At 52.6% G+C, this 65,548-nt stretch overlaps 3 protein-coding genes and 1 non-coding gene across 6 annotated transcripts; 3 read left to right on the top strand and 1 right to left on the bottom strand.

Annotated features, from left to right (window-relative positions):
- Positions 1-16,159: 16,159 nt before the first annotated feature.
- EEF2 (eukaryotic translation elongation factor 2) lies at positions 16,160-25,100 on the top strand. Its single transcript, XM_006042533.4, has 15 exons — positions 16,160-16,307; positions 17,342-17,556; positions 18,397-18,578; positions 18,669-18,880; positions 19,351-19,529; positions 19,639-19,744; positions 20,247-20,360; positions 20,466-20,604; positions 20,716-20,911; positions 21,513-21,771; positions 22,134-22,241; positions 22,996-23,349; positions 23,496-23,678; positions 23,766-23,898; positions 24,383-25,100. Exons 1-15 carry the CDS (start codon positions 16,305-16,307, stop codon positions 24,574-24,576), a joined length of 2,577 nt encoding a protein of 858 aa, XP_006042595.1. The 5' UTR covers positions 16,160-16,304; the 3' UTR covers positions 24,577-25,100.
- LOC112587171 lies at positions 19,210-19,274 on the top strand. The gene has a single exon (XR_003111698.1). It is a non-coding gene; the product is annotated as a small nucleolar RNA SNORD37 (small nucleolar RNA).
- Positions 25,101-28,697: 3,597 nt separating the features above from the next.
- DAPK3 (death associated protein kinase 3) lies at positions 28,698-42,005 on the top strand. Of its 3 annotated transcripts, none has more exons than XM_006042534.4 (9): positions 28,698-28,841; positions 29,864-30,018; positions 35,823-36,183; positions 36,448-36,577; positions 36,831-36,879; positions 37,518-37,544; positions 38,639-38,791; positions 39,509-39,554; positions 39,995-42,005. In XM_006042534.4, exons 2-9 carry the CDS (start codon positions 29,957-29,959, stop codon positions 40,529-40,531), a joined length of 1,365 nt encoding a protein of 454 aa, XP_006042596.1. In that variant the 5' UTR covers positions 28,698-28,841; positions 29,864-29,956; the 3' UTR covers positions 40,532-42,005. The 3 variants fall into 3 exon arrangements, with proteins under 3 accessions (XP_006042596.1, XP_044803880.1, XP_044803879.1); XM_044947945.2 differs by having other exon boundaries at positions 28,839-28,862; XM_044947944.2 differs by lacking the exon at positions 28,698-28,841 and adding an exon at positions 32,032-32,098 and having other exon boundaries at positions 29,899-30,018.
- An 11,175-nt stretch (positions 42,006-53,180) lies between these two features.
- On the bottom strand, positions 53,181-57,696 carry NMRK2 (nicotinamide riboside kinase 2). Its single transcript, XM_006042536.3, has 7 exons — positions 57,506-57,696; positions 55,635-55,725; positions 55,079-55,127; positions 54,836-54,992; positions 54,235-54,306; positions 53,767-53,873; positions 53,181-53,499 (listed from the first exon to the last, which is right to left on the bottom strand). Exons 1-7 carry the CDS (start codon positions 57,529-57,531, stop codon positions 53,414-53,416), a joined length of 588 nt encoding a protein of 195 aa, XP_006042598.1. The 5' UTR covers positions 57,532-57,696; the 3' UTR covers positions 53,181-53,413.
- Between the last annotated feature and the right edge of the window lie 7,852 nt (positions 57,697-65,548).

Below are 65,548 nucleotides of genomic sequence, written 5' to 3'. Positions count from 1 at the left end.
ATTTCTTGAGGAATCTCCACACCATTTTCCATTTCCATTAACAGGGCACAAGGTTTCCAGTTTCTCTACGTCGCTTGTTACATTGTTTTCTTTATTAGTTTTTAATACTAACCATCCTAATAGGTATGCAGTGGTATCTCACTGGGGTTTAATTTTAACTCCCTCTGGGATTTCTTTGGAAGGACTGATGCTACAGCTGAAACCCCAGTACTTTGGCCACTTCATGCAAAGAGTTGACTCATTGGAAAAGACTCTGATGCTGGGAGGGACTGGGGGCAGGAGGAGAAGGGGGACGACAGAGAATGAGATGGCTGGATGGCATCACTGACTCGATGGATGTGAGTTTGAGTGAACTCCGGGAGTTGGTGATGGACAGGGAGGCCTGGCGTGCTGCAATTCATGGGGTCGCAAAGAATCAGACACGACTGAGCGACTGAACTGAACTGAACTGAACTGAAGGGTTAGTAATTAGAATTCTCAGTTTTTATGTGCTTATTGACCGTTTGTATATCTTCTTGGGGAAAAAAAATGTTTATTCAAGTCTTTCACCCATTTTTAAAATTCAGGTTGTTTTAGAGGACTTCCCTGATGATCCAGTAGTCAAGAATCTGCCTTCCATTGTAGGTGACCTGGGTTCAATCCCTAGTTGGGGAATTAAGATCCCACATGCCACAGAGCAACTATGCCCGTGCCAAAAACAAATAAAATAATAACCTTTTTTTTTTAAAAAAAGAGCACACATACTGCCACTAAGACCCTGTACAGCCACATAAATGAATACAAAAAAAAAAACAAAAACAAAGATCTTCACAAATTAAGTAAAAATCAGGGGGTTTTTGGTGTGCTGTTGATGAGCCTTAAGAGTTCCTTCTATATTCTGAACATTAATCCCACATCATGATTTGCAACTATTTTCTCCTATTCCCTAGGTTGCCTGACTTAATATTATTAAGATGTCAGTGCTACCCAAACCAATCTACAGATTTGCTGCAATTCCTGTTAAAATGCCAACAAGGTTTTCGGAAATAGAAAAAGCCCTTCTAAAATTCATATGGAATATCAGGACTTCCCTGGTGATTCAGTGATTAGGACTCCAAGCTTCCACTGCCGAGGGCATAGGTTCAATCCCTGGTCCAGGAGCTAAAATCCTGCAGACCTCACGATGTGGCCAGAAAAACCACAAAAATTCATGTGGGGTCTCAGGATTCCACATCAGCAATACAATCATGAAAAGGAAGAAGAAACTTAAGGCCTCACATTCCCCAATTCCAAATTTTACTATAAAGCTGTATAAGTAAAGCAGTGTGGTGCTGGCATTCTCACAGAAGCACTGTTGTTTAGCTGCTAAGTCGTGCAAAAACCAATGGAATAGACGAGAACAAATTTTATGTGTATCTCAACCAGTTTTTTAAGTATAAAAAAAAAAGGGACTTCCCTAGTGGTCCAGTGGTTAGGACTCCATGCATCCACTGCAGGGGGGGCATGGGTTCAAGCCCTGGTCAGGGAACTAAGATCCAGAAAGCAGTGCATGACCAAAAAGGAAAAAAAAAAATTTTTGTCCTTGGCTGCTAAACAGATACGAAGCCCCAATCCCCTCTTCCCCCAAACCCATTGCTTCCCAAGTTGATCTTTGTGATCACTTTACCCTGGGGTCTTTCTACCAGATGATTAGCATTTTTTTTTTTTTTTAATGAAGAAGAAGAGAAGCTGAGAACTTTTAAAAGAGCCAGTGTGGAAAATGGCTGGGTTGACTGCCTTTCCACAAAAGGAGATCAATTAACCTTTGACCCACCAGTTCCACTTTCCAGGGAAATCACCATAATCTGCTCATGGTAATACTACCAGCTGATACTTACTGTCAAAGCCTTGTTTTAAGAACTTAACATGTGTTACCATTTCATCCACATACCAACCCCATAAGTACTATCATTGAATCCATTTTACAGGTGAGAAAACCAAGGTCTTAAGCAGTTATGTGACTTGCCAAGGTCACCTAAGAAAACAAGGACATTGAAATTTCACTTGTACCTTCAGACCTAGGGAAGAGCTAAAGTCACAGCTCAAGTCTGAAAGCCCATTTCCTGGCAGAATTCCATTTTGTTTGGTCAGATCAATCTGTTGCTTTCATTGTTCAGTCATTCGGTCGTGTCTGACTCTTTATGACCCCATGGACATAGCATGCTAGGCTTCCCTGTCCTTCACTATCTCCCAGAGCTTGCTCAAACTCATATCCATCAAGTCAGTGATGCCATCCAACCGTCTCAAACTCTGTCACCCCCTTTTCCTTCTGCCTTCAACTTTTCCCAGCATCAGGGTCTTTTCCAATGAGTCAGCTCTTCACATCAGGTGGCCAAAATCTAGTCAGGCCTTCAACTGATTGGATGAGACTTGCCCACATTAGGGAGGAGAATCTGCTTTCCTTAATAATCCACTAACTTAAATACCAAAATCATAGAGAGGGAAATGGCAACCCACTCCAGTATTCTTGCCTGGGAAATCCCATGGACAGAGGAGCCTGGTGGGCTTTATAGTCCTTGGTGTTGCAAAGAGTCAGACACAACTTCAACAACAACAAACACACAATCAGGCAGATTGTGATTTGGGGAAATACCTCTTGATGGAAATGTGGCATAAAATGGAGAGTGAAGTGACCTAGGGATATGGAATGTATAGTTTTATAAGAAACTAAAATTTGTATAGAGTCATAGTTGCAAATATTCAAATAATAAAGTCTGTCAGTAAAGGAGAAAACAAACAAACAAACAAAATCATCTGAAAACACCTTCAGAGAAACAGAGTAATGTTTAACCAAATATCTAGGCACCTTGGCTCAGACAAGTTGTTGTCGTTCAGTCACTCTTTCCCAGCGTCAGAGTCTTTTCTAATGAGTCAGCTCTTCATATCAGGTGGCCAAAGTATTGCAGCTCAGCCAAGTAGACATATAAAATTAACCCGTGGGATTTCCCTGGTGGTCCAAGGGTTAAGATTCTGTGCTTCCTTCGAACCCTGGTTAGGAAACTAAGATCCTACATGCTATGTGCTTGTGGCTAAAAAAAGGCCCCCAAAATAAAAATAAGATAATAATTAACTAGCACTCAGGGTAAGATAAGATGGTGGCTGTGGGAAAATGGCTGGTGGGTAATAATAGTGGAAACCTGAAGCCAGGGAGGAGACTAGTGCAGGCACATAACGATAGGGCTGTGGACCAGGGTAGGGCCGGGGGAGTGGGGTGAAATGGTCAGAGTCAAGGGGTTTGTATTAGATGTACAGTTTAACGAGTTTTAATGCACTCTGTTTTCATTTTAAAATATGGTTGGATGGCATCACCGACTCAATGGACACGAGTTTGAGCAAACTCCAGGAGAGAGTGAAGGACAGGGAAGCCTGGTGTGCTGCAGTCCACGGGGTCTCAAATAGTCGGACACGAGTGAACAACAACCTCACCCCAATAGGAAGCTCTGTCCCCATCAGCCGTCATTCCCGTCCCCAGCCCCTGAAAACCATTAACCTACTTTCTGTCTCTGTGGATTTGCTTGTCCTGGACATTTCATATAAACGGAATCACACCTGTGTGGCCTTTTCTGTCTGCCTTCTCTCCCTAAGTGTCACATACTCAGGGCTCATCCACATTGTAGCATGTGTCAGTGCTTCACTCCTTTTTATGGCTGAATAATACTCCACTGTATGAATGGACCATTTATCCATTTCTTTGCCCGCACCATATCTCTCCTGCCCCAGCACAGTCCCCAAGGCCAGGCCCCTCCCCATGGTCTCTGCTCCTGGCAGAAGCCACTAGAGGGCACTGGTGAGTGCCTGAGTCAGGTCCTGCCCCTCCTCTGACAGTGGTGCTCCAGGGCTCCCACCTCCCTCAGGGTAAGAACCCAAGTCTTCCCTGTAAGTCACAAGGCCCTGTCCAACCCCTACCCCAAACCCACCCTCAGCTACTTTCTCTCTCCTCTTCACTCACTCTGCTTCAGTCACCTCCCCTCCTAGCTGTTCCTTCAACACACAGCATGGTGCTGCCCCAGGGCCCTTGCACAGTCACACCTGCATTGCCCCTCCCACAGATATCCACAATTGCCCCCTCCATCTAGTCAAGGCTATGGTTTTTCCAGTGGTCATGTACAGATGTGAGAGTTGGACTGTGAAGAAAGCTGAGTGCTGAAGAATTGATGCTTTTGAACTTGTGGTGTTGGAGAAGACTTGAGAGTCCCTTGGACTGCAAGGAGATCCAACCAGTCCATTCTGAAGGAGATCAGCCCTGGGATTTCTTTGGAAGGAATGATGCTAAAGCTGAAACTCCAATACTTTGGCCACCTCATGTGAAGAGTTGACTCATTGGAAAAGACTCTGATGCTGGGAGGTATTGGGGGCAGGAGAAGGGGACGACAGAGGATGAGATGGCTGGATAGCATCATTGACTCGATGGACATGAGTCTGAGTGAACTCTGGGAGTTGGTCATGGACAGGAAGGCCTGGCGTGCTGCGATTCATGGGGTCACAAAGAGTCAGACACGACTGAGCGACTGAATTGAACTGAACTGAACTGATCTTCTTCAGGGCTCTGCCCTGATACCTTCTTACACATTCAGTTCAGTTCAGTTGTGTCCGACTGTTTGCCTGCGCCCCGCCACCCCCCTCCCCCCCCTCCACCGCCCCATGGACTGCAACACGCCAGGCCTCCCTGTCCATCACCAACTCCTGGAGTTTACTCAAATTCGCATCCGTTGAGTTGGTGATGCCATCCAACCATCTCATCCCCTGTCGTCGCCTTCTCCCGCCAATCCTTCCCAGCATCAGGGTCTTTTCTAGTGAGTCAGTTCTTCGCATCAGGTGGCCAAAGTATTGGAGTTTCAGCTTCAATATCAGTCCTTCCAATGAATATTCAGGACTGATTTCCTTCAGGTTGGACTTGTTGGACTCCAAGGGACTCTCAAGAGTCTTCTCCAATACCACAGTTCAAAAGCATCAATTCTTCGGTGCTCAGATTTATAGTCCAACTCTCACATCCATACATGACTACTGCTGGAAAAACCATAGCCTTGACTAGACAGACCTTTGTTGGCAAAATAATGTCTCTGCTTTTTTTTTTTTTATTTTTTATTTTTTTGAAGATGCAGCTGGGTTTATTTGTTCTTCGTTGCTGCTGCTGCTAAGTCGCTTCAGTCGTGTCCGACTCTGTGCGACCCCATAGACGGCCTCTTACCAGGCTCCCCTGTCCCTGGGATTCTCCAGGCAAGAATACTGGAGTGGGTTGCCATTTCCTTCTCCAGTCTCTGCTTTTTAATATGCTGTCTAGGTTGGTCATAACTTTTCTTCCAAGGAGTAAGCATCTTTTAATTTCATGGCTGCAGTCACTATCTGCAGTGATTTTGGAGCCCTCAAAAATAGTCTGCTACTGTTTCCACTCTTTCCCCATATATTTGCCATAAGTGATGGGACCAGATGCCATGATCTTCGTTTTCTGAATGTTGAGCTTTAAGCCAACTTTTCACTCTCCTCTTTCACTTTCATCAAGAGGCTCTATAGTTCTTCTTCACTTTCTGCCATAAGGGGGTGTCATCTGCATATCTGAGGTTATTGATATTTCTCCCGGCAATCTTGATTCCAGCTTGTGCTCCATCCAGCCCAGTGTTTCTCATGATGTACTCTGCATATAAGTTAAACAAGCAGGGTGACAATATACAGCCTTAAAGTGAAGTGAAGTCACTCAGTCGTGTCCAACTCCTTGCAACCCTGTGGATTGTAGCCTACCAGGCTGGTCTGTCAATGGGATTCTCCAGGCAAGAATACTGGAGTGGGGTGCCATTGCCCTCTCCAGGGGAATCTTCCTGACCCAGGGATCTAACCCGGGTCTCCCGCATTGCAGGCAGACCCTTTACCCTCTGAGTCACCAGGGAAGCCCTTGACGTACTCCTTTCCCTATTTGGAACCAGTCTGTTGTTCCATGTCCAGGTCTAACTGTTGCTTCCTGATCTGCATACAGATTACTCAAGATGCAGGTCAGGTGGTCTGGTACTCCCATCTTACACATTATACAGGATATTTGCTACCATCTGCCCCCAGAACTTCAACAATGTTCCCTAATCCTATTTCACTTCCCTCCACAGCACTTCTCACTATTTGACATATCACATAGGAAAAGGGGGCAACAGAGGATGAGATGATTGGATGACATCAGCGACTCAATGGACATGAGTTTGAGCAAACTCCAGCAGACAGTGAAGGGCAGGGAAGCCTGGCGTGTTTCTGTCCATGGGGTCACAAAGAGTCGGACACAACTTAGTGACTGAACAACAACAATATTTATTTACTGACCTCCCTGCCATCCCTCATTACAATATAAACCCCACTTAGACAAGGATGCTTGTTCTTTGTCCCCAGCACCTCACTAAATGCCTGGAAGGCAGGAGGTGCTCACTAAGTGTGTGATGGATGAATGAATACCATCTGCATTCTAAAAATTTAGACTGTGTTTATTGTTTAAATATATTGGGACTTTCCTGGTGGTCCAGTGGTTAAGATTCCGTGCACCCAATACAGGGGAACTGGGTTTGATCCCTGGACAGGACTGCAAGGAGATCAAAACAGTCAGTCCTAAAGGAAATCAACCCTGAATATTCATTGGAAGAACTGATGCTGCAGCTGAAGCTCCAGTACCTTGGGCACCTGATGTGAAGAGCCAACGCACTGGAAAAGACCCTGATGCTGGGAAAGATTGAGGGCAGGAGAAAGGGGTGGCTGAGGATGAGATGGTTAGATAGCATCACCAATATTCAGTAAATATGATTTTGAGCAAGTACTGGGAGATAGTGGAGGACAGAGGAGCCCGGCGTGCTGCAGTCCATGGGGTCGCAAAGAGTCAGACACGGCTTAGCGATTGAAGAACAACAGGGAACTAGATCCCATATGCCTCAACTAAGACCCAGTGCAGCCAAATAAATAAATATTTAAAAAAATCAACCAAATAGATAAATATTTAAAAAATCAAATATACAGTTTTTCTCAATCTTGACGCTGTGGACACTGGGGCAAGATCGTTGTCTGTGGGGCCGTCCTGGGCATTGTGGAGTGTGGCGCAGCCTCCCTAGCCCCCACCTACTTGATGCCAAGAGCCCCACCAGTTGTGACAGCTACAGATGTCCCCAGACATGGCCTAGTACCCCCTGGGGGAAAACTCGCTCCAGGGCTTGATCCTGTGGTGTAGGGCAAGGATTGTTACTATTGCTGTTCAGTCGCTAAATCGCGTCAGACGTGACTCTTTGCAACCCCATGGGCTGCAGCATGCCAGGCTCCTCTGTCCCCCACTATCTTCCAGAGTTTGCTCAGATTCATGTCCACTGAGTCGGTGATGCCATCCAACCATCTCATCCTCTGCCTCCCCCTTCTCCTTTTGTCTTCAATCTTTCCCAGCATCAGGGTCTTTTCCAGTGAGCTGGCTCTTGGAAGGCCAAGAGGGTGATGATTACATGTTCCATCTTACAAATGAGGCTTACATCAGACATGGGAAGTGTCAGGGTTCTGCTCACTGGGGTCTTCACTCAGATGCTCCCTTACACCCTGCGGTAACCACACATCCCAGGGGTCTGGGATAAGTCTGGTTTACAACCTTCCTGTAAACCAGGTGTTATCATTTTTATCCTGGCATAAATAAATAAGTATCCCTTTTGCTTTCAAAACCGTCCTGGGTTTGCGCTCCGGTGAACGGATATATCCACTCAAACTGCAATCAGGCACCATGCATGACTCAGCAATCCCACTCCTAGGGGTGTACCCAGCAGAAACGTTGTCGGGACACGTGCTAGAATGTTCCATAACTGAGTTAGTCATAACCACCCCAAGCTGGAAACAACCCAAATTCCCAACAACAGTGAAACGGATAAGGAAATTATGCGGGGGTCTCAGAAAGAGAACAGAGCGGTGAGGTTAGGCAAAGTCCAGCCCTCCAAAACATGGACAAAGCTTCATATGAATTTCAAGTGCAAGAAACCAGATTCCAAAGAGGCCATGCTGCATGATTCAACATGTATGAAATTCAAAAATTTCCCCCCTCTCCAGATCTGACAGCGTCTTAAAAAGCAGAGACATCACTTTGCTGACAAAGGTCTATACAGACAAAGCTATGGTTTTTCCAGTAGTCATGTATGGCTGTGAGAATTGGACCATAAAGAGTTTGATCGCCAAAGGATTGATGCTTTTGAACTGCAGTGCTGGAGAAGACTCTTGAGAGTCACTTGGATAACAAAGACATCAAACCAGTCAATCCTGAAGGAAATCAACCCTGAATACTCACTGGAAGGACTGATGCTGAAGCTGAAACTCCAATACTTTGGTCACCTGATGTGATACATTCCATATCATTAGATCACTTCACCCTCCATTTTATGCCACACTTTCATCAAAGGTATTTTCCCAAATCACAATCTGCCTGATTGTGTGTTTGTTGTTATTATTGAGGTTGTGTCTGACTCTTGGAGACCCCATGGATGGTAGCCCGCCAGGCTCCTCTGTCCATGGGATTTCCCAGGCAAGAATACTGGAGTGGGTTGCCATTTCCCTCTCCATGATTTTGGTATTTAAGTTAGTGTATTATTAAGGAAAGCAGATTCCCCTCCCTAATATGGGTGGGTCTCATCCAATTAGTTGAAGGCTAGACTTTGGCCACCTGATGGGACGAACTGACTCATTGGCAAAGACCCTGATTCTGGGAAAGGTTGAGGGCAGGAGGAGAAGGGGATGACAGAGGATAAGATGGTTGGATGGCATCATCGACACAATGAACATGAGTTTGAGCAAACTCTGGGAGATAGTGAAGGACAGGGAGAGAAGGACACAACTTAGCAACTCAACAACAATCCCAGATCTGTGTGACTGGAAGACATGATGGTGGGAATCTTTGGACAGCAGTGACCGGAAGAGACACAGGGAATTTCTGGGGTTTCTGAGGGCTGGTCATTGTGTTCTTGATTTTCATATTGGGTTACTAGTGTGTGTTTTACTTTGTGAAAGGCATCTTTACTTTGTGAAAGGCATCGGATTTCATATATTTGATTTATGCCATTTCTGTATATTGGTTAAACTTCAATCATAACTTCAGACAGAAAACAAATTTATGGGGACTTCTTTGGTGGTCCACTGGCTAAGGCTCCGTGCTCCCAATGCAGAGGGCCCGGTTTCCATCCCTGGTCAGGGAACTGGATCCCACATGAAGCAACTAAGGATCCCTCATGCCAGTGCAGCCAAATAAATAAATAAAAAGAAAGCAAACTTACGGTTATGAAAGGGGGAGGGAAGGGATAAATTGGGAGTTTGGCATTAACAGATCCACACTAGTATGTACAAAATAGATGAACAACAAGGACCTACTGTAGAGCACAGGGAACTATATTCAGTATTTTTAATAACCTGTAGTGGAAAACAATCTTTAAAAGAACACATATATACAACATACATACACACATATATAAAACATATATATACTATGTATAGGGCTTCCCTAGGAGCTCAGCGGTCAAGCATTCACCTGCCAATTCAGGAGACAAGAGTTCGATCCCTGGGTCTGGAAGATCCTCTGGAGAAGGAAATGGCAACCCACTCCAGTATTCTTGCCTGGGAATTCCAATGGACAGAGGAGCCTGGTGGGCTACAGTCCATGGGGTCACAAAGAGTCAGATACAACTAAGTGACTAACACACCTCTATGCTATTTTTCTTTTTTTTTTTAAATCTTATTTTTGTTCACTCTATTTTTTAAGGTTTTGTTTTTTTTTTTTTAATTTTTAGCCACTCTGGGAAGCATGCAGGATCTTAGTCCCCACCCCCATCAAACCTTGCCACCCTTCCCCGTCCTTCCCCCTCCTCTCCCTCTGAGTCCTAACCCCTAGACCACCAGAGCCCTGCCCTCTCCACTTTAGTTCGGTAGTTTTCTCATCTTTCAGGAATCACCTCCTCCAGGCAGCCCTCTGAGATTCCTCCAGGCTAGATCACCACCCTCTCTGTTCGATCCCCATTTCTCATTCTCCCTCCTTCCTGGCACAATTTGAAAGTTCCATTTGTGCAAATATCTAATTGACTATTTCCTTCTCTAGAGGGTCAGCTCCCCAAAGGGCAGGGACTTTTTTCCCCCTCAACCACAGGCTCCCAGGGCTTCCCTGGTGGCTCAGTTGGTAAGGAATCTGCCCACAATGTGTGAGGCCTGGGTTCAGATCCCTGGGTTGGGAAGATCCCCTGGAGAAGGTAAAGGTCACCCACTCCAGTATTCTGGCCTGGAGAATTCCCTGGACTGTATAGTCCATGGGGTCGCAAAGAGTGGGACACCACTGAGCGACTTTCACTTCACTTCTTCGCAGGCTCCCAGGAAAACATTTGCTTAGACCCAGCAGCGGTGAGCCCCGAGGGATGTCAGCGATTCCCTGAAAAAAGGTTGAGCCTGGCTTCGGAGCTGATGGGTGTGTTTGCAGGCGGGGAAGGGTGGGGCGGGTGGAAAGTCCCACAGCCCGGAGGTCCCAGGGGGCAGTTTAGGAACAAAGAAATGCAAAACAGTTCGAGCAGGTCTCTAATAGAGTCCCTAAGGGGCCACTGGAGCCCTCACGAAAGGCGGAGTCCAGAACAGACCCACCTTCGCTTACCCTCTAGGAGTCTCAGTTTTAACCTCTGTAAACTGGATCTGAACAGAACCTCTGGAAGGGGCCAAGCTCCTCCCTGAGACCTAGACACAGTTCAGTGATCTTAGGCACCAGCGCTGGCCCGCCCATTCCCACCATGCAGCCTGCCAGACCTCCCTATACTCAGCTGTCCAATCATTCAGAGAAGCGATACCCCTTCCTAAAGCTGTTCCAGAAAATTCCATGCAACAATATCCCTGATGCGTGTAGCTGGACTACCTAACCCTGAGCTGTTTGCAGTAATCCTGGATCCTGAGACAAAAGGAGAAATCGACAATAACTGGTCCTATCTTTAAAAAATCGGATGCTGGGACTTCTCTGGTGGTGCAATGGCTAAGACTGCTGCTGCTGCTGCTGCTAAGTCGCTTCAGTCATGTCTGACTCTGTGCGACCCCACAGATGGCAGCCCACCAGGCTTCCCCGTCCCTGGGATTCTCCAGGCAAGAACACTGGAGCGGGTTGCCATTTCCTTTTCCAATGCATGAAAGTGAAAAGTGAAAGTGAAGTCACTCAGTCGTTCCGACTGTAAGCGACCCCATGGACTGTAGCCTACCAGGCTCCTCTGTCCATGGATTTTCCAGGCAAGAGTACCGGAGTGGGGTGCCACTGCCTTCTCCGATGGCTAAGACTACATACTCCCAATGCAGGGTGGTCAGGGAATTAGATCCCACATGCCCCCACTAAGAGTTTGTGTGTGCAACTAAAGAACCCTCATACCACAACTAAAAAGATCCTACATACCGCACAAAGATTAAAGATCCTATGTGTGGCAACTCAGACCTGGTGCAGTCAAATAAATAAATATTAAAAAAAAAAAAAAAAGAAGTTGGGTGCTTTCCTCGTCGTCATGGACTGTTTTTGCATTTATTTGAATTTTAAAAAGTGATATTAAAATATAATCATCAGAGGGCTTCCCTGATGGTCCTGTGATTAAGACTCCATGCTTCTAATGCAGGGGACATGGGTTCGATCCTTGGTTGGGGAACTGAGATCCCACATGCTGCACAGTATGGCCAAAAAAAAATTTTTTTAATGTAATCATCAGGGGCATTTCCTGGTGGCCCAGTAGTAAAGAATCCACCTGCCAATGCAGGAGACGTCCATTCGATCCCTGGGTCAGGAAGATCCCCTGGAGGAGGAAATGGCTACCCACTCCAGTATTCTTATCTGGAGAATCTCACGGATAGGGGAGCCTGGTGGGCTACAGTCCATGGTGTCATAATGAGTTGGACACGACTTAGAGACTAAACAACAATAACATCATCAGGGAGATTCCCTGGCGGGCCAGTTGGTTAAGACTCTGTACTTCTAATGTGGGGGAGCATGGGTTCAATCCCTGGTTGGGGAACAATAAGACCCTCACATGCAACATGGTGCAGTCAAAAATAATAATAATGACCATTGGGACTGAGTTTTTTGGAGCACCCAACCCCTGGTTTAAATTTTGTGCCTCAAAATATAAGAGAGTTCCTCACTCTCTTCAGTACAGCATGTAGTAAGTGTTAATAAATGCTCCTAGAAGGAATGGTTGCAATGTATAAAATCTAGTGTTTATTCCACAATGACAGCTGTTTCAGTTTGCTGGGGCAGTCACAACAAAACGCCACAGTCTGGGTGGCTCACACAGCAGAACTTTATCGTCGCACAGTTGTGGAGGTCAGAAGTCGCACATGGAGGTATGTTGGCAAGGTTGGTTTCTGCTGAGGCCTCTGTCCGTGGCTAGCAGATGGCTGCCTTCTCTCTGTGTCTTCACAGTTTCCCTCTGGGCCTGTCTTTCCACAATCTCACCAGTATGACTGGTGTCGCATTAAATTAGGACCTAAAGATCTCATTTTAACTTAATTGGCTCTTTCAAACCCTGTCTCCAAATAAACTCACATTCTGAGGTCCTGGGGTGTTAAGTCTTTAATATGTGAGTTGAGGAGCAGGCATAGTTTAGCCCATAAGAGGAGCAAACTCTTCAATGGGGCTTAATGTGCTAGGTGCTTTTTTTAAAAATTTATTTATTTGGCTGTGTCCCATCTTAGCTGTAGCATGTGGGATCTTTAGTTGTGGCACATGAAATCTAGCTCCCTGACCAGCGGTGGAACCCATGTCCCTGCATTGGAAGCACAGAGTCTTAGCCATTGGACCACCAGGGAAGTCCCTAGGTGCTTTATTTATATTAACTTCTTTAAGTTTCACAAGATCCCCATAATTCAACAGGTTCTGTTATTATTCAACATTTTACATGAAGAATTTGAGGCTCAGAGAAGTTATGTAACTTGCCCAAGTTCACACAGACAGTGAGGGCTGAATCTAAATTCACAATATCTGTCTTAATGTCAGCCAAATCTGAAATCCATCTAGGAAGTAGTAGTGGGGCAGGGTTGCTTCCTGACTAAACCATTCCTTTTTTATTGTGGCAAAATAGACATGACGTAAAATTGACCTTTTTAATAATTTTTGAGTGTGCAGTTTAGTGTGTTCCGTGCATTCACATTGTTGTGCAGCCACCCGCATCATCCATCTCCATGACTTTTCAATTTTTCCAAACTGAAACTCTGTCCCCTTCAAACACTGACTCCCGTTCCCCTTCCCTCAGCTCCTGGCACCCACTACTTTGCTTGTCTTTTTCATTTGACTCCTTTAAGGAGTACAGGTACAATTAAGGCTTCACAGGTAGCACAGTGGTAAAGAATCCGCCTGGCAAGCAGGCAGATACGGGTTTGAACCCTGGGTGGGGAAGATCCCTGGGGAAGATCCCTGCAGAAGTAAATGGCAACCCACTCCAGTATTCTTGCCTGGAAAAGGCATAGCCAGAGGAGCCTGGTGGGCTACAGTTCATGGGGTCGTGGACATGACTTAGTGACTAAACAATGACAATAGGTAGAATTATGCAATATTTGCCCTTTTGCTTCCAGCTTATTTCACTGAACATAATGTCGTCTTATCCATGTTGTAGCCCGGGTCAGAATTTCCTTCCGTTTTAAGGTTGAGTAATATTCCAACCGTACAATTTAAAGTCACTTGGTTCCACCCTTATTAGCTGTGTGACCTTGGGGAAATTAATTCTCTGAGCCTCACTTTGCTCCTGCGTAAAATAGGCCACACAAAACCCGGGGTGTGGGGAAGATTACATGAACGAATAAATTTAAAAGGTGGTGATAAGCCTTCAACAGCATCAAAGGCAGATGCAAGGGGCGTGCAGTGGCGGCCTTTGGTCAGCAGGGGCCGCTGCCAGGGCCTCCGGGGGCCTTCCGGTCCTCCCTGCGCCGCAGCATGCGCATGCGCAGCAGAGCCTCCCTGCAGAGGTTACTTTTTTCTCTTGGTTCCTCCCCGCCCTTTACCCCCGCAGGTATTATTACTGCAGACCCGGAGCCTGGCTGTGGTTGCTTTTTCTCTGTGCTGAAGCTCTGCTTCTCCCCCAGGTTTCTGGGTCTGGTGGGGAGTTGTCCTCTGCCAACACCTGGCCCCATCCCTACAGCTTCAGGGTGGAACTCCTCCCCATGGGGGTTAGAGTGTAGAAAGAGAGGTCGCTCAGTCGTGTCCGACTCTTTGCAACCCCGTGGATTGTAGCCTACCAGGCTGCTCTGTCCATGGGATTCTCCAGGCAAGAATACTGGAGTGGGGTGCCATTTCCTTTGCTAGGGAATCTTCCTGATCCAGGGATTGAACCCAGATCTCCCACACTGCAGGCAGGCTTTTTACCATCTGAGCCACCAGGGAAGCCCTGTATGGGGAAGGATGTCTTAAATTTCGCCATCCTCTCCCCAGCTTCTTTAACTTAGACTAAGTTAGAATTTCTCAATAAACAATCTATTCACTTGCGAGCAAATTCAACCCTATTAATGAAAACCTTTGCTTTTCTTCTCTGAAATGTTCTATTTTGCAAGGAGGTGCTGTCGAGTGCCTAAGACGCAGCCTAGCACACGTTGTATGCTGAGTGCACTTTAAACATTATAAAAGATTAAGATAAAACATTTATTAAGAATGAGAAGCTGGATACCCATCTGCTGAAAAGGCGTCCCCCGAAGGGTGCATGCGCTTGTCTGGTAAAACTAATATAAAACGTTCCTGACAAGAACACAGGCGCACGTGTTTGAATACCCGGAATTGAGCTAGGGCATTGACTTTAGCTGCCTGCAGCTCTGCGTCTCGGTCGTTCAACAGATATTTAGGGAGCAGCGCCTTACTGCCTCAGTTTCCCCCTGGGTTAAACGTGGGATCGTTATAGTAATCTTTGATTAAATGAAATCAGGGCTGTGACCGCGCTTTACAAAACAAAATGCGTAAAGCCCTTTGTAGGGATAGGAGAAGACAGTCTTATTTTAGAGTCTATTCGAACTTGCATAGCTTTGTACAGAGGCACAACTGTTTCTTCTTCTTCCAGCGCAGGGATATCACTGCAGGCTCCCTTCTTTTGACAGAGTGAATTTAGGGGAAGATTTATTGAAGGGGATTTATTTACACTAATGAGAATATGATTACCTGATGCAAGATATACTTACTTGCGCCTACTGTGTACCAGGCATTGGGCTGGGCTCTTTATAAAGAATAAAGATCCTAAATTAAATGCCAATTCTTTCCCTAGAGTCGAAGATCTGATATACAACGGTTTCTTAGGGTCATATCAGGACACGAATACAAAATAGTGTTCCTGCGCCACCCCCTGGAGAGAAAATGAAATAGAAAATGAGATTGCGCATGTGGAAAAGCGCCTAGCTCCCACGCTTGCGACGCAGCAAACCAGTCCCTGAAATGTGTTCTATAATTGTAACGACAACTAATTAGAAATAACTGAGGTGTGTCAGACTCGGTGCTAATCCCTCTACATCTATTTAGTGAATTTTACTCTCCCTCAAACAAAGAAGTAGTATTGATCATCCCATTGCGCAGATAAAGAAACTGAAGCACAGAAAAACCTGCATATCTAGTGTAAGAACACTTAGAGTGATGGAGCTGATAAGGTTTTATTTATTGTTTTATCCACAAAGCCTATAGCAATGCCTGGCGTAGTAGACGCTGAATTTGTCTTTGTGGGAAAAGTGGGTGATTAATATCTGCTTTCGAAAAGGTTTTTTGTTTTAAGAAATAATTAAAGACAGCTGACTGCAGAACTAGTCCAGAGGTCCCAAGTACTCTTCTCCCAGTCCCAGACCTAGTACTGTCAGTCATCATATCAAACCTTAATCTTAGTACAATCCACAGACTCTATTCACATCGTAATACCTTTTTCATAGAAGTGGTTGGCACTTTGCAAAATGACATGGTTGCTAAGCTATGGTTAATAGTCTCAGCTAAAATGCCACTCTTCGCTTTTTGCACCTAAGTATTGCATCGCGTGCACCCAGCTCGAGGCAACCACGCCCCCGGGAAAATCCAAGCATGGAATGCAAACCCTCGGTATTAGAGCAGCCGCGCCGCCGCCTAAGGGGTTACCCGGGTTGGGTGGTGGTGGTGGGGAGGGTGTTCCTGCGCTTGCGCGCGGCGTCGCTTCGCTCCGCCCCCGAAGCGCGGTCAGATGACCCGCCCAACCGGCGTCGGCCTATAAAGTCTCGGGTGTTGACGTCAGCGTTCTCTTCCGCCGTCGTCGCCGCCATCCTCGGCGCGACCTAGCTTGCTCGGATCTGCCTGGGAGAATCCACCGCCATCCGCCACCATGGTGAGCAACGCTGTTCAACCGGGGGCCTGAAACGGCAGCGAGGCCTCGGCAGGGCTAGCGCTGCCAAGCCTGGAGACCTGTGGCCTCCCTGACTGGGAGGAGACATGGCGGCGGCCGGGGCCGGTGGAGCCGGGGCAGGTGAAGCGGCTGCCGCCATGTCTGCACGCCGCACTGCTCGCCGACCTCCGCTTCCGGGGGCGCCGCCGCCTCGCGGGGTCCCGGGCCCGGCTGAAGCTGGGGCGGAGGCGGGGCGGGGGGGTATGATGATGTGGCAGACGCTGTAATGGCGGGCGCCGCAGCGCGAGCCGGGAGAGGGGAGCCGCCTTATGTAACCCGCGGGCCGGGAGTTTCAGTCTGATTTTCTGTCGGGAGCCGTGGGCGTCTTGGAAATGGCTAAAGGAGAGAAGAGTAAGACCTTTAGAAGCGCCCGATCTTCTCCCGCTGTGTAATCTTGGCCTGGTGTCTTGTCTTTCGTGAACCTCCCAGTTGTGAACACCTGATCTAAAGCCACGAGGTGGAGGTTCGCGCCTGGTAGGGCTGCGCAACCCCCCTCCCCAAACCGGGGGTGGCATATTTATGAATCGAAGGTGGGGTGGGTGGCTCTAACTGACCCCCACAACCCCAGAGAGGGGTGACCTTGGAGTTCGGAGAGCTCCTATGGTTGGGAAGCCTTGGGGTATACCAGTGCCCACACAGTAGGACACTTGAGGTTCAGCTGGACCCCACGAGACCCCAGTATGTACGTAGTATAAAGGTAATCTGTTGTCAGTCTTTGGGACTTAGTCCCCAATTTCTGTTCTGAGTTCTCACTTTGGGTGTGACAGCCAAGATCAGGCTTTTCAGGGACAGGGTGAATTGGACATCTTTAAAGGGGTATTAACAAAGAAAGGGGGATTTAGGTCGGAGTTGGCAGCACCGGGGACCAGCCTCTTTTGGCTAGGGCCCTGCAGCCTCTATTGATCAAAGTCTCTGTGCCAAGGATCCTTCCTGGAGTGCTGGCCTGTCATGACCCTCCCCTCCTCCACCCTGCCCAGGTGAACTTCACAGTAGACCAGATCCGGGCCATCATGGACAAGAAGGCCAACATCCGGAACATGTCTGTCATTGCCCACGTGGACCATGGCAAGTCCACTCTGACGGACTCCCTGGTGTGCAAGGCGGGTATCATCGCCTCTGCCCGGGCTGGGGAGACCCGCTTCACTGACACCCGGAAGGACGAGCAGGAGCGTTGCATCACCATCAAGTCAACGTGAGCAAGTCCCCTGGTGTCGTCTCCACAAGGACAGGGGGATGCTGCTTGCTCTGAGTCCTTAGTAGTGGGCAGGAAGGATAGACATAGGCCTTTCCCCACAGACTTCTGGGGAGAGGAGCACTTTGTAACTGGGCTTCTGAACTGGGAGGGATGATGGCGCTTCATCTGGTGGGATAGGCACTTTTGCCTCCAGGGGAAGAGGCACAGTGATGGGTGGTAGAGTTAAGGAGTTTGGAGGGGAAGGGAGCTGGGGGCTCTTGGCAACGTCTGAAGGATGCTATTGGCATCTGGGGTCAATGCTAAAGTCCTGCTGTGTGCACGGCAGCCCCCTGTGAGTTTTCTGACCCCAGATGTCAGGGTGAGAACCTCCCCCACCCCAAAGAAAAAGCAGTGACAGCAGTTGTCTTCATTTAGTCATTTGTCCTTGGTCATTGCTCTGAGGCTCACTGCCCTGCAGGGCAGGGAAGGGTGAAAAGTAGCCTTTGGGATTTCTAGCTCCTATGTAGTCGCTGCCTTTTAACAACAGGTGTGTCGAGCCTGGGAGGACCCAGGTGGACTCTGGTGCCAGGGAAGTGGCTGTCCTTGGCAGAGGGTGCTGCAAAGATAAATGTCCCCAGATGCGGTGGCTCTTGTGTTGGGAGTCTCAAGTTCATCTTTAAGGATGAGTAATGCAGGGGGAGGGAACAGGTTGCAGCATCTGCCTGGCTTTTTATTGGATCCCAGCCTCACTTAAGAATGAAGAGCGTCCACCTGACTCCCCCTCAGTGGGAACCTGATTGACCACAGGCCAGGCTAAGGTGTGGCTTCCACCTGGCTCACCTGTTCCCATCTTTTCAGGGCCATCTCCCTTTTCTACGAGCTTTCAGAGAATGACTTGAATTTCATCAAGCAGAGCAAGGATGGCTCTGGCTTCCTCATCAACCTCATCGACTCCCCTGGGCACGTCGACTTTTCCTCAGAGGTGACAGCTGCACTCCGTGTCACTGACGGTGCCTTGGTGGTGGTGGACTGCGTGTCGGGTAAGCAGTGGGCACCCCCTAGGACGGCTTGGAACCTGGGGCTGTCCCCTCTCTGGCTGCAAGAGCGCCTCATCCCCTGCTGGTCTGCAGGTGTGTGTGTGCAGACAGAGACGGTGCTGCGCCAGGCCATCGCCGAGCGCATCAAGCCAGTGCTGATGATGAACAAGATGGACCGGGCCCTGCTTGAGCTGCAGCTGGAGCCTGAGGAGCTCTACCAAACCTTCCAGCGCATCGTGGAGAACGTCAACGTCATCATCTCCACTTACGGCGAGGGCGAGAGCGGCCCCATGGGCAACATCATGGTAGGACAGCCTAACTGCTGGGTTTAGGGTACCTCTCTCTGCTGTGTTCCTAGTAGCCCCTTCCAGTGCTCCCATGGGGCAGACTGGAAGGGCTGTGGTCTTGGGCTGCCCCTGGGGAACTGCTTCTGAATCAGTGACTTCCTGGGGATTCTTGGGAGGTGGAAACTGGGGTTCAAGGAACCTTAGAGTGACAGGAAAGCTGGACTTCTGGGGAGGTGAGGTAGTGGCTCCCCCTGCTTGCTGACAGGTGCATGGGGCAGTCCCTGTGGGATCTCTGCACACATTCCCACCCACCCCCCCCACCCCCCGGGGCGGGGGTTGGGCACCTTGTACATGATGACTAAAATTTCTTCACTTTGACCTGATGGCTATTGAAGAAATCTAAGGTCTGAGGTGTGGAGTGCCTGGGGATTTTGTAGCTGTGGTTTTCATCCAACTATTCCAGCTAAACTTGTCTCTTGTTCTTGCAGATCGACCCCGTCCTTGGTACTGTTGGCTTCGGGTCTGGTCTCCACGGTTGGGCCTTTACCCTGAAGCAGTTTGCTGAGATGTATGTGGCCAAGTTTGCTGCCAAGGGCGAGGGACAGCTAGGGCCTGCTGAGCGGGCCAAGAAGGTGGAGGACATGATGAAAAAGCTGTGGGGAGACCGGTAAGTGTTCAAGACACTGCTCAAGTGTCTGTAGGGTTTTTCTCACCCAGATTACCACCCCCCTCGCCGCTGATTTCTCTCACTCTTGGGTTGGGTGTTCTCCGAACAGGTACTTTGATCCAGCCACCGGCAAGTTCAGCAAGTCAGCCAACAGCCCTGATGGCAAGAAGCTGCCACGGACGTTCTGCCAGCTCATCCTGGACCCAATCTTCAAGGTGAGCCAGTGTAAGCTTGGTAGATACCCATTCCCAGGGCTGTCCTTGGGCTCCCCAGACACTCTGGTACCCAACCTGCTGCAACCGATGGCAAGATGCCACAAGGCAAGGCAGGGCCAGGCTGCATGTCAGCTCGTGGAACAAGGATGAGACGGCAGGCCCTCAGTTCAACCCTGGCTAGCAGCTCTCCCACACTCTTGGGCTGCATCTTGGGGTCAGTCAGCCTTCTTGACTGGCAGCAGGCGAGATGTGGCAGAAAGGGCTGACTATTGTAAGCCGGTGAGTTTTCAGTGAGAATGTGCCCATTTACTTAGGGTGAGTTTTTTTAAGTCTGTTGAGAGATTTCCCTATTATTTGCTAGATTAAGTCAGGCGTTTGATGGTAAGTGAGGATTTTTGCAGCTTTGGCCCTGCTCCATCCATGCCCTTCAGGCTCTAGCATGTTTAACTGCAGACTTCAAGTATGTTTGCAAGCCCACTTTGCCATCTTTCCTGCATGTTAGGTGTTTGATGCAATCATGAACTTCAAGAAAGAGGAGACTGCAAAACTAATTGAAAAACTAGACATCAAGTTGGACAGTGAAGATAAGGACAAGGAGGGCAAACCACTTCTGAAGGTAAGTGGAGAGGCTCTGCCTGGAGTCCCACCTTCTTGGAGCTGCTTGTGTTGATTTTCTTTCTGGTCTCTTGCTGACGTTTCCCCCTCACATCCTCTACTCTAGGCTGTGATGCGCCGCTGGCTGCCTGCTGGGGATGCCCTGCTGCAGATGATCACCATCCACCTGCCTTCCCCTGTGACGGCCCAGAAGTACCGCTGTGAGCTCCTGTACGAGGGGCCCCCAGACGATGAGGCAGCCATGGGTATGTGGGGCCTGCCTGCACCCCGGGGGCCTGATGCTGGACAGAGCCTCAGGAGTTTGGAAAGCTGAGCTGCCATGGAATCACATGGGGGGGTTTCATTTCTCTTCTCAGGCATTAAAAGCTGTGATCCCAAAGGCCCTCTCATGATGTACATTTCCAAAATGGTGCCGACCTCTGACAAAGGTCGGTTCTATGCCTTCGGCCGGGTCTTCTCAGGGCTGGTGTCTACTGGCCTGAAGGTCCGCATCATGGGACCCAACTATACTCCTGGGAAGAAGGAGGACCTGTACCTGAAGCCGATCCAGAGGTGAGGTACTCAGGGAGTTAGAGGGGGCCGAACAGCCTCCTGCTCCTCCTCCATCCAGTGAGGGGGGAAGGGTTGGGTCATCTGAATGTAAGAGACCTGCCCGGGGGAGGGGAGCACCAGGAAATAGTACCCTTCCTCCAGCTAAGGGTTCTCAGTGTGACGCAGTCCTGAGCTGAGAAGCAGGTAGGAAATTAGAGTGATCCCAAAGACCGCAGTTGAGGGTGGCGCACCCCCGTCACTGCTGCAGGTGTGGAACTCTCTGAGGCCTTGACTGCAGTAGGGTGCAGAGACTTGCACAGGCACAGCAGCACATTGCCTGGTCTTGGGGTGATAAGAGCCAGAACCAGCACTGAGATGTCACTGGGTTACTGGCCTCTGGTGAGCTGGCTCTACCCTTCTAGACATGAAGACAGCCACAGGCTCAAAGGAGGGGAACTTTGTGCTTCCACTGCAGGAGGCTTGGGTTCAGTCGCTGGTCTAGAAATTAATACGTGTGCAGTGTGGTACTACCAAAAAAACAGGGAGGCTTGTCTGGTGACTTGGGATCTGCCCCACAAGTTCTAGTGTGTTGACATCTTTTGTGTCGTTCCCCCCTCCCCAGGACAATCCTGATGATGGGCCGTTATGTGGAGCCCATCGAGGATGTGCCTTGTGGCAACATTGTGGGCCTGGTGGGCGTGGACCAGTTCCTGGTGAAGACTGGCACCATCACCACCTTTGAGCATGCCCACAACATGCGGGTGATGAAGTTCAGTGTGAGCCCTGTTGTCAGGGTCGCTGTGGAGGCCAAGAACCCGGCCGACCTGCCCAAGCTGGTGGAAGGTCTGAAGCGGCTGGCCAAGTCGGACCCCATGGTGCAGGTGGGTGGCCCTTGGCCAAAGGTGACACCTGCCGCGGTGGGTTGTTGACTTGTTGATGTGGTGTGGCTGGGCTGACCTGGCAGAACTGCCCATTTAAATGGTGGTTTTCCACCCAGGAATCCAATTTTGATACACTACTTTGATACAGTCTTTTCAGACTGTTTGGACCCTGAGGCTCTTTTTAGAAGGTTAATGTTGAAAACTAGTAAAACGGGCCCTGATACCTTCCCCCTAAACCCTGTGTTGGGAGTCCACCTTGTCCAGCTGGAGCTGGCTTTCCACTTGCCCCCTGGAATCCCTTGGGTTACCGCATGGTCCTGGGTCCTGGGGTAGGTGTTGGGCTGACACTTGGCCTTCTGCAGTGCATCATCGAGGAGTCCGGGGAGCACATTATCGCGGGGGCTGGGGAGCTGCACTTGGAGATCTGCCTCAAGGACCTGGAGGAGGATCACGCTTGCATCCCCATCAAGGTGAGGCTGGCGCTGCCACGCAGTGACGGCTGGAGGCCTGCATCCCCTATACCAAGAGGGCTGATGGAGAGCATGACCTGGGTGGGCTCTGAGAGGCCCGCTGGTGGGGGTCACTCGATTCTCCTTCTGCCCCTTCTTGCCAGATAATATGTGCTGTTGTGACATCAGCCGTTTAGATGCGCAGGCAGGGTTGGAGTGTGAGGGGTCTGCTAACTTCTGCTAACAAGTTTACCAAAATAAAAAAAAAACTTGTGAAAAGGGCAGACCCTGAGGTTCTGTAGGCGGCCCCACCACCCCCAGCTGGTGTGCTGTTTTCCATTTTCTGCTTTTTCATAAAAAGGAGCTCAGATCTGTGTCTGCTTGGCCAAGGTTTTGGGTTTTTTTACATGCTGTTTTTCCTTGTTAAACCTTTTTAGTTATGGGAATGAAAGTTTCCATTCTTGAGGGAATTGACAGTTTTTTCATATATTTTCCTAAATAAGGAAACTATACTGAAATGGGATCTTGCACTTGTATGTTTGCAATCACTTTTCAATGAATACTGCACATACAGTTTTACCAAGTGTATTTAGCCAGCCCTGTTAGCAGTGGGCATTTAGCGAGTAGCTAGCTGCACACCTGTTTACACGAAGTCAGGAGGAGCCTGCTCTGCTCTCTTATCCTCTGCCAGTGTGAAGCGGGTATCATTAGGAAGATGTTTTTCTGGGGTGTCTGCTTTCTGGCGCAGACCTGACCCTGCACGTTCCTCTTCCAGAAATCTGACCCAGTTGTCTCGTACCGGGAGACTGTCAGCGAGGAGTCGAACGTGCTCTGCCTGTCCAAGTCCCCCAACAAGCACAACAGGCTTTACATGAAGGCGCGGCCCTTCCCTGATGGCCTGGCTGAGGACATCGACAAGGGCGAGGTGTCCGCCCGCCAGGAGCTCAAGCAGCGGGCCCGCTACCTGGCTGAGAAGTACGAGTGGGATGTGGCCGAGGCCCGTAAGATCTGGTGCTTCGGCCCTGATGGCACGGGCCCCAACATCCTCACAGACATCACCAAGGGTGTGCAGTACCTCAATGAAATCAAGGACAGTGTGGTGGCTGGCTTCCAGTGGGCCACCAAAGAGGTGAGGGGGTGCTCAGGCACAGCACTTCAGGGCCAGTCAGAGGCCGAGGTGGGATTGTGTGTGGTCTTGAGGACAGCTGTGGCCAGCGTCTCCCTCAGAGCTGCTGTGAAGGTGGGTTCTTGATGGTGGTCCTCCTTCCTCCATAGGGGGCACTGTGCGAGGAGAACATGCGGGGCGTGCGCTTTGACGTCCATGATGTGACGCTGCACGCTGATGCCATCCACCGTGGGGGTGGCCAGATCATCCCCACGGCTCGACGCTGCCTGTATGCCAGTGTGCTGACTGCCCAGCCGCGGCTCATGGAGCCCATCTATCTTGTGGAGATCCAGGTAAGGGGGCTGGGCTGGGAACCCCCAGCTGCTGTTTTGGGTTCCGTCCTGCCCAGCAGCTGCTCAGAGCCCTTTTTTGCCCGACAGTGTCCAGAACAAGTGGTTGGTGGCATCTACGGTGTCCTGAACAGGAAGCGGGGTCACGTCTTTGAGGAGACCCAGGTGGCCGGCACCCCCATGTTTGTTGTGAAGGCCTACCTTCCTGTCAATGAGTCCTTTGGTGAGTACCAGTCTGGTGTGGTCCTCAGATGCCCACTGCCTTTGGGGTGGAGCCCAGCAGACATAGAGCCCTGGCACATCCTTTCTCATCATGAGGGGAGCTGCCTACTGCAGTTTTCTGCAGCACACTTGTGAAGGAGGGAATGACCTATTTCTCTCTCACGTGGGTCTCAGGACTGTTGATTTAGTGTAGAGGCCTCGGCCTGTGGATCTAAGCACGGCCACAGAGCAGCTGTGCTGGAGATGTGGCTCATCCTCAGAAGGTGCCGATGGAGGCCTGGGACCCAGGAAGGGCCAGCCCTGCCTCAATCTTTAATCAGTAGCCCTTGGCGGGGGGAACCTTTGGGTGAGGTGTAGGGTAACGGGGTTAGCCTCTAACATGACTTCCGGGATCCTCTGGTGTGAGTCTGTGTTTCTGGTCTTGGCCAGGGGACCGTGAGGCACATACTGGGTTTCCCAGTCAGCACTGTTTGCCCCTTCTGCAGGCTTCACCGCTGACCTGAGGTCCAACACGGGCGGCCAGGCCTTCCCCCAGTGTGTGTTCGACCACTGGCAGATCCTGCCCGGTGACCCCTTTGACAACACCAGCCGCCCCAGTCAGGTAGTGGCAGAGACACGCAAGCGCAAAGGCCTGAAGGAAGGCATCCCAGCCCTGGACAACTTCCTGGACAAGTTGTAGGCGGCCTCCGCTTAGCCCGCCACCAGGTGGGACTCGGCACGGCCCCCGCGCCCAGGGACAAGTGACCACAGCAACAAGCCCCCACATTCTCCACAACACCTCGAGGCTGTCCAGACCCAGTAATGCTCTGCCTGACAGGTTTCTGGGGCCCACTTCGTGCCATCGCTCAACATGAACACTTGATGCCGTTTCTTTAGATATTTATTTCCAGATTTCAGGGGCAACAAGTGCCCTCGCAGCAGGGACTTATCTGGCCGGTGGGGATGGGGGAGGGGATGGGACAACCAATACTTTTTTGTTGAGAGGGAAACTTAATGTCAAAAAAAAGTTAAAAATAAACGCATTAAGAGGTTTATTTGGGTAAATGGACCCTAGTGGATTTTCCTCCAGAAGGGGGCAAGAAACAAGCGGGTAGATGTTCTCTTTGGACAGAAGCTAGAAGGCAGGAAACCCCGCCCGCACAGTGTCACTGAGCACCTCCAGCTGTATTAGTGCCATTGGAATAATAAACTCGACATGGTGGAGACTGCGTGTGTATGTGGTCTTTCTCCGTCTGCTCAGGCTCAAATGGGCTCCCTGGGCCAGTGAGTTAAGGCCATCGGTGGTATTCCAGTACAGTGTTGAGTATCCAGATGACAGTCCAGGAGTCCATCTGTCACAAGGCCAGCCAGACATCTGTGCTGTCCACAGGGGCAGCCACTTTGCCCATGTGTCCCCTAAGCGTTAGAAATGGAAGCAGTGTGCCTCAAGAACTGAGTGTTGGGTTGGTAAAATAGCTTGTTTGGATTTTTCTGTAACATGTCAGGGAAATAAACTGGAGGGACCTTTCGGCAAACCCAGTGTTCCCGTGAGCGACACTGGTGGTGCTGTAGCGGTCACGGCAGGCTTGGAAGCCCGCCTCTGCTCACTGTGGGCCCATCCTCCCTGGGGTGGCTCAGAGGTTAAAGCGTCTGCCTCCAATGCGCGAGACCCAGGTTCGATCCTTGCGTCTGGAAGATCCCCTGGAGAAGGAAATGGTAACGCGCTCCAGTATTCTTGCCTGGAGGATCCCATGGACAAGAGAAGCCTGGTAGGGTACAGTCCACAGGGTTGCAAAGAGTCGGACACGACTGAGCGACTTTTAAACTTCCCTTGTGGCTACTTCTATGCTGTTTGTTGCTAACTTGTGTCTGACTCTTGCAACCCCATGGACTGGAGCCCCCCAGGCTCTTCTGTCCATGGGATTACCCAGGCAAGAATACTAGAGTGGGCAGCCATTTCCTTCTCCAGGGAATCTTTTCGACACAGGGATGGAACTTTAGTCTCCTGTGTAGCAAGCAGATTCCTTACCATTGAGCCATCTGGTGTTGTGTGAAGAGGGAGGCAGAGTAGAAACCTGGTGAATATTGCCTAGGGCCAGGTGACCAAGGTCAACATCAGTGGTAAGTCCCCATGATGGTATGGCACCACATGGTCTTCCCAAAACTCATCTCTTCAGTTTTAACTGAGAAAAACAAGACAAATCCACATTGAGGGAACAGACCAGTCTTCAAGTCATCAAAACCCTGTAAATGAGACTCAAAAAAGCACAGAGGAACCTAAGAAGACAAATGTGGCGTGATCCTGGGATAAGAAAAGACAGGAGAAAGTCGAGTAAGGACTGGTTAATGTATCACTGTTGGTTCTTTAGTGGGGACAAATGTACCAGATTAATGAGGAAACAATAGGGAAAAGCGAATGTGAGAGAGTGCTGCTTTAGCTGTAAAGTGTGCTTTGGGTTTAGTGGAGGAAGGTGGTCCCCAGGCTGGAAGAAGAGCTTTTGTGTCAACGCTTAAGTGAGGATGAGGTGTGAGGTGAAGAAGGCAAGTCGTGGTGAAATGAAGTGGAATTGCATGAGGTTGGTACTATCATGACCAGAGGATGGCCTGTGTCAGATGGTATCTGAAGTGGTTCAGTGTGGGCTTTGGGTTCAGGCCTCTCTGGGGATGAATCTCAGTTAATGCATTTACTGGCTATGTGACTCTGGGTGGGTTACTTAGCCTCTCTGGGTCTGTTTCCCCAAGTATAGAACGAGTAAAATATTTTACTTCACGTTGTTGATTGGTATGCAGTAAGGCTCAGTCAATGCTGCTGCTGCTAAGTCGCTTCAGTTGTGTCCGACTCTATGCGACCCCATAGACGGCAGCCCACCAGGCTCCCCTGTCCCTGGGATTCTCCAGGCAAGAACACTGGAGTGGATTGCCATTTCCTTCTCCAATGCATGAAAGTGAAAGTGAAGTCGGTCAGTCGTGTCCGACTCTTAGCAACGCCATGGACTGCAGCCCACAGGCTCCTCCATCCATGGGAATTTCCAGGCAAGAGTACTGGAGTGGGGTGCCATTGCCTTCTCGTCAATGCTAGTTCTTATGTATCTTGAGCCTAAAAGCAGTCATAAAACAATCCTCAAGCATTTAATGGCAACACCTATCCTAGTTTGCATCTTTATGTATTTGCAATATGGCTAACAGCTTCCCAGGTAGCACTAGTGGTAACCCACCTGCGAATGCAAAGTGACTTGAGATGTAGGTTTGATCCTTGGGTCAGGAAGGTCCCCTGGAGAAGAAAATGGCAACCCACTCCAGTATTCTTGCCTGGAGTATCATGGACAGTGGGGACTGGCTAGCTATGCAGAATCGAACACAACTGAAGCAACTTAGCAACCCTGCTTATTTAACTTATATTCAGAGTAAAGAACTGAAGTGAAGTGAAGTCGCTCAGTCGTGTCCGACTCTTGTGATTCCATGGACTGGAGCCTGGAGCCTGGTAGGCTACAGTCCATGGAATTCTTCAGGCAAATATACTGGAGTGGGTTGCCATTTCCTGCTCCAGGGGATCTTCCCGACCCAGGGATCGAACCCAGGTCTCCTGCATTGCAGGCAGACACTTTACTGTCTAATGCTGGGCTGGAAGAAGCACAAGCTGGAATCAAGATTGCTGGGAGAAATATCAATAACCTCAGATATGCAGATGACACCACCCTAATAGCAGAAAGTGAAGAGGTACTAAAGAGCCCCTTGATGAAAGTGAAAGAGGAGAGTTAAAAAGTTGGCTTAAAGCTCAACATTCAGAAAACTAAGATCATAGCATCTGGTCCCATCACTTCATGGGAAATAGATGGGGAAACGGTGGAAACAGTGTCAGACTTTATTTTTGGGGGGCTCCAAAATCACTGCAGACGGTGATTGCAGCCATGAAATTAAAAGACGCTTACTCCTTAGAAGGAAAGTTATGACCAACCTAGATAGCATACTAGATAGCAGAGACATTACTTTGCCAACAAAGGTCCGTCTAGTCAAGGCTATGGTTTTTCCAGTGGTCATGTATGGATGTGAGAGTTGGACTGTAAAGAAAGCTGAGCGCTGAAGAATTGATGCTTTTGAACTGTGGTGTTGGAGAAGACTCTTGAGAGTCCCTTGGACTGCAAGGAGATCCAACCAGTCCATTCTAAAGGAGACCAGTCCTGGGTGTTCATTGGAAGGACTGATGCTGAAGCTGAAACTCCAATACTTTGGCCACCTCATATGAGAAGAATTGACTCATTGGAAAAGACTCTGATGCTGGGAGGGATTGGGGACAGGAGGAGAAGGGGACGACAGGATGAGATGGCTGGATGGCATCACCGACTCGATGGACATGAGTTTGAGTAAACTCCGGGAGTTGGTGATGGACAGGGAGGCCTGGCGTACTGTGATTCATGGGGTCGCAAAGAGTCGGACACGACTGAGCAACTGAACTGAATATTTTACAGAGGAGAAAACTGCCTGGGACTGAAGCAGCCCCAGGGTCCGCCTCAGGAGCTGTCATGAGAGAGCTGGGAATAGGATTCGCGTATTTCACACCCAAGAAAGGCAGGAATAGGGATGCAGGACTTCAGCATCCTACTGCCCAGCTTCAGGACCCCGGTCAGAGGAGAAGGGGCGGGGCGGTCCAGGGACCGGAAGTCAGGAGGCCGACTTCCGTAAATTTGACCGACGTTCTTTACAGCCAATCAGCTGTGGGAGGCGAGCCTGTACCAAAGGTGAGGCCTCATTTTGGTGAGGAGGGCCGGACGCCCGTGGGCCGGGGCCTGAAAGGAGGCGGTGGGCGGGGATTCACGAGCGGTGTGTGTGCTGACCAAAGGGCGGTGGGATCAACCTCTTGGGGGCGGGCTCTGGCGGGCGCGGTGACGACGCAAGGGTTGGCGCGTCGCGGCGGCCGAGGCGGCGGGGCCTGAGGACGCGGCGCCCGCCAGCGCGGCTGAGGGACAGGTCCGCGGCGTGGGGTCGAGGGTGCGGAGCGGACTTGGTCCGAGGCTGCCGGGGGAGGGGCTCCTGGGAGACTTAGTAGGGGGTACTTTTGGGGATCCGTGGGATGACTGGACGGGAGAAGGATCTGGGCCGGGGCCTGTGAGGGGCGTGGTGGCCTCTGGGACGCTGGAGCCGGGACGTTAAGGGTTGGGGGAATCTTGGCGGCGTGTCTGAAGGAAGCCGTAGGGGTCTGCCTTGGAGCTTGTGAGAAGGTTGGAGGCGAAGGATCATGGAGGAGACTCAGATGTGGCCTTTTGCGGGGTTCCGTTGTGGGTGTGGAGCTTGGGGCGGGGGCCTTTGAAACTTGAAAGAGATGTCTTCGAGGAAGGGGAAGGAGGAAGTTAACTTTGCTAGCACGGCGGAGGTCAGAGGGAGCAAGAATGGGTTAGGGCCTTGGAGGAGCTTGGAAGCCATTGTCCAGTTCCTGGTGAGATTCAGGAAGGCGGGGGCAAGAGATGGGGTAAGCCCAGCGCTGCAGAGGGTTTTAGTGACCAGCCGAGGAGGGGAGGGCATGTAGGGGCAGTGGGTAAGGAAGAGGAGGGGTTAAGCTTGCTGAGGGACAGGGAGATGGGAGTGTGTCGTAAATCTGGCAGAGAATCAGGGTGTCCCAGGGTTTGGGGGTGTGAAGAGTGTGGGAGAACTTATAGGAATTTGGGGGCTATGGATGAGATTGGGAGAAGCCTAGAAGGAAGAGGCAGAAAAAGACTGGGGTGTTGTGTGCAGGACCGCAGATCTATGGCTCCTGGGAGTTACGGGGGTGTAAGTGGCACAAGCCGGGCTAACACTGACCCCTGGGGCAGTGTGGTATGGAAATGAGATGATACATGAAAGCGCCTTGCCCACCAAATGCAAGTGCCTTCTACAGGGAAGGTGGAATTTCAGCATGGTGGATCTGAAACCTATTTGGGGGATGCTGATCGAGCTTTTGACCCAGAAGTAATGACTGGCATCTCAGTCCTTTTCTGTTTCTCTGTCTCCTCCAGGGTCACAGCGAGAGGACTCCGTGAGGTACTATTCCCGGACCACTGACCAGGTTTGTACTGGGGTGGAACACGCTGGAAGGCAGACCGGCCACCATGTCAACATTCAGACAGGAGGATGTGGAAGACCACTATGAGATGGGAGAGGAGCTGGGAAGGTGAGCAGTCCCCTCTGATGGGGCCCCGAGGAGCGGGGAGACCCGACCTACTGTGGGATCTTCTGGGGTATATCCTCTCCTCCTGTCCTTTCTCCTGCTCTCCCCAGGCAGGGATGAGTCAGTATCATGTGCTGTGGAATGAGTTTGGGCTTTGGAGGGAGCCAGTCTGGGCCTGGAATTCTTGTTCCGACATCCCCTGTGCACTTCCTTTGGGAATAAACATGATCGAGTCCAAACAGCACCTAAGACAGTGCCTGGCCTATGGCATGAGAGCAGTAGATGTTGGTAAAGGTCTGTCTGTGTCTTTAAACCTCTCTTGTGGGAGGCAGTGGAGCCTCCCGGGCCTCCTGTCCGGGCCCACACCCTGGCCCATTGTTAGCATTCTTGTGGGAAAGAGCAGAGGTTTCCCAATCCAGCCAGGCAGCTGATTTCCTGCCAGGCCAGGCCTGGGAGCGTCCCCTGGGAGCTCTCCCGCCTCAGACCTGCCAGCTACCATCCTTTTTTCTGCGGAGCCTCAACCCTTATTTGGTGAGTTTGTTGCTGGCTGGCCTTCCCGGAGCTGCCTTGGCCGGCCCCATGATGTCACCAGAAGGGAATGTAAATAACTGAGCCATTCATCAGGCTTTTGCTGAGAGAGCCTGTGGGGCTCATTTGGGATTCTGAAGTCCCTCCTTTAGGAATTTCCTCTGGTAGAGCAGCAGGGAATGCAGGCCATCTCCCCCACCCCCACGGAAATCTCAGACTCTATTATTGAAAATGTTAGGGCCTTCTGCTGAGAGTAGCAGGCCAATAGTCAGTAAAACTTTAACCCACCAATTTCACTCCTAGGAGTTAATTCTGTGGGTATAGCATATACGTAGACCTAAGATTTAGGGATGGGGAGAATCACTGTAAGGACTTGATGTGAGCAGAAGATGGGGCCTTTTCAGTGACCGTCACAGCACCACTGCTTTGTCAACAGAATATTATGCAGCCATTAAAAAGAGCATGGCAACTTGTATAAAGCAAGCCATGTAGGAATTTTATTGAAATTCTCTAGTAGCTGTCAACTTTAATAATTTTATTATAATGTGTTTTATTTAACCTGTTAGGTCAAACTGTTACCATTTTGGTTGTCATTCATTATAAAAATTATTATTATTATTTAAAAAATATTTATTTATTTGGCTGCTCCAGGTCTTAGTTGCAGCACTCGGGATTTTTTTAGTTGTGGCATGCAAGATCTAGTTCCCTGAGCAGAGATGGAACCCAGGCCCCCTGGATTGTGAGCGTGGAGTCCTGGCCACCGGACCACCAGGGAAGTTCCCATAAAATTTTTCAATGAAATAGTTTACTACGTGTTTTTGATGTGAAGCCTTTTAATTCTGGTGTGTCTTGTATGCTCACAGCACACCTCAGTTTGAATGGGTTGGACAGCTTCCGTGTGGCCAGTGGCTGTCATTATGGACAGCATTGCCCTATGTAATGATCCAGAACATTCTTAGAGACACACAGGTGAAGGATTAATGCCGTGGAACACTGTGCATACTGTGCTGCAACTGTAGAACTTGTAGATGTTGTTTGGCCATCTGACTCCTGGGCTGTTTTTTGTTACACTCCCATTCATCTGTGAAAGGCTCTACCAGGCAGGACCATTATCATCCCCATTTTGTGGATGAAGAAACTGAGGCTCAGAACAGGAAATCAGCTTGCCCAAGGCCATGTAGACTGAAGGTGGCCAGGCAGGACTCAGGCCTTGAGACTAAGCCCTGCTGATCACAAAGCGCAGGTGTGCTGGAGCCAGAAGTGGGCGTCTGGCTTCTGCTTTGAGTTAAGCCCAGCCGAGTTTCCTTGTCCTGGGAGTCATGGGCTGAATAAAATGGGAGTGAGTATTTTTGTGTGGATGTGTATGGAGGGTTCTCCTAAGTCAACCAACCTGGGCAATCTTGGGAGATAAATTAGTCTGCGGTTGGTCAGTGTGGACGCCAGCGTGGTTTCTGTGTCACGGAGTGTGTCTGCATTCGTCAACCTCAGGCTGCTGGAGGCTTGATGTCAAGGATCAAGGTGCTGCAGGCTTGGCTTGTCTGAGGCTTTCTCATTGGTATGTGATGCCCCCTTCTCCCCGTGGCTTCATGTGGTCTCCCTCTGCGCGTGTCTGTGTCCTGACCTCCTCCCTTACAAGGACACCTAACCCTGTTGGGTTAAGATCCACCCCAGTGACCTCGGGCTCCCTGGTGGCTCTGTGGTAAAGAATGCGCCTGCCAATGCTGGAGATGCAGGTTTGATCCCTGGGTTGGGAAGATTCCCTGGAGGAGGAAATGGCAACCCACTCCATTATTGCCTGGAGAATCTCATGGACAAGAGGAGCCTGGCAGGCTACAGTCCATGGGGTCGCAGCGAGTCAGACACAGCTGTGCACCAGTGACCTCATTTTTACTAAATTACCTCTTCAAAGGCCCTAAATCACAGTAGTCAGATTTGGGGGTCCTAGGGATTAGGATTTTTCGGGACGCAATTAAGCATTAATAGTGTCTTGGTTTCCCTTCCCATGAACTCTTTTTTTTTTTTTTTTTAAAGAAAATATATTATTTATTTGGCTCTGCCAGGTCTTAGTTACAGTTGCAGCACGTGGGATCCTTGATCCTCATTGCAGCATGTGGGATCTAGTTCTTAGACCAGGGCTCCCTGCATCGGGAGTGCAGAGTCGTAGCCACTAGACGACCAGGTAAGTTTCACCTCCCCCCTGCCATGAACTCTTTGTTAGTTTTTTGATTCATCTTGGAGTAAAACTAGAGGGGAAGAAACCCTTGTATTTGAGAATTAGGCCACACATTCAGGCCTAGAGTGTTCCCAATAGGCAGCAAACACTCGGCATTCGATGTCATTACTGTCGGAGTGTCATTGTGAGGTGGGAGGTGGACCTGGAGGAATTTGCTTGGTTGATGTAGGCAGAGGGGAGAAGGAAAGACATTTCAGGAGTGAGAAGTGTTAGCTAAGATGTTGACGGGGGCAGGAGCACAACATACCCAGGGGACCATTGTGGTGGATTTAAGGGACTGAGGGGAGGCCTGATCAGGGACACGACATTTCTCATCTGACTGTGCTCTTGGCTTTTAGACTAGTGTATGAGTTTCCTGTTGCTGCTGTAACAAATTACCACAATTTAGTGGCTGAGAAGAATACCCATGTTTTACGTCAAGGTCTGGGAGTCTGGAGTCTAAAATGAATCTGCTGGGTTGGTCCCTCCGGAGGCTCCTGCCTCTTCCAGCTTCTAGAGGCGCCGCATCCCTGGCTCCTGGCCCCTCCCTCCATCCTCACAGGCAACAGCACATCTTCTTCCGTCTCTCTCTGCCTCTGACCCTCCTGCCTCCCTCTTATGAGAACCCTGTGATGACACTGGGACCACTGGGGAGTCCAGGGTCGTCCCCATCTCAGGGGCCTTAATTCTGTCTTCAGAGCCCCTCTGCCCAGTGAGGTGACACGCCCATAGGTCCCGGGGATTCAGACGTGGACCATTATTTAGCTCACCTTGATTGGAGATCATTTGCACTTCCCACCTGCCTATGTTGACCTTGCCTGCCCGAGTGGGCATAGAGCATGTCTGCAGCAGCCGCTGTGGCGCCTTTGTGCCTTGATGCTCACGCACACAGCGGCTTTAGATGCTTGCCAGCTGCAGCTGGTACAGAGTGTCCTAGTAAGGTCCGCTTACTGGGTCCCTTGGCTTTTCTGAAGACCCCGCTGGCTGGGCAAAGACACCTTCACTCATCTGTCTCTTGTTCTGCCTGTCCTGTCTGTGCTATCACCAACTGAAGAGATCCCCCTGTCCCCAGGGCCCATCTCTGCCACTCCTTCCTCTACACACTGGGTCCCGTTTCTCTGAGTTGTCACATAGTCACCTTGTCCCCTTTCTCTTGACCCTTGGTGGGACCTGGTTGAGGTCTGTTGTGTGCCTTCTGTCTTAGACTTAGTCTCTACTTTCGCGTGACCCATAGCCAGTGGGCCACGTCCAGCCCTCGCCTAGTGCAGTATGGTCCACTCAAGAATGTAGGATGATTTTTTACTTTTTTAAAGGGTTGTAAAAACAAACACAAATTGTGACAGAGACCATATGGCCTGTAAAGCTTAAAATAATTAATCCTCTGGCCTTTTTCACTCAATTCCTGAGTGAAAGCAAGTTAATGTAGCTAAGTTCCTAGACAGCAAAAGAATTTGGACATTGGACAGCTCCCTGAAGGACAGTAAATAGTTTCTCTCTTTCTCTTCAAATAACAGTTGTCTTGAGATATAATTGACACACCATACTGTTTATTAAACTGTACAACTTAATGATCTTCCATATATTCACAGTTTTACAGCCATCACCATTAAATAATCTTAGAATGTTTTCATCATCCCAAAAGGAGCTCCATCCCCCTGGTCAGTCACCCTCATCGCCTCCTCAGCCCCTGACAACCAGAAACCCACTCTCTGGCCTGTTCTAGGTGTTTCCCATCAGTGGATTATACACTGAGTGTCCTTCTGCATCTGTTTCTCTCACTGGGCATCATATTCTCGGGGTCCATCCACATTGTAGCAAGTGTCAGGGCTTCACCCCTTTTCAGGACTGAGTAATGCTCCCGTGTGTGGAGGGACCACATTTTGTGTATGCTGTATCCCCTGATCGCCATTTGTCTCTACCTTATGACTGCTGTGAATGATGGTGCTGTGAACATTTGTGTACAAGTTTTTGTAGAGTGGAATTCCTAGGTCTGAAGGTAACTCCATTTTTAAGGTTTTAAGGAACCTCCAGACAGTTTTCGCCACAGCTTCCCCATCTGGCTTTCCCATTAGCCGTGCACCAGGGTTCCAGTTTCTCCACATCCTCCCTCCTCTCTTGTGGAAACTTGTGTACTTCTTTCACTCTGAAGCTCTTTTGAACTCAGTGGCTTTTTATATTTTCTTGGATTTTAAACTGTGATGAAATGTGCTGTGAAAAGTTGAATCATATAGAATCATAGCAAATATTAATAAAAAGAAAAATCCCCTCTTCACTGCCCTCAGTCCCACTCTTCAGAGATATCTGCTGCTCACAGCCGGGCATGTGTCCTTCAGACCTCTTACCTGTGGCAACCCCTTACATGGCAACATACCTTATGTGTGGTATAACATGTACCTTTATTTTTTTTGATTAATTAACTAATTTTTGTCTGAGCTGGGTCTTTGTTGCTGTTCAGGGTCTCTTTAGTTGTGGTGAGTTGGGGCTACTCTCTAATTGTGGTGCATAGGCTTCTCATTGCAGTGGCTTCTTTTGTTAAGGAGCACTGGCTCTAGGGCACCTGGGCTCAGTAGTTGTGGCACTTGGGCTTAGTTGCCCCGTGGCATGTGGGATCTTCCTGGACCAGTAATTGAACCTGTGACCCCTGTATTGACAGGATTCTCAACCACTGGACCATCAGGGAAATCCTGTACCTTTCTGTTGTACCCAAAATAACCTCATTCCTTGTGTTCCTCTGCTGCTGTCTTCGCTGAGCAGGTCTTCATGGGGGTCTGGCCTCTCAGTGCCTAAAGAATCATCTTTCAAGACTGCAAAAAATTCCACCTGACTTACCGTGATAGGGTTCAGCTTCATTTTGGTAAACATGGAACCATGTTGGTTCTTTCACTGCTGCAGACACTCTGGGCAGCCACTGTGTTCAGTGCCAGTTTGCACTCACGTGGAGCACCGCTGCCAGGGGTGCATTCTTGAGGTGGTTGGGACGCACTGTCCTGGGAAGTGGCCCAGGTCCCCAGAGTCCTGCGTCTCTCTCAGCACCTGCTTCCTCCTCCCCTCCCCTCTGTCCCTGCAGCGGACAGTTTGCGATTGTGCGGAAGTGCCGGCAGAAGGGTACTGGGAAGGAGTATGCAGCCAAGTTCATCAAGAAGCGCCGCCTCTCGTCCAGCCGCCGGGGAGTGAGCCGAGAGGAGATCGAGCGGGAGGTGAATATCCTGCGGGAGATCCGGCACCCCAACATCATCACACTGCATGACATCTTTGAGAACAGGACGGACGTGGTGCTCATCCTCGAGCTGGTCTCAGGTGGTGAGCTCTTCGACTTCCTGGCCGAGAAGGAGTCACTGACCGAGGATGAGGCCACCCAGTTCCTCAAGCAGATCCTGGACGGTGTCCACTATCTGCACTCCAAGCGCATCGCCCATTTCGACCTCAAGGTAGTCCACTGGGCCCACAACACAGAGTTGGGGAGGAGCCTGGCCAGCGTGGGTGAGGACAGGGCTGAGAGGGTCCACCTCCCTTCTCCCATGGTGTCGTTGCTGGGGGCATTGAGGAGATGGATGGCTCTGGGCTGGACCTGTGGAGGGGAGTCAGCCCACACACACCCCACACACTGGGTCGGGCCAGTGCTGTTCCCTGAGACATGGGGCCAGCAGCCTCAGAGGCCCCTGTCCATCCCCCTGCCTTTCTCCCCAAACCAGCCAGAAAACATCATGCTCCTGGACAAGAATGTGCCCAACCCACGGATCAAGCTCATTGACTTTGGAATCGCCCATAAGATCGAGGCAGGGAACGAGTTCAAGAACATCTTTGGGACCCCGGAGTTCGTGGGTGAGGAACGGGTGGGCCTGGGGGCACTGGAGCATTTCCAGCTGGCTTAGGGGGAGGCAGGCCCCCCAGGCCTCAGGTTTCCCATCGTGCCCTAGTGCTGGGCACCGAGGACTCAAGGCCTGGGGCGATCACCACCTTGGCTTTCCCTGCCAAGAGCCAGCCAGGTCTGTGGGCTCTGCTACTCCCCTGGGCCATGTCCAGGGTGCCCCCTTGGGCACATCCGGCACCTGACCCTGTCTCCCTGTCTCTGCAGCTCCTGAAATTGTCAACTATGAGCCCCTGGGTCTGGAGGCAGACATGTGGTGAGTGAGGGTGGTGGACCCAGGGCTGCCCTTGTTGCTTCTCCTCAGGGAAGCCTCCTTTTGTGCCCGGGAGCTGCCGGGTCACAGCCGCGGGTTGGGATGCAGTCCCTCCTCCTGGTCTTGGAGCCATGGGGCAGGGGCAACACAGTCTATTGCCTTAGGACAGGGGTTGCTGATCTATCCAGGCCTGTGAGCTAGGAAGGGTTCTCAGGTCTTCGAAGGGTTGTCAAAAACAGATGAGTATGTGACAGAGACTGTAGCCCGAGCCTGAAACACTCACTGTCTCACCCTTTACATTAATAGAAAGAGTTTGCCAGGTCTGCACTCAGCCACAGAGGCCTCAAGAGGCTCCACATCTGCATGGCCTGTGGTGCCTTTGTGCTCTGTCTACCCTGCCCGTACCCCGGCCACTTTGAGTCTGGACAGGCCACCATGGCCAGAGGTGCCTCAGTGTTCAGTCCTGAGACCCTTGGAGCAGAAGGTGGGACTTGGTGGGGGCTCTTTAGACCCTGGAGGGAGAGGGTCCCTGGGGCTGACAGGCCTGCCCCCCACCTGGCTAGACAGTCTTGGACTCTGGGGGTTGGGGTGCTAAGCCTGCAGCTGAGCTGACCCCATCTCTTCTGTATGTTTTCCTCCAGGAGCATTGGCGTCATCACCTACATCCTGTGAGTACCTGCCCTCCCGGGGCTTTGCTGGGTCAGGAGGAGGGTCGGGAGGCTTCTGTGCAGGGGTCACAAGTGGAATGCAGGACCCTCAGTGCGCTGACTTGTTGCAGTGCTCACGGCCTCTGGATGGATGAATAACTGCATGAGTGTGTGCAGGATAGAGTATGTTCAGGAGAGTTCCAAAGGCAGGGCCTTACTATGAGAAGTAACCACGTGAGGCTCTGGGCTGGGACTGTTGTCCCCTAGTCCTTGGGCTGTCAACTCCTCAGTGTGGTGGATTCAATCACAGGCCTTTGGAGATGGACTCAGCCTCCAGCCCCTCCCCTTCCTGGAGGTTGGAGGCAGGATGAAAGTTCCATCCCTGTGACCCCACTGCTCTCCTCAACTGGCACCCCTCTCCTTAGGGCCTTTCCACAGACACCTCATTGGTACCAATTCAGGTGTGGCTGGAAGGGGCTTGCCATGAGCAAGAAAAGACACTTCTTTTATCTCTATTCTCTGGAGTTGTTTTAGGAAATGAAACAAAGACCAAATTTTATAGCAGTAGATGCTCCTGCCTTGGGTTTTAGGAAGTTTTAGGGTTTTGTGTGCCTGCAGTTGGGAGTGAAAACCAGCTATACATATCTCTCACCTAAAAAGTCATAGCATCACATACCCAGATCCATGCCGGGTGGTGGTGTGGCCTCAGCACAGCACACTGGAAAGACACCTGATGTCTGCAGTGTTGGCCAGGAACCCCCAGCACTGCCCCCCCAGCCCCAGTTAACCATTTTGCCTCTAACTACTAAGGGCTTCAGGGAAGGGGCTTTGAGACCAAGCCTCTAAGACTAAGTCTATGGGGATACTTTGAGGTTCTGCAGAGATTTTGCTGACTCATTTCAGCACCCCTTACTTGCTGGGCAGTGGATTTTCCCTGCCTCTGGTTGGTGGCTGGGTGCATTTATGCAGGGTGACTGGGGGCCTGGCATCTGCCTCCCTCCCCATCTGCCCCCTCCATGGGCACAGCGGAGCTGGGTGGTGGCCTGGGCAGCAGCCTGGTCGTGGAGTGACCGCACACTTGTCTGGCCCCCCTGAGCCTGGTGTCTGTCTCCTAGGCTGAGTGGCGCGTCCCCGTTCCTGGGTGAAACTAAGCAGGAGACCCTGACCAACATCTCGGCTGTGAACTACGACTTTGACGAGGAGTACTTCAGCAACACCAGCGAGCTGGCGAAGGACTTCATCCGCCGTCTGCTTGTCAAAGACCCCAAGTAGGAGCACTGGGCCGGGCAGGGTGGGCCAGGCAAGTCCCCCAGAATGGGCGCTGTGGCCGAGGACAAGTAATGTGTCCATCTGAGATGCCACTCCCGTACCTGGAAGTTGGCCGTGGCTCCTGTTCTGGGCGGAGATAGCACAGGGAGGCCTAGGCTGGCCCTCTTACGAAGCTGCTTCTTACAAAGCTTTTCATTTGTTGCCAGTGTTTAGGATAGGAGGTTTCATATAAAATTCTAAATTACTGTTTGGTTTTTTCCCTAGAAAAAGCTAAATATGCTGGCAACACAGACCTTTCATTCACCCAGAGTTGCTCCCATGGGCTAGTCCTCCCCAGGCTCCTCCTCTGGGTGTCTGAGTTATGAGACCCCAACATTAGGTGTCAATGCTGTTAGCAGACAACATGGAAACCCTGGAGTCCATGTCATCCCCAAGCCCCTTGATGGGCTCCCTGTGGCCAGCCAGGCAGAGTGGGAGACCTTAATTGTGCCTGTACTGGCACGGTTGTTTCAGAAACTTGCTGCTGGGCTGCACAGCGACTTCAGGGACCAGGTTTCAGGGTGGTGGCCCAGGGGAGGTGCCCTGAGTCAGCCGTAGGTCAGCTCTGAGAACCAGAGCTGCAGCCGGGAGAGCGTGGACCACCCCTTCCTGCTCTGTGTGGGGAGGACGGTGAAGGCGGCACTCACGCAACTAACCAGTTCTGGGGGCTCTTCCAGGAGGAGAATGACCATCGCCCAGAGCCTGGAGCACTCCTGGATCAAGGTGAGGTGGTGGGGCTGCCCCCACATGGTCATGGTCATTGGGACCAGCCCTCAGCATGGGCGAGGGTCCCCACAGGAGTGGGCCTAGGTGCTGTGGGCACAGGGTGTATGTCAGTGTTGTGTCGGAGTTGTCTCATTGAACTGTTGGCTGGAGTCCATGGCCCCCTCTGCACACAGCAGGGTGCCCTCCCCAGAACTTCTCATAAAGGGATCACCTCCAGGCTGAGGTCAGGCTTGGCAGCCTCAGTCAAGGGTCAGTGAATACTTCTGGCTCTCTGGTCTCTGGTGTGACCATGTGGTCTGCCATCAAGTCTCAGCTCAACCATCAGAGCGGGAAAGCGCCAGGACCACGTGTACTTAGATGGGCAGGGCCGTGGGCCCGGGGGCTGCCCTGAGGCCCTAGTCCAAGGCTCCCTTTCCTCCGCTCCTCTCCCCCTGCAGGCCATCCGGCGGAGGAATGTGCGGCGGGAGGATAGCGGCCGGAAGCCAGAGCGGCGGCGCCTGAAGACGGCACGCCTCAAGGAGTACACCATCAAGTCGCACTCGAGCATGCCCCCCAACAACACCTACATCAACTTCGAGCGCTTCTCCAAAGTGCTGGAGGAGGTGGCAGCGGCCGAGGAGGGCCTGCGCGGGCTGGAGCACAGCCGACGCCTGTTCCATGAGGACCTTGAGGCGCTGACGGCCATCTACGAGGAGAAGGAGGCCTGGTACCGTGAGGAGAACGAGAGCCTAGGCCAGGACCTGCGGCGGCTGCGCCAGGAGCTGCACAAGACGGAGGCGCTGCAGCGGCAGGCACAGGAGGAGGCCAAGGGGGCCCTGCTCGGGGCCAGTGGGCTCAAGCGCCGCTTTAGCCGCCTGGAGAACCGCTACGAGGCGCTGGCCAAGCAGGTGGCCTCCGAGATGCGGTTCGTGCAGGATCTGGTACGCGCCATGGAGCAGGAGAAGCTGCAGGAGGGGGAGTGCAGCCTCCGCTAGGGCCGCCCAGGGTGCGGCATCCTCGGCCGTGTCAGGCCCCATCGCCCTGATGTGGCCCCACAGTGCCCAGGAGCTGGAGGCCAGATGCGGTCCGTGGGGCCCAGGAATCCACGGCCCAGGGAGGGCTTGGCCCGGCTCTGCCCCAGAGGCCTTCTCTGCACCGCCCTACTGCCCCCAGCCCAGCCCCTCCCTCCTTCCTGCGGCTCCACTCCGGGAGCATCCAGGGCAGCATCACCTCAGGACCTGTGCGAGGGGGCGGCACATCCACGATGGAACTGGCCACAGTGGACACACACGCCTCACACCTGCCCAGGGTTGGGCTGGCAGCCTTCACGTTCAGAGCCTGGCCAGCAGCCTCAGGCTCTCCATTTGGGCCAAGTGTGTGGAATCTTGGTGCAGGGGCATGGGGGCTGTCTGTGAATGTCCTGGGGCTCAGAACTGAGGGGGAGCCTCTGCTCGACACCATGGCTCCTCCACTCTGGAGAAGAGAAACTGCTCCTCCAGAGTCAGTGGTGGAAGGGCCTCTGATCCAGATCCTCCAGCCCCTCTCAGTGCAGGGTCAGTGGTGGAAGGGCCTCTGATCCACATCCCCCAGCCCCTCTCAGTGCCCCCAGCCCTCGAGGAGATGTCAGTCTGGGGGTTGTATTGCGGGGGGTGGTGGTGGCAGGGCACAGGGCCCGGGTGCGGTAAAGGAAGTATCTGCAAGGCTGAATCTCTTTTTGCCAAGGCAGGCCTCCCGTGGGAAAGGGGATGAAGAGCCTTGGAATCTCTCCTTTCCAGCTCCCTGACAATGCTTAGAGCCTTCAGCAGGGTCCCAACCCTGCCTCATCCCCATCCCCATCCCATCATACTCCCTTCTCCAGTGCTACCCTTGGGCCAGCAGCTCTCTAGTGGACGCCCTGGAGTAACTGCTAGGGGCCCTTGTTACCAGCGTCCCCTACCTGGAGAGCCCCAGGGTCCCTTACAGCCTGCCCCACCTTGCTGCACTCCGTGCAGCTGCTGGAGAAGGTGCCCTAAGTGGTCTCCGTGGCAGTGCTGCTTTGTGCCACTAGGTGCTGCCCTGCAGCGCGGTCCAGAGAATGTGCCCTAAGAACCAGGCTTCAGCAAAACCTGGGTTCCAGCTGTGGCCATGCTGAGCTCCAGCGGCGTTCCCTGCTGCCGTTTTGTTAATCCAGGGACCCTTATGCAGCCCCCCGCCCTTAGTCCGAGAGGAGTCCTCATAACAGAGGCCAGCCAAGGACATATGCTGGGAGGAATGTGTGGGCAGGTGGGTGGCACTCCAGCCGTGGCCCTGGCAGGGCTCAGGCTACAACACCCTGCGGGGCTGAGGAGGACACTGGAGCCTGGCTGTGGGGCTGGCAAAAAGGGGCAGGGCGGGCCCACTCTGCCCCTCACAAGCACCGTTGTGTGACACACACAGCTCTGAGCATGTTCCTGCTGCCAGCCTCAAGGAAATAAAATGAACTTCCATGGCTCCTGCTCTTCTCTGGCTGGGATGGGGGTGGCCTGCCTGGCAGTTAGCTGGCACCACGGCCTCTGTTGCCTCTTGTGTCTTCTTTTCTCTGTCGCTGCGGGCCCTCACGGCCCAGGGGGTCTTGGAGGCTGCCCCTATCTTGGGGCTCAGCTGGGGACGTCTCTGAAGAGCTGGAGGCATCCAGGCGACGAGTTGGCTTGGAGGGGTTTTCTGTCCCTCTGCTCCTCCTGAGACGCTGTCAGGTCACATGGGCCCCCTGCCTGCTCTGGGCGTGCCTGAAGGAGGTGTCTTTGCCATTCCTGCCCCCAGTCGCCCAGCCTCTGGGTCTGGAATGTGGTTCCGAAGAGGGTCCCTCTGACCCGCTTCTTCCCAGTGGCCTGGTCAGCATTCTGTTCCCTCGTTCCTTGCATCTCGCTATTCCCCGTTTTAAACCAATTTTAGAAAAATTGAGAAGACTCTAAAATTCATTTTTCTTTTTTTATTTGGGGGTGTTCCTTTTTTTGTGGCCATGAAGCACAGCATGGGAGATCTTAGTTCCCCAGCCAGGATCGGACCCATGTGCCCTGCAGTGGAAGCATGGGACCCTAACCATTGGACCACCAGGAAATTACCTGTCTTTTTGGTCAACAACTTCCACTTTCAGAGTCTCAGTAGATTTCAGCCTGTGGCGTGGTCGAACCCACTCAGGTTTTTCCAGTCGGTCTGTGATTGTCCTCCACGGCTGGCGCCTGGTGGTGGCCCTTTGAGACAGGACTCTGAACAGCACATCCCCCTGTGATTCATTGCAAAATGCAGTCAGCCTGTGGCAGGAAAGGGCGCCCAGTGTGGGTGACTGTGTGAGATCACCAAGCCATTGTCCAGGTGCCACCTGGAAAAGAAATAGGCTTCCATGCAGTGCTGGAGGGCCTCCAGACCCCAAGAGGGGTGAGCCAGAGGCCCCCTGAAGGCTCCGGGACACCAGTGAGTAGCATTCAGCTAGCCAACCTTTATGCAGTTAGGCTGTGTCAGGGAGATAACAGGAGGCAAAGGAGGGGCCTCACTCTCCCAGTCTTTCTGATTAAGGCTTCCGGGTAGAAACCACAGCCCCCTTTGGACTCACACTTGCCCTTCAAAAATCCAGAGCACTTCTGTGCTGAGGGCAAATTCCCCAGTGTCTTCAGGGTCCTTGCTCTGAGATGACCTCTGCCCCCTGACCCAGGTCATCTCGAGTTGCTTTCTCAATCTGTCAGCTAAGGGCACAGGGAACCACTGTGTGTTCACAAAGCACCTGCCAGTCTCTGTCCCCCACAATCATTTACTAATAGTGTTGACGCTTGGCAGAACCTGCAGGCTAACATGCTGTGATTCACCTTGTCTGGCAGGCAGGCCCCCAAGGAGCCCCCGCTCCTGCTCCCTACTCCCTTAAGAACAGGCTGGCCTGGCAGTTTCTGACGACAGAATGCTGTGGAGGTGCTGGAGGTCACATCGGTGGGTAGGCTGCACAGACTGACTTCAGCTGACTTCATTGCTGGCTTTGACGTGGTGAGATTTGTCCACATGTTGGACAGGCCCATGTGGCAAGTAACAGCCAGCAGGCAGTGAAGCCCACCAACCATGTGAGGGGTCCTAGCCGTGGGTCCTTCCCCAGTCCAGCCTTTGAATAAAGCCCAGCCTGGGCTGGCACCTGGATTGCAGCCTCCTGAGGGACCCTCAGCAGAGGACCCAGGTAGGCCAATCAAGACTCCCGGCCCACAACTGTGAGATGACAACACATGTTTTAAGGTGCTGGGTGTGTGGTAGCAGACTTGCACTGATGAAGGCGCACAGCAGCCACCCCCGCCCCACCCCCACTGGTTCACTGAGCGACTCAACTCTCACTTCCCCTCTTTCAGAACCCCTTCCCTCTGCCATGCCCTCAGCCCCTTTCAGGAGTGTGATTGGAGGGGCAGTGCAAGTTAGTGCTGAGTGCTACAAGGAGCATGGGCCTCCCAGTAGGTCTGCAGAACCAGGGCTCCCTGTGCCTGGCTTTGTCTTCTTGCCTGCTTTTTGAGGGGCTTCCCTGGTGGCTCAGTGGTAAAGAATCTGCCTGCAATGCAGGAGAAGAGACATGGGTTCGATCCCTGGGTTGGGAAGATCCCCTGGAGGAGGAGTGACAACCCACTCCAGTTTTCTTGCCTGGAGAATCCCATGGACAGAGGAGCGTGGTGGACTAGTCCATAGTATTGAACTGAAGAGACTTAGCACACACCCATGCTGCTGCTTGAGTGGGGCGGGGTGGGGGTGGGTAGGGGATGGGGAGTATGAACCATGGGAGCCATGAGTCCCGTCCCACCAGCTGGTGGTGTCAGGATGGACCTGCCCAGCGGTTGGTTCATACGTGTGAAGCTTGTTGCAAGGAAGCCATTGAAAGCCCGTGTTTATCTCAGAGCTAAGCTTGTGCAGAGGATGGCGAGTGAGGGAGGCTGGAGTTCTGCTGCTGGCTGCACCCTGAAACTGCAGAGATCCCCCTTACTGCCTACCGCACCATGATGCCGACAGCTGCTCCCACCAGGCACTAGGAGGTGGGGGCGGGAACTCCTAGACCCTGCGGAAATGAATTAAATCAGAGCAACTCAAGAGTCCACGAGAACTCAGGCCAGCCGAGTGGTCCCCAGGCAGGTCAAATTCTCCAAGTAGATGTCATGACACCAGCTGCAGAGAGAGATGGTGGCGGGCACAGGGGTCATGATCATGACTCTAGAGCCACACCAGGAGAGGGTCTGGGAGGGCTCCAATTTGGGGCGTTAGAGACCAAGCTTTATTTGATTGAAGTCACGAAAGTCAGAGAAGGTCAATATCATTGCCCCTTAGATTCCAGTTGATCTGATGGTTCAGCTCTCAAGAGGGGTTTAAATTTCGCCAAACAGCTCAAGAGGGTGCTTCAGGGGATTTCCCTGGTGGTCCAGTGGTTAGGGTCCTGCACTTCCCTGCAAAGGGCACAGGTTCAATCACTGGTCAGAGAACTAAGATCGTGTATGCTGTAAGGTGCCCCCCCCCCAAAAAAAAAAGGTAAAAATGTGAATAAGAAAGTGCTTCAGGCTAATCTTTAGCATTACTACCAGAACTGAGGTGTCTCTCCAACTGATCTTTGCCACTGTTGCTTCTCTTGCCTGATAAACAGTCTTTCGTCTCTGCATTCTTTTGTTTCCTAAGGGACAGTGTTAGTCACTCAGTCATGTTCGACTCTTTGCCACCCCAGGGACTGTAACCCACTATATTCCTCTGTCCATGGGATTCTCTAGTCAAGAATACTGGGGTGGCAGTATTTCCTTCTTTAGGGGATCTTCTGGACCCAGGGATCAAACCCAGGTCTCTCCCTTTTTGGGTGGATTCTTTACTGTCTGAGCCACCAGAGAAGCCCTTTGTTTCTTTAAGCTCATTAATTATAGAGACCTGTTCTGGGATGCACACCATGGCCAGGCTTAGAGCCCAAAATGACTAAGACCAGAAATGGCTTCTCTCATGTCAAGAAAGCAGTGCCTGGTTCTGTTTCTTCAGCCCCCCTATCCTATCTGCTTCTGTCAGCTCGTTCAGGCTGGGGGCATGTATCACTGGGGCTATTTCCAGCCCTGGGCTGAGCTTTCTCACTGTTCCCTGAATCTGGGCCATGGCTTCCATCTTTCGGGGGAGGGTTGACAGCTGGCCCTGTAGAGAAGTTCTCCAAAGGTCAGGAAGCCTCCTGGCACTACCAAAGGCCAGCAGAGAAGGGTCAGGAGGGGCTGGAGCTAGGGGAAGACCAGGGAGGGGTGGGGGTCTTGGAGCCCCCTTGAGGGGAGATGATTTCAAGGCCATCCCAGGACAAGGACTTGGCACAGGGGGATCCAGCAATGTCCTGTGGTTGCCCACCCCATCCATGTACCTTCCTGCCTACCTGTTGGGCAGGGAGCTGAGGCAATGTGGACTCGCCAGGGTGGTGGGGTGGGTAGGGTTCAGACCCTGGTGTGGACCAGGTGGGGCGTGGACAGAACTGTGGGTTGTGGCTGGGCTGCTCACCTGGGGGCTCCTGGGTGAGTGACTTCTTTTTCTCCTTTCTTTGTTTTGCCATGTGGCTTGTGGGATCTTAGCTCACCAGCCAGGGATTGAACTTGGGGCCACAGCAATGAGAGTGTGGAGTCCTAACCACTGGACCGCCAGGGAATTCCCAGTGACTTGTGTTTTAACCCCCTCCTTGTAGCCTGCTGGAGAGAGCAAGGGCCCCACTGAGGGGTCAAGAGTGGTTAGACGCAGGACGTCTGACACAGGCAGAGGAGTGGATGGTTCCTTATTAGTCATGTGGACTCACAGCTCCGGGAAGAAGGATGCCGCAGGCCCCTGGGGTACTTGGGGCGCACTCAAGCAGGGTGAAGCCAGGGCTGTGTGGGGCAGGCTTTAGTGATGAGAGGACTAGGTGGGAGGGTGTTGCTGACTTGCTTGAATAATTCTGAGGGCTGGCGGGGCAGTGACAGCAGGAGCCCATCCGGTCTCTTGGTCCCTTGAGAAGGTGGGCGTTGGGCCAGTGGACCTCATCTGGGGTGGCTGGGGCCCTCCCGGTTTTCCTAGTGCATGAGATTGGGCCTTTTTTTTTGCCACATAGCATGTGGGGTCTTAGTTTCCTGACCAGGGATGGAATCCTCGCTCTCTCTGCGTAGAAGCGTGGAGTCTTAACCCCTGGAGTACCAGGGAAGTCCCAGATTGGGCCTTAACTGAGGCTGCCCACCAGCATCTCCATTAACCACATGCCATTTGCAAAATGAGTCAGCTGGGCCTAGGTTCACGTGGCCCCTGACCTGGCTCTTGGCAGGCAGGGCTCCTCTGTGTGCGCCAGCTTTGTCCTTGGAGACAGTGGTGCCCAGAGTCGGGGCAAGGTATGGAGGAAGGGGTGTGTCGGGGCCCAGCACACCCTGGGCACCCCCTCACTAAGTGGGTGGTGTTAGATTGGGAGGCTTGGCCCAGGTGCCACCAGCCCATGCTGGGTGCTGCCCACCTCTCAGGGGGCAGAGGGCTGTCCTTTCATGCCACCTGCCCTGGCCCAGTGGCTGCACGCCCACAGCTGCTGTGCTCCTGACCATACTTGGGCAAGAGGCGGCAGCCACTATTAATAACCGACGCGCCTGCCCAGGGCACAGGGTGGCCTATAAAGCCAGCCCCACCAGCATCAGGAGGCTCCTTCAGCCCCCGAGACCTTTAGCCCCCCCGTTGTACAGAGAGAAAAAGAAAAGTAAGTACTGAAACCATCCCCCTGTCCCTCTGCCCAGCCCCACTCGGTGGCCCGAAAAGTGAGACACAGAACCATGGTGAAAGACATACCCCACGCAAAGGACGTGTGAACACAGCCTCGCCTCGGGGCACTTCACCGCCGGGCTGGAAGAGGGGGCAAGGGAGAGGGAGGGGAGGAGCAGGGGGCTGGGCCTTCTCCTGGACTCTCCTTGTCCTGAGGGGGCAGAGCCGGGGGCCCCTCCCTGGCCAGTTGACCCCAGAATGCCTGGGTCCTGCAGTTACGGCTGAGGTGCTGTCTCCCCTCAGGGAGCCCAGGGCTTCCCCCCCTCACCCCACCCCTAACTCCCCAGTGTCCTCCACCTCACCCCCTGCGTGCTTGTGTTAGTCGTTCAGTCGTGTCTGACTTTGCAACCCCATGGACTGTGGCCTGCCAGGCTCCCCTGTCCATGGGATTCTCCAGGCAAGAATACTGGAATAGATAGCCATTCCCTTCTCCAGGGGATCTTCCCGACCCAGGAATCGAACCTGGGTCTCCTGTGTTGCAGGCACTAGGGAAGCCAGTGGTTGAACCCCACCCCCTGGGGTTTTGTATTTTTGAGGGTCCCCAAACAGGAGGACTTACAGGTGGGCCGTTTATATGATGGCAAGTTGCTTCTGCACCCTCCGCCGCTCCCTCCCCTCCCTGGTTTTTTGAAGGCCGAGAGAAGCTTAAACTGGAAGAGATGGCCATGAGGGCATGTCTTAGAGGCAGCACCAGGCTCCCTCCAGAGCGCGCTGGGTGGACTTGGAGGGCGCTCCTGGGCGACCGCGGAGGGCCTGTGACTGCCTGTCTCTCCCAGTCAGCCTGCTCCTCCCTTAGGCACTGGCTGTCCCCCCACCCCAGGGTGTGCCCCAAGGACGCCCCTCAGCGTCCTGGCAGACAGGATGCCTGAGGTGGGGGCCACCTTCAGAGGCAGCTCTGACCCTGCGGGGACTCAGGTGGGGCGGGCAGAGTTACTGCTGATTAAGAGGGCCGGCTGAGTGCTACTTGATGTGGGTGGCAAGTGCTTGGGGTGGGGGCGTCCTGAAATAGAACGAGGAAGGTGGGGGCCAGGGAGAGGGCTCTGCAGCCTCGCCTCCCCCACCTCCTGGGCCTCTGCTGCTGTCTTCCTCCTCCCAGGGCTGTTAGGATATTCAGGAAGGGTCCCCCCGGGCAGAGCTCTGGTGGGGTGACCGGCCAGAGGCTTGCCTGAGGACGCTCTGCATGGAAGGTCACCCGCCCATCTGTATGTCTGCGGTGGGCTGGGGTGGGACAGGGTATCCCCAGAGGGACTTCCTAATCAGGGTGGCCTCAGGGGAGACAGATTCCAGTGAGGGGCCCCCGGAATCTCTCCCATCCCCCTCAACCCCCAGCAATCCTGAGAACACACCTTTTCCCCCCCTTGGAGGTGAGCTGCCTGGCGCCTGGGGCCCTGTAGGGATCCAAGAAGTGGGGTGGCAGGCAGGCCAGGCCAGGTTCCTGGGGGTGGGGGTGACTTGGCCCAGGAGGGTGTCAGCCACCAGATGAAGGGCTCGTGGGTGTGAGTGCGTCATGTGGGTGTGCGTCAGGGTCTGTCCCATCCTGGGTGCTTAGCCTGGTCTACACAGTGAGTCCCACTAGGGGCGCCCCAAGTCGGGAGTAGAGTTTTGAGCCAGTTCTCTGCCTTTAGTCCAGCTTGGCTCCCCTTGGCTCTGCTGACATTCAGGCCAGATGGGTCTTGGTTGTGGGGCGTCCTGGGCACTGGGGGGCTTGGAGTAGCCTCCCTGGCCCCACACCCTTGATGCCAGGAGCCTCCAGTGTAACAACCACACATCCCTAGTGTCCAGTGTCACATTGCCCAGTGTCCCCTGGGCAGGGGGCAGCATCGCCCCCAGTTGAGAAGCCCCAACCTGAGGTTGTTCTTGGCCTTGGGCGTTCCAGGAAGGTGGGGTGCTTATCACTGGGTGCCCCAGGGGTGATTTTAGGGGACATGGGGGCAGGCCTTTTTAGTGTTTTTAGTAATGTGTTTCATTCTAACGCATGTCAGGACATGCAGGCTTTCCCAACCACAGCAAGGTCATAAGGTTTCCCTTCAAGTGAATTTAGTTAAAACCAATAAAATAAGCGAGATTCGTAAAGAGAACTAATTACATACTGTAGTACTGGTAGCGGAGTCTGCTCCAGCCCCATGATGGGGGCAGGAGGAGAATGAATGGCCACAGAAGGGACCTCAGAGGGAGGCAGTGGGGGCACCAGGAACTGGGAGGGGCTCCTCCGGGCCTGGGGCTGGGGGGCCTGATGGTGATGGGTCCTGCAGGACTGTGGGTACAGCCATGTCCCAGGCCCATCTGCCTGGCCTGGAACCCTGTCTCCTGGGGCCAAGGGACTCCACCCCTGGGAGCCTCAGTTTCCTCATCTGGAAATCAAGAATAGGTTATTCTGGTTGCCAGAGCACAGGAGAGCTCTCCCAGACTCCCCAAGCACCAGACAGGTGTCCCACAGGTGGGTGTACCCACTCTATGGCTGGCCAGGCTAGGGGCGGGCCTTGGGCTCCTCGTCATGGAGGGTAGCAAGACCTGCCACAGACCCAGCAGCAGTGGGCTTCCCAAGCCCAGGACAGGAGGTGAGGCCCAGGGGGCACATTACATGCCCAGGGGCTCTCTCCAGGATGGGCTGAGGCAGCTGGGTTCCAGGGCTGCCCACTCACGCTCCAGGCTGCCTGGTCTTGGGGCCTCCCATCCTAGGGCCTGGCTCTGCCTGGCCCTGCCTGGCACTGCCTAGAGACTGCCTGGCACTGACACAGGGGGCACTTGGTGGACACGGGAGGGGCGTGTTGGGTTATTCTTGGTGCTCTATCTGGGGAAGGCACAAGTTAGCCTGGCCTGGAGCCTTCCTGTGGTGGGGCTGATCCGCTGGACCCGTCAGACGGTTGTAGAAGGATTGAGAGATTCTTCCAGGGGTTCGAGTGGGAGGGCCATCTGGGGCAAGTGTGAGCAGCCTGGTATGCTTCCCCGGCTGGAGAAGGCCCTGGGTGGGCATTTCCAGACTGGAGTTCAAATCTGAACTCTGCTGATCGACCATGGGGAGGTCCCTTCCCTCTATGAGCCCTAGGGAAGTGGGTCATAGGATAACCCACCCTCTCCAGGTGGCTGGCCCCCATTAGGGGGCAAACTCTCAGTTTGCCTGGACCCGAGCTTTCCCAGTGTGGTGAACCCTCAGTGTTGAAACATGGAAAGTTCTGTGCACGCTGGGTCAAGATGGTCCCCCGCCCTGCCTCTACTGTTTTCATAATGACCAAAGTGTCTAGTGACCGGGCAGGGCTCAGGCTGCCCCGGAGCCACCTCTCCCGTGTCCTGGTCCCATCCTGGGCTATTTTGGGCCTGGTGACCGGTGGATCAGCGTCGCTGTGCTCCGTGCCTGTGGCAAAGGGCAGGACTTGGCAGGCCTGCTGAAACTCACTCCTGGCCCTGCCCCAGCTCCCTCCTGCCCTCCAGGACACAGTGACCGCTCCCTGGGGCCCTCTACCCCAGCCCTTGCATGCACTGCCGTGTGTGCAGCCACTGCAGGAGGTAACTGATTCCAGCTGTGCAGACTTGAGGGTCTGCTACAGCCACTCAGCTGGGCCACGTGGCGTGAAAGAAGCCATAGCTGATGCACACGTGAATAGGCATGACTGAAGGCCAGTGAAGCCTTGTTTATAGATGCTGAAATTTGAATACATGTAATATATGTGTGTCACGAAATTTAATTTTTCTCTTAAATTTTTTTTCCCACAACCATTTAAAAATGTGAAGCCATTCTCAGCTTGAAGGATGTGCAAAAACCTACAGTGGGCTGGCTTGGACCCAGGGGCCATCCTTTGCTGACCCAAGTACTTACACACCCAGTAACTCTAACCCATTACACTGAGCACCTGATTTATTAGCAGGACAGTTACGTGCTGTTAGCGAGTTATGAGTATTAATGCATTTTTAAAAATCTTGTTCAATCACTAAGTCATGTCCGACTCTCTACAACTCCATGGACTGCAGCATGCCAGGCTTCCCTTCTCCCAGAAGGGAATCCTTCACTATCTCCAAGAGTTTGCTCAAACTCATGTCCATTGGATCAATGATGCCATTTTTAAAAACAATATTTTTATTCTATTTTTTTTTTTGGTCATGCCAAGCCCTGTGGCATGTGGGTTCCCCGACTAGGGATTAAACCTGCTTCACCTGCACTGGAAGTGTGGCGTCCCAACCGCTGGACCATCAGGGAAGTCTGGCATTAATCTATTTTTTTATTAAAGTCACAAATGTCAAAAATTCCACTGAATAAAAGTCACATTGGGAAATTCCCTGATAGTCCATTTGGTAGGACTCGGTACTCTAACCGCAAGGAACCCAAGTTCAATCCTTAGTTGGGAAACTAAGATCTCATAAGCAGTGTTGATGTAGCCAAAAAAAAAGTTACTTTGGGTGATTTTTTTTTTCCTATCAAAACCTGGTGAATTAAAAAAAATTATTTATGACATGCAGGATCTTAGTTCCCTGACCAGGAATTGAACCCACACCCCCTGCAGTGGAAGCACAGGGTCTTCACCACTGGACCACCAGGGAAGTCCCTAGAAGACTTTGTATTTTAATTTGTATTTATGTATATATTTGGCTGTGTTGGGTCTCAGTTGCAGCACTTGGGTTTTATTTCCCTGACCAGGGATCAAACCCAGGCCCCCTGCATTGGGTGCTCAGAGTCTTAGTCACTGGACCACCAGGGAAGTCCCCCAACTTCTCCTTGTATGGACACCAGTCATACTGGATTAAGACCCACCTTCATCATGACCCAGTCACATTCTGCGGTCCTAAGGGTCAGGGCTTCAACATATGAATGCGAGGGTACACAATTCAGCCCATAATGATGTCATTTGCTCTTTGGTTTTGTTGATTTGAAGCAAGCAGACACTTAACACGTTCAACAAATGTCCCAAGACTTGGTGTTCTGAGCCATGAGATACACAGTTGGTTGATGGCCAGGCAGGGACGGACACCCAGGCCCTCCTGACCTTCAACCTGTAGGCTCCTTCACCTTTGCTCCACTGCCCCTAGAAAGACTAAAAATATGGTGACTAATCATCTCGGTTCTGAGAGATTTCTGGGGAAACAGGGCTTTCTGTGCTAAAACTAGGAAAGTCCCCGGTACGTGGGGATGGCTGGTCACCTTCCTAGTGGCTGCACTGGGCCTGAGCTGAAGCCCCTGCCCCTGCTGCGCTGCCTTCCATCTGCTCAGCACTCTCTTCTTTGTGTCTTCCTCTGTGCTGAGTTATGAGGCTGCAGGGGCAAAAGGCAGTGGTGAGCGCTATGCTGGGTGACTTCTGTTAGCAGGAAGACTGTTGAGAAGGGGCAGCATCCGAGCAGGAGGCTTCCACCTGGGGTACAGAAAGCGAGCGATTTTCCAGGAGCCTGGAACCCCAAATGTGGGGCAGGGCAGGACTTACAGGACCGACCCACTGTGAGCCAGCCCTTTTTGTGGATCTCCACAGGCCCATCTGTGAAATGGGTGTACACGATAAACTGAACCACCAGCCTTCTAGGGATGGCTCAGGAACACGGAGAGTGTCCTTATGAGCCTCCTGAATCATGAGAAGTAGTATCAGCTCCGATCAAGGGGGAGGTGTCCGGGTGCAGTTAGGGTGTGGCTCAGCCAAGAGCTAGGGGCACCCTCAGGCCGGGCTGACTTCCCAGACCCTGCTCTGGGCTGTGCTGCGCCATGTGCTGAAAGCTGGCAGGAAATTTCCCTTTTGAGGAAAATAGGCCCAAAGACCCTCAAGCAGCCACCCAGGGCCATGCTGCCGTGGGTCCACCAGGTGGAGACTGCCACTGCCTGGAGCTCTCAGCGTCACCCGCGGAGGTTACCAGTACACTGAGGAGAAGGGCCAGGCGGGGCCCTCTTGGCACCTCAAACACAACAGGCTGGACCCCAACGACTAAAAAACAGGATCAGGTTTAATAAGTAAGCCGCCGTCGAGGTTATGGATGGATGCCTCGTGGGCCCCAAGCTGCTGGGCTATGAGTGGGGCATCCACTCTCATATGTACAAGACTTCCCCGACAGGAATGGTCACGCAGTGTCTGGCTGCAGTGCCGCCCGCTGGCCGCGCTGTGGCCAGAGCTGTGCGTGGGTCCCTGCGGTGGGGGCTGGGCCCCTCCTCTTGGGCCTCGCTAGGAGCGGTTCAGGAGTGAGTTCTGAATGTCTTCCAGGACCTGGTGGAAAAGCTCCTCGCGGGACTTCATGCCGTCCAGGTACACTGCAGTCGGAAAGGCCGTAGTCAGGGGCCCAGGGGGCTCAGCCAAGGGAGGGCCGGGTCCCTGGGGCTGCTGCCAACCAGCTCACAGCAGGGCTGGTGGACTGCTGGGTCAGGAGGAAGCGGACCCGCAGAGTTAGGCAGCTGGGACAGGCTAGCCTCTGGGCCCCAAAGCAAGAGAGACTGCTGGCGAGACGCGAGGAAGGCCTTCCAGGTTTCCCACCAAGTCCCAGCAGGGAGGGGCCTGCCTCATCTCACTCAGGGACTTACCCACTTCCACACCATTGGCCTCCATCTCCCGCTTATACTTCTGGTACATAGGCCACACGTGGCCGTCGAAGAGGCCAGGGGGATCAGGGACCGCGTAGCTTCGCTTACTGGGGAGGGAGATGGGCAAGAATGAGCAACACCCAGGTCACCTGAGGGTGGTGCCAGTGCAGATCCTGGGGTGCGGGAACTAGGTCAGGAATGGGGACCCCACAGAGTCAGGGGCCCCATGTTGGAGCCTGGGTGCCCCAACTTCCAGCATTTTTCCCAATGGGCCTGGGAGATGCCCATGGCAGGTCAGGGGTGGGTCATGCTATCCTGACCCCAGGCTGTGGGCCTTTGGAACCCAGCACCGGCCACCCAAGTGCCTGCTGCCGAGCAGTCTGCAGCTTCAGGGTGGCCGTGTGTCTGGCAGGCATTACCCATTTCCTGGTCCTCCCTGGGGATGCAGACAGGGCCCCCCAGGCTCACCTTCTCCTCCACTTGCACTCTTCGTAGGGGATGGTCAGGAAGTACCTTCGGCTGTACAAGTCCACCAGGGGCCTGGCAGGGGTGGAGGACATGGTCAGCACTCGTGGGCCAAAGCACACAACCCCAGAGCCTCCAGGCATGTTCCTGGGTGACAAGGATTGGGTGGGGAGAGGGGTCTGGGCTGATTAAGTTAGGGATGAGCGAGGGGACCAGCAGTGGCCAGTCTCCGGCTATGCCCACTGCACCCCCCTACTCTGAGGGTGGAGTCTTCCCTCTCTCCCAATTCGGGGGCCCAGAGAGGTACAGTGTCTTGCCCAGGGTCACCCAGCAAGGTTGGGGATCCCACCAAGCCTGCTCTGTCTGAGGAAGCTGAGGTCCTACACGGAAGACTCAGTTCCCCCAAGAGGTGTGGGTTTTTGCCCCAGACCCTTGGGTCCGACTCCGAGGCCTGCCCCTGCCCCTACTCCCGTTGCCCCCGCCCCTACTCCTATTGTCCCAAGCCTCCCGCACCCCCAGGCCTTGGTGTCCTGTCTGTCGAAATAGAGACTCGGTGACCTAAGAGGGCCTGCATTGCCCAGGGCCCAGATCCGGATATGCTCACTTGTAGCTGTAGAGCAGGAAGCCTTCCAGAATGAGGATGTGGGTATCTGAGGCCTCCAGTTGGACGCTGACCCCGTGGGCGCGGGCGAACTTCTGGGGGCTGCTCATCCAGGCCTGCACGGTGCTCAGCATGGCCTCCATGTCCAGGGACTCCAGCACTAGGGGGTGGGAGACAGGGTGTTGGTGGGGTGGGGACAGGGGGTACTGTGGGCAGGGGCGCAGGGCTGCCGCCGTCCATTCTTACCGTCCCACTGTTTGAAGCCGTCCTCCCCAACTGCTATTTGGTCTTGGGGCTGAAACAGAGGAGCCCAAGCCACGGGCTCAGTGCCCGCCTTCCCACCTCACCCCGCCCTGGGGGAACAGCACCCGGAGACCCCCTGTGAGGGTCCGGGGGCACCTGCTTGCCCCGTTCCCCTGCAGCTGAGAGTCACGGGCTCTGAGGTCCCAGGCAAGGTACTCAGAACCCCCTCCCCAACTTCATGACTACTGGGACCAGGAGTGGGGACCAGTTACAACCATAGTAAAGTTGCCCCTCACCCTCCACAAAGCAACGAGGGTGGGCTCAGAGCCCATTTTGCAGATGGGACAGTGGAGGTGCAGAGGATAAAGGGCACCGCCCAGGTGACACATCCGCTCTGGGAACTGCACTTTCCCTGTCTGTGCCCTGAGAACGTGCCAGGCACATAGTAGGTGCTCAGTAATTGAGAACGCCAGCCCCAAGGTGCCCCCGAGGGGTCTACCTGCCCTGAGGCTCCTTCTCAGGGTCACCTCCCTCCCCTGCCCCTAGCCAGGGCAGCCACCTTGAAGAAGTCATCCTGGTGGATCACGCAGCAGTTGGGCAGCGCCTTGAGGAGGTTGTTGGTCAGGGTAGTCTTGCCGCCGTTGGTCATGCTGTAGGCAGAGCATACATGTGAGGCTGCCTGGGTCCCTTCTGTGGGCCTGTCTGGGTCTGAGGGGCCCCCAGGATCAGACTGAAACCTAAAACACAAGGCTGTAGTGCTAAGAGGGTATTTCTATTCATCTAAAGTCAGGGGATGAGATGGTTGGATGGCATCACTGACTCAATGAACATGGCTTTGAGCAAACTCCGGGAGATAGTGAAGGACAAGGAAGGCTGGCATGTTGCAGTCCATGGGGTCAAGAAGAATCGGACACGACTGAGTGCTGAATAACAGCAACAGCAACAGAAAGTCAGGGGAGGGGTTCTGAGTGGCCAACCTGGGCCGCCCAGCATCCTGCTGCCTACGGCCTGCTCAGGCCAGGCACAGGCCTGCACTCGGCGGTGGGGAGAAACAGAGAAAAGAGCAGAAAATGTGAAAACAAGCTGACAAGTTAACATGCAGTCTCAGCTGGGGTCAGGGAAGCACTGCCTTCCGTGTTCAGACTCATTCAGTGTGACCGCAAACCCAGGAGGTGGGGCCGGGAGCCGGTCTTTCAGACCAGGAAACTGAGGCCCACATGTGACCTAGCCTCTGCAGGGCTTTTTAAAAAAGCCAGACTATTAAAGCAAGTGCTAAGTGGAAAACTGCAAACCTGGGAAGAGGCAGTCACCTTAGGACAAAGGGTGGGAATTCCCTGGTGGTTAGGACTGTGCTTTCTCTGCACAGTGAGAGTGGAGAACTAAGATCCCACAATCCATGTGGTATGGCAAAAAAATATATAAAATCCTCAAAAACAATGGGCAAAGCAGGGTGACCTGCTCAATCTCATCTGCCCGGGATATCTCTGGTTTTAGTGCCCAAAGTCCCAAATCCTGGGGATCCTTCAGTCCCAGGAAAAGCAGGACAATGGTCACCGTAAGGACTCCAGACTGGGGCTGTCGAAGGACACAGAAGGGTGATTGTCAGGCCTTCCTGGACGTGAGTGTCCCTTTGACCTGGCTGTCCCTGTCCCAGGAATCAGGAGTGGAAAGCTGAATGTGGAAGGAGGGAGGTACAGCTTTTAAAAGAGCTGGTGGGGGAAAAAAAAAAAAAGAGCTGGTGGGAAAGGAGACCTCCATACCTGAAGGGGAGCAGGTTAGAACTTGCCTGACGTTAATTTGAGTTGTTGCTGACAGGCACACCGCACCCTCAGGGCCAGCTACAGAAATGGGGGCCCTTGTCTCATTCTGTTAGGAATTTCAAGAGGGTAATGGAGCACTAAACCAAACGCAGGGCGGACCCAGGACGACCTCCCAGGTTGGAGCTTCAGGCCAGCCTGGCTTCTGCTAAATGCTTCCCAGGCATAGTCCTAAAAGGCCACAACCCCCAGGAAAGCAAGGTCCCTGCCTGAGGTCAGCAGAAGGAGCTTCTAAAGGCGGGTGCCACCCAGTGGAGTGCCACTCTGAGGACCCCACCCTACCTGCCCAGGAGCCTCCTGAGGTTGGTGTCTCCCCATCCCCACCCCCCAGCCCTTCAGAAGACCTGCCTAAGCTTTATAAAGTCTTCTATTCCCAGGGGTCTAGTCTACTCTGGGTGCAGGGTGGGGAAGGGACTTCCAGTGGGGAATTTCCGAACAGAGGGCAGAACCCCCCTCTCAGCACTCCGACCTTGGGCATCGGGTCCCTGCGACAGCAGGCGCCAGGCAGCCCTCCATTCATTCCCCTGGCCTCCTGCCCAGGCAGCCGCCTCGGCCCGCACAGGGGCGCGCCCGGCCGGCCTCTCCCTCCTCCGCGCGCTCCCGGGCCGCTCACCCTCCGATGCCCACGATGTACTTCATCTCCGCGCGGAGGGGCGGCGGGGACCGCGGTTGGCAAGCTGACTCCTGACTCCCGGGTGCCCGGCTAGGCCCGACCCCGCAGTGCGTCCCGGCTTCATTGAGAAAACCCCGCGCCTTTATAGGCTGGGGCAGCCCGGAGGCCGCCCGGAGGGAGGCGGCCCACCGCCTATGGGGAGCGCGGCTGCGCGCTGAAGTGGGCGGGCGGAGTGGGGGGGAGGGGGTGGGGGGCGCGCTGCACCTGTTCCCACTGGGTGGAAATAGCTCCACGCTGCCTTTTGCCTAAATTAGTCACGGGTGAGCCAGGCAGCGGGGTGCGAGTGGATGTCACCCCACTCCCTCTCCCCTCCTCCTACTCCTTCCCTCCTCCCCCTCCTGGCGGCTGCCCAGGGGACTGATAACCGGCCACACACCTTCCCTCCCTAAAAATATCCAGGCCGGTGTGTCCCCTCGCCTGACCCTGACATTAAGGCCGGTTCTGGTGGCTGAAGAAAGGAACTCACACCTCCCCCCTGGGCCCGGTCTCCAGCCACAGCAGCCGGCCAGCCCCAGGGGCTCCACACAGCGGGGGACTTCCTTTTCTAAGGGGGCTGCTGCCAAGATGGGCTTAAAGTCCAGAGTGGTGAATCCCAAGATAGCTTCGTTCAGGACCCTGGCCACCGGAAAATCTCAGCGTGGCACCAGGGGCCCCACATGAGGCCTGGCATCATTGGGTTTAGCCTCTGGCCTCTCAGCAGCTGGGTGGGGTAGGGTGGGGGAGGCATGGGTGTGTGGATCCCCCCCCCCCCCAAACACACACACCTTACTGACCAGCTGGGACCATGTCCCAGGTTCTGACTCCCCACCAGAGGAGACCTTTTGCTTTCAGGACCCCCTTTCTCACTCTTGAGAACGACCGAGGATCCCAGGGAGCTTTGGTTTAAATGGATTACTGTTGGGTCTTCCCTGTGGTCCACTGGTTAATACTCTGTCCTTCCAGTGAAGGGGGCATGAGTTTGATCCCTAGTCGGGGAGCTAGGATCTCGCAAGCTGCTCAAAGTATGGCCTCAGTAAAGAAATAAATAAATGGATTATCGCCATGGACAATATTTACCACATTATAACTTAAAACTGAGAAAGATTAAAGCCTTTTCAACTTTTAAAATGATAAAACTGCATGGTCACATGAATGTAATATACATATATATTTATAATTTTATTGAGTTTTGGCTGTGCTGGTTCTTTGTTGCTTTGCTCGGACTTTCTCTAGTTGCTGTGAGCAGCGGGGGCTGCTCTTGGTTATGCTGCACAGCCTTCTTATTGCGGTGGCTTCTCTTGTTTCAGAGCACAGGCTCCAGGCTCGCAGGCATCCGTAGTTGCAGCACGTGGGTTCAGTAGTCGTGGCCTTTGGGCTCTGGGGTGCCTGGACTTCAGTAACTGTGGCGCACAGGCTCAGTTGCTCCAAGAAATGTGGAATCTTCCCAGACCAGGGATGAGCCTGTGTCCCTTGCACTGGCAGGTGGATTCTTATCCACTGCGTCACCAGGGAAGTCCACAAATATGATATTTTTAATGAAAAATAATAGTTTTTAAAAAATTCAGGGAGGGGGCTAGATAAAATTTAAAACTTTTTTTGTATTGAATGACATTATTAAGAAAGTGAAAAGGCAAAGCAGGGAATGGAAGAAAATATTTACAAGTCATATATATGGTAAGGGGTTATTAGAATATATAGAGAACTCTTACAAGTCAGCAACAAAAAGACAAATGACCCAATTTAAAAATGCACAAAGACTCTGAATAGACCTTTCTTCAAAGAAGATATACTCGTGGCCAACAAGCACATGAAAAGATGCTTGGCATCACTGATTATCAGGGAGATGCAAATGGAAACCACAGTGAGGGAATTCCTGGGTGGTCCAGTGGTCTGGACCCTGTGCTTCACTGCCAAGGGTGCGGGTCAATCGCAGGTCAGGGGACTAAGATCCTGCAAGCTGCAACCCCCAAAATGAATAAATAACCCACAGTGAGATACCACTCACACCCACTAGGATGGCCATGGTCAAAGAGACGGACTGCGTGTATGTCAGTGAGGATGAGAGAGATGGCAGTCCTGTGTGTTGCTGGTGGGCATGGGAAGTGGGGCAGTCTCTGTGGAAAACAGTTGGCAGTTTTTTGGACCCATTTTCACTTCAAAGTGTCAACCCAAGAGAAATGAAAACACATGTCTCCACAGATGCTTGTCCATGAATGCTTATAGCAACATGACTCATAGGAGCCAAAAGGTGGAAATAACTAAGTGTCTACTAGCAGATGAATGGATACACACACTGATCCATTCTCCCACGGACTATTATTCTGCGATGAGAAGGGGAGAAGCCCTGACACTCGCTACCACGTGGACGGACCCTGAGGACACGGTGCTCAGTGAGAGCAGCAGGCACAGAGGGACACACAGGGTGTGACTTCACTGATGGGAAACGAGCAGAGCAGGCCGATCCACAGAGACAGCGTTTGTGGTTACCAGGGCCTGGGAGAGGGCAAATGAGGAGTGATTACTTGTAGAGTGTTCTTCTGTGGTGATGAGAATGTTCTGCAATTAGACAGAGGTGATATTTTCAGAGCACTGTAAATGCACTAATGGTATACTTTACAATAATGGTTAGTTGCATATTATGTGACTTTCGCCTCAGTTGACAACAACAAAAAGGCTGAGGACCCTTCCAGCTACGGTCAGAGAGAGGGAACAGACACATTGCTACAGCAGGAGGGTCAGAAAGATAACCTGCTGCCGTCTGTGAAGATGGAGGAGGAACCATGAGCCAGGGATGTGGCGGCTCTAGAAGACGGAAAAGGCAGGAGTCTGTTCTTCCCTGGAGCCTCCGGAGGGACCAGTCCTGCCCCCATCTTGATCTTAGCTCTATGAGACCTGTGTCAGACTTCTCACCTCCAGGACTGTCAGAGAATAAATTTATATTGTTTAAATAAAAAAATTTTTTTTAGGTTAAAGAGTGATATTCTGTGCGTGTGTATTCAGTTGACAAGTCGTGTCCGACTTTTTGCAACCCCATGAACTTCAGCATGCCAGGCCTCCCTGTCCTTCGTTATTTCCTGGAGTTTGCCCAAGTTCATGTCCATTGAGTCGGTGATGCCATCCAATCACCTCATCCTCTGTCGCCCCCTTCTCCCCCTGTCTTCAATCTTTCCCAACATCAGTGTCTTTTCCAATGAGTCAGCTCTTTACATCAGGTGGCCAAAGTATTGGAGCTTCAGCTTCAGCATCAGTCCTTCCAATGAGTATTCAGGGTTGCTTTCCTTTAGGATTGACTGGTTTGATCTCCTTGCAGTCCAAGGGACTCTCAAGAGTCTTCTCCAACACCAGAGTTCAAATGCATCAATTCTTCAGTGCTCTACCTTCTTTAAGGTCCAATTCTCACGTCTGTATGTGACTACTGGCAAAACCATCACTTTGACCATATGGACCTTTGTCAGCAGAGTGATGTCTTTGCTTTTTGACACACCGCCTAGGTTTGCCATAGTTTTCCTGCCAAGAAGCAATCGTCTTCTGATTTCATGACTGCAGTCACCATCCACAGTGATTGTAGAGCCCAAATCACTTTAATGTCTGGTTTAGAAGGGTTCTCGCATCTGCTTGTGGTTCAGCTGGTTTCCATAGTTGTTTTGGTGGATATACAGGAGAAAGGGCTTCCCAGGTGGCGCTAGTGGTAAAGAATCTATCTGCCAATGCAGGAGCCATAAGAGACATGGGTTCCATCCCTGGGTTGAGAAGGTCCCCTGGAGGAGGGCATGGCAACCCACTCCAGTATTCTTGTCTGCAGAATCCCATGGACAGAGGAGCCTGGCGGGCTACAGTCCATCGGGTCACAAAGAGTCAGACATGACTGAAGTGACTTAGCATGTACTCTCAGGAAGAAAAATCTAGCTTTACACCCAGATAAAGGTGGATTTTTAGCCTGTTTTAGGTCATCATGGGTAGTTTTCTTTGTCCTACGGCTGAACAGGACGGAAGGAGGTTTATGAAGGTTCTTTTTCACTCTCTGCTCCATTAAAGGCCATTGGTCCATCTTTGCACTTTGTTTCTTTGCTTGTTTTTGTTAAATGATTTTTAAAATAACTGTGTTTATTTCTTTTTCGCTGCGCTGGGTTTTCGCTGCTGTGCGGGCTTTTCTCTAATTGTGGCGAGCGGGGGCTGCTCTCTAGTTGTGGTGCTGAGGCTTCTCATTGCGATGGTTTCTCTTGTTGGGGAGCACGGGCTCTAAGGCACACGGGCTTCAGTACTTGTGGCTCGTGGGCTCTAGAGCACACGCTTAATAATTGTGGTGCCCCTGCTGTGGAAATATTGAGTCCTAACCACTGGACCACCAAGGAAAGAAAACGAAAGGGTTAGATGCTCAGTCATGACTGACTCTTTGTGACCCCATGGATTATAGCTCAGCCAGGCTCCTCTGTCCATGGGATTCTCCAGGCAAGAATACTGGAGTGGGTAGCCATTTCCTTCTCCAAGGGATCTTCCCAACCCAGGGATGGAACCTAGGTCTTTTGCATTGGCAGGCAGATTCTTTACTGTCTAAGCCAGCAGGGAAGTCACTTTGAATGGATCTTTTTTCCATATATGATTCTGACCTTGAAGACACCCTGAAGGGGTCTCAGTGACCACCACCCTCAGCCACCCTGGCTTACTCTTTAAGAATCCTTGGTTAAGAATTCTGCGTTTGAATCCTGGTTCTGCCACTTGCCACATGGGGGAGCTCAGGCGCCACCTTGGCCTCTCTGCCTCACTGTTCCCATCTGTATAAAGGGAGGCTGCTGGCCCCAAGCAAGGGAGGGAAGATGTCTATGGCTTTGGGCTCCTGCCCCCAGGAGAATGAAGGGAGGATGCCCTGCCCTGCCCACTCCTGACCCGCCCCTCAGCAGCCAAAGTTGCCGCCACAGGGCCTTTGCACATGCCATTATCTTTTCTGGGACCCACCCCTCCCCTTACCCAATCCTCCTCCCTCAGGCTAACTTTGACTAAGCCATCCTGCATCAGCTTGGACCTCCCCTCTTCCAGGAAGACTTTCTGGATCCCCACCGCTTCTCTCCACATCATGAGTTCCCCCCAGGGCAGGCAGGGCCATGCATGTCTTGTTTTCTGATGTATTCCCAGTGCCTACCAAGGTCAGGTTCACTAATGGTAGCGTCACGTCCTCCCTAAATAGTAGCAGAAGGAATGAATGAAACTGGAAGGGCCAGGAGATCTTTGAACCCAGCCAACGGCTTCCTAGGTGGTGCTCGTGATAAAGAAACCCCCTACCAATGCAGGAGACCTATGAGGCTCAGGTTTGATCCCTGGGTGAGGAAGATCCCCTGAAAGAGGAAATGGAAAACCACTCCAGTATTCTTGCCTGGGAAATCCCATGGACAGAGGAGCCTGGCGGGCTAGATTTCACGGGGTCACAAAGAATTGGACAGGACTAAAACAACTTCGCACACAAGTATGCACGCTGGCTGAAACACAAGGGGATTTCAGTAAGAATCCTACTAAGTCAGTGTAGCTAGACTACCCCCTTACCCTTCACGTCCCCTCCTGTGATCTTCCGTTCACCGCACCTGCCTGCCTGTGCTATGTCAGGAGTGCAAACTGGCTCTATGCTCTCTCTGCCGTTCTGCAATGACTCCCGAGTACAATTGGCTTTTATGGCTTGAACTGTCGGGCACTGGCTTTTCTTTAAGCCCGCCTGCTCTGTGTGACGGCTAGAGGGAGCTTTGTAAAAACCCAGATGGGGGCTTTCCCGGTGGCTCAGGGGTTGAGAATCCGCCTGCTAATGCAGGGGACGTGGGTTTGATCCCTGATCCAGGAAGATCCCGCATGTCTCGGAGCAACTAAGCCTGTGCCCCGCCACTACTGAGCCTGTGCTCTAGAGCCTGGGAGCCGAAAGTACTGAGCCCACGTGCTGCAGCTTCTGAAGCCCGCATGTCCTAGAACCCATGCTCTGCAACAAGAGAGGCCACCACAATGAGAAACCTGCACACCACAACTAGCGAGTACCCCTGCTCTCTCCAGGTAGAGAAACACCTGGACAGCAATCGACCCAGCACAGCCAAAACTATATAAATAAAATAAAACTGGAAAAATAAAACCCCCAAAACCCAGATTGGGGTCTGTCTTTCCTGTTTCAACTCTCCTGTGCCAAACATTCCTCCCATTCTTATTTGCATTTAAAATAAGGTCCAGTGGTTAAGACTCAGGCTTCCAATGCAGGGGATGCAGGTTCAGTCCTTGGTCAGGGAACTAAGATCCCACATGCTGTTTGGTGAGACCAAAAAATAAAAGTAACGCGCTGTCCTCACCCCCAGGCCCTGCCCTCTCTGGCCGCCCATGACCTCCCTCCCCTCCTATTTCACTGGGAGGACCAGCAGTGGCTAAGACACCTGCTGAGAGGGTCAACCAGTGGTGGGGACATAGCGACTGGTCCGGTTAAGAATTGTTTAACGGACTCATCTAGTGGCTTCAGGCAGGACTGACGTGCTTGAAGGTCAGATGTCAGGAGAGGTGACTGGGGGCAGTGACCCTCCGTTCAAAGGTGGCCGCCAGGGACAGAGTGTCAAATGCCCAAGAGAGGGGTCTTGTCCACTGCCCACCCACCTTTCCTCCCCACTCCAGCCCCCCTGGCTCTCGGTTCCCTCTCAGCAGCGTGGCCAGACCCATGACCCTGAGCTCCATCAGCTGTCCCACAGGCGGGGGGAAAAGACAGCGCCGTGTGTGACCTCTGGCCCAGTTTCAGTGGCAAGAATTTCCCAGGAGCCTTGTTGTAGGGCATGCGGCCCAACCATGGGTGACAGTGACGTTCCCTGGCAAGGCCCTGCTGGGAGGCCTCTGGGTCGCTCACCCTGGCACATGGGCTCCCAATACAGACCTGCCTGTCCCCAAAGAGCCCAAGGTCATTGAAAGTGACCATCCCATGCCATCCTGTGAGATTCCACTGATGGGAAACATCCAGAACAGGCCAATCCAATAGATACAGAGAGTGGGTTCCTAGTTGTCAGGGGCTGGGGAGTGCCTGCTGATGGGGACAGGGTCTCCAGACCCAGACAGAATATTCTGGGTATTCTGTACAACATTGTGAACGTGCTAAATGCCATTAATGATAAATTTTAAAAATAACTCATTACGCCATTTAGCTCTGGCTTTGCAGTAACACCCAGCTGTAGCCAGTCTGGCCTCAGGCCCTCTCTGTCTGCACTCCTCCAGCCAGTCTTCATTTTCCTGCTCCTGTCTCACCCAACTCTGTCCAGCCTCCAAGCCTTAGCCCTTGCCGGATACCTCTTGGCCTGCCCAAAGGCTTGGCTGTTTCTTCTCTCTGTGATCTCCAATCAGAGAAAACTCTTCCTCCAGGGAGCCTTCCTGGATTTTCCTCCTGATCCCTAGTGAGGCCCTGGTTCCCTGTGTCAAACTCCCTCACTGGGCTGGGAACGTGAAAGGTGCCTGGTCCCCAAGGATCCCCAGTACAATACGGTGAATGTGCTAAATGCCATTATTCAGTGAATGAATGAACAAATGAGGTTCATAGGAACCCCCTTAAGATACTCAAAGACTCAGTGGGGTGGTAGAAAGGGGTGGGACCATCACCTCCAGACACGGCATTCCATGATCCCAGCACCAGTTCTGCCATCTTCAGCTCCCCCTCCTCACCATTCCCATGCCAACTGGCCCCCTCTGCCCGAGGCTCCCTCCCAGTAATAGTGCCCTTCTCTGTGAAGGGCACCTCGCTGGATGTCACAGGGGTGGGATGGCAGAGACTGGTGGGGTGGCATCTGTTGACTCCTGCCATCAACCTGATGGAGACTTTGTGTGAACACATGCATCCTGGTATCCCTGCCACCAGCAGGTGTCAAGATTCTGGGCGTGGACAACAGGACTCCTCTTGTGCCTGGCATGGGAGGGCCCACTCTCACCCTTTGAGGGGAAACAGTCTCCTAAGATCCTACAGCCAGCGGAGGGTGTGGATCTCCAGTCATGCGATGAGATGGCTGGAGGGAC

This window comes from Bubalus bubalis, chromosome 9 (genome assembly GCF_019923935.1).
Source record: "Bubalus bubalis isolate 160015118507 breed Murrah chromosome 9, NDDB_SH_1, whole genome shotgun sequence".
Taxonomy (NCBI): Eukaryota; Metazoa; Chordata; class Mammalia; order Artiodactyla; family Bovidae; genus Bubalus; species Bubalus bubalis.
Note: the sequence above shows the minus strand (reverse complement) of the source record. Positions and strands in the feature narration are given on the sequence as shown.

Excerpts from the sequence above, each read along its gene's own strand:
- EEF2 (XM_006042533.4), top strand. Across the intron at positions 20,361-20,465 it reads AGGGCAAACCACTTCTGAAG|GCTGTGATGCGCCGCTGGCT; the intron begins GTAAGTGGAGAG and ends CCTCTACTCTAG. Across the intron at positions 21,772-22,133 it reads AGTCGGACCCCATGGTGCAG|TGCATCATCGAGGAGTCCGG; the intron begins GTGGGTGGCCCT and ends GGCCTTCTGCAG.
- DAPK3 (XM_044947944.2), top strand. The coding sequence starts at position 29,979 with ATGTGGAAGACCACTATGAGATGGGAGAGGAGCTGGGAAG. Across the intron at positions 32,099-35,822 it reads TGTCTGAGGCTTTCTCATTG|CGGACAGTTTGCGATTGTGC; the intron begins GTATGTGATGCC and ends CTGTCCCTGCAG. Across the intron at positions 37,545-38,638 it reads GGCGTCATCACCTACATCCT|GCTGAGTGGCGCGTCCCCGT; the intron begins GTGAGTACCTGC and ends TCTGTCTCCTAG.
- NMRK2 (XM_006042536.3), bottom strand. The coding sequence starts at position 57,531 with ATGAAGTACATCGTGGGCATCGGAGG. Across the intron at positions 54,993-55,078 it reads CGGCTTCAAACAGTGGGACG|TGCTGGAGTCCCTGGACATG; the intron begins GTAAGAATGGAC and ends CCCACCCCCTAG. Across the intron at positions 53,500-53,766 it reads GGCCAATGGTGTGGAAGTGG|TGTACCTGGACGGCATGAAG; the intron begins GTAAGTCCCTGA and ends TTCCGACTGCAG.